The sequence below is a fragment of the Macrotis lagotis genome, chromosome 1 (genome assembly GCF_037893015.1).
Source record: "Macrotis lagotis isolate mMagLag1 chromosome 1, bilby.v1.9.chrom.fasta, whole genome shotgun sequence".
Classification (NCBI taxonomy): Eukaryota; Metazoa; Chordata; class Mammalia; order Peramelemorphia; family Peramelidae; genus Macrotis; species Macrotis lagotis.
The window spans coordinates 125,975,592-126,047,680 of NC_133658.1; the positions used below are offsets into that span (position 1 = coordinate 125,975,592).

At 37.2% G+C, this 72,089-nt stretch overlaps 1 long non-coding RNA gene across 1 annotated transcript; it reads left to right on the top strand.

The window, feature by feature from the left end:
- The first annotated feature begins 19,024 nt into the window (after positions 1-19,024).
- LOC141514153 (uncharacterized) lies at positions 19,025-24,553 on the top strand. The gene is made up of 3 exons (XR_012475960.1): positions 19,025-19,410; positions 19,504-19,525; positions 24,108-24,553. It is a non-coding gene; the product is annotated as an uncharacterized LOC141514153 (long non-coding RNA).
- The last annotated feature ends 47,536 nt before the right edge of the window (positions 24,554-72,089 follow it).

Sequence of the window (72,089 nt, forward strand, 5' to 3'; positions counted from 1 at the left end):
CTGAAGAAATCATGAAAAAGGGTAAAAACATCACTTGTACAAAAATATTCATAGCAGCTCTATTTGTGGTAGCAAAAAAAAATGGAAATTGAGTGAATGTCCATCAATTGGGGAATGGCTGAACAAATTGTGGTATTTGTATATTATGGAACACTATTCTATTAGAAACCAGGAAGGATGGGAATTCAGAGAAGCCTGGAGGGATTTGCATGAACTGATGCTGAAAGAGATGAGCAGAACCAGAAGAACATTGTACACCAAAACAGCAACAGGTTGATGATCAACCTTAATGGACTTGCTCATTTCATAAGTGCAACAATTAGGGACAATTTGGGGGTATCTGTAATGGAGAATACCATCTGTATCCAGAGAAAGAATTGTAGTGTTTGAATAAAGACTAAAGACTATTACCTTTAATTTTAAAAAAAATTATCTTATTATGTAATCTTGCTATCTCTTATATTTAATTTTTTTCTTAAGGATATGATTTATTTCTCAACATTAAATTTAGATCAATGTATAACATGGAAACAATGTAAAGACTAACAGACTGCCTTCTGTAGGGGGTGGGGGGAAGTAAGATTTGGGGAAAAAATTGTAAAATTCAAAAATAAATTAATAAATTTATTTTAAACATTAAAAAGCAATATAAATTGACTATTCCCTAGAGGAATTAGGGGGAGTGAAATAAAGTGTCATCCTCAAGCCAAAGGTTTGGAAGTCAGGGTTAAAAACCAGAAAGTCTATAAAAAAAGGTTTATAATCCTCTCATCCTTGACAATCTGCTATTTATAAAAAAAAAACCTGAAGGCTCAAGTCCATTATTAACTTAGTGAAGCAGTGGGCACTGTCCCTGGGTAGAGCAAGGAATAGGACAGTCTAAATCCTAACTTAATTTGCAATTTTGCTGAAAATTAGCTTTGTAAACTTCTATGAGCACTGTACTACCGTGTTGTGAAGAAAAACTGTACAAGTATCAAAAAAAGTGTAAATTTACCATAAAACCTTTGGCAAGTATAGGATAAGTTTGTGAAATTATTCTAGAAAAGTAAGAAAAAAGAGAAAAGAATTGATGATTCCTTCTGCAATAGACTTTAGGGTAAGATCTCCAAGATGGAAGTAAGAGCAGAGACAGTAAAAAATAATCAATCTACAAATATTTGTCAAGTGTTAGCTCCTGTATGCATAACAAAAATAGCATTGAATAATATTGAAACGACCATTACTCTCAAGGACCTTATATTCTATTAGGGTAACCATATGAATACAAACAGCAAGTACATAAAAAAAGAAATTCAAGGTGATAGGGTGTGAGGAGGGTGTGGAATATTTATAACTACAGAGATGAATAAAGCCCTCCCATAGAAGCTAGTGTTCAAGATGTAATATGAAGGGAAATAGGAATTTCAAGAGGAAGAGATAAAGAGGGGGCTCCTTTCCAGGCAAGAGTCTCAGCTCGGGCAGAGGCATGACAATAAGCTGGAATGTTTTATGTGAAGAACTGCAAGAAGACCAGTTGATCTGAACTGAAGAATGTGTTGGAGAGTCATATGAAAAAGAGGCTATTAATTTAGCTTGGAGCCCATAAGTGGAAGAAAATGAAGTAAAGGGTTTCAAAAAATTTACCATATAGATACAGTTTAGATGGTAAGAACCACATTCTCCCTGATTTAAGAATTGGATGACAGGTAACTAGAACACAAAACTATCCCAACATAATGTCTTTTTCTATTTCATCTTTATGTGGAATGCTAGTTGGTATGCCTCTTTTCTCATGATTGAAAAGGTTCTCAGAAGGAAGGGCAGTATAGCCCGAAGTCTATGCCCTCCTCTCCTCCCCCTTCCAGTAACTTATACCATCAGTATCACATCCGTGTACAAATTGTTCCTTTTGCCATACCACTTTTGCACATATGTTGCCTTTCCCCTACTTCAATCACAAGACTTCAGGTAAATCATAAATATCTCTTCAGGAAAAGGCTCATTCAGTGTGAGTAACTTATGAAGGAAAGATACTGGCACTCCTCATCATAGTCAATTTTTTCTTTTTTCTCTTTCCTTCTTCCCCTTCTAGTCATTTAGATTCTTTTCTGCTTATTGGACTCCTATGCCTCTGCCTTAATCTTGTTAGGAGAGCCAGATTGCCTTCTCTAGGTATAACATATTCTCCTTGCTTGTCTTTAGAATTAAAATGGTTCTGCCCCTTGCTCTTGAAGCAGCCATTATCATCAACGATTATTTCCACAATCACAACTGAAAGTGGTTCCTTAGATTTCCCTGAGACTCTTGGTACATTTCAAAAGTTCAAAAGTAAAATCCCAAGAGATCTGAATCCAAGATATCAAGGAAAGCCCTACAATTCTAATAGCCTATCTAACCTGTCCCTGATCACCTTCCTAGCTATGTATAGAGATGCTAAAAAAGGATGATTTAGGGTAAATGTGCTTTTCATTAAAGAGAACTGTGCTTTTTACTAAAGAGAACTGGTACCTCACAATTTGGAGGATTGTTTTTTCTGTCCACTTTTCCCTCCTCTGATTTAAGTTTACATTTTCATGAAGGAAACCAAGTTATTGGACTTTCCTTTTGCAGAAAATAGAAAAATCATCTGTAACCTCACACTCTATCTCTACCTAGTCTTTTTTGATGAGAAGGGAACAATGGGGGAAGGAAGACTTCATTGAACTTTATGGGAAACATGTCTACAGAAAAATCTAACTAGGGCTGTGACACTCAGCAGAGGAGGAAAATAATTTTCAGGGACCTTGAACTTTGAGTGCCACAAGTTGCTTAAGGATTTTGGGTTTTGTTGATGGGATGAGTGATACAAAAAGCATTCCCTGGTTCCCCCTCAATTCTAATACCCTCTGAAATTACCTCCAAGCTTAATAAATTCCATTTGGCTTGACTTGACTTAATACTCAGAGAAAAGCACAGACTGAGGAGTCAAGAAGCCAGAAGGATAGAAAGAACAGAGTAGCCAAAGTTCAAGCAAAGATCAGAAACTTCAGAGATCTGTTAAAACAGGCAAGAAATAATCTCCTCAAACAGAGACTCAGGCAATGGTAAAAATTTGCAGCTTTCCAGAAAAGGCAAGGTAATGTTTTTGGTTTCTTTGTTGGGGAGGGGGGGGGGGGGGGGAATGTAGGGATGCTAGGAAAGAACATTGAGGAAGCCAGTCATTATTGTGGAAGTAACTTTTATTGTTCTCTGTTCTGGGCCATGGTCCCTCCAGGGGATGAGGAGGCAGGGGAAATAACTTGGAAATACCTAGGTAGAGTTATGAGGAGAAAAATGGTAACATCAAGGTAGGATACAAGCTGCATATCCCACTCCGATCTTTTCATTTTGTTTTTCACCAAGGCAGCATAACTCCAGAACTGGAAAGGAAATCAAAAGCCACTTACTCTATCTGCCTCAGCAATGAGGCCCCTTCTGACATCTTGGCTTAGAGACTTGTGAGCTCAATTTTTGACCACTGATTATGGTTGAAAGGAGAAATCCATGAAAGTGAAAAAGAGATATGTCTTAAAGCCATCCAATTCCAAGGAAATTCAGCAGAAGCATTTTAATAGGCAAAATCAGTCCAACTTCACTATTGGAAAAAAATTTGAGAAGCAGAATTAGAGAATTTTATTCTTCAATAACTCAGTCTTATTAATATCATGTTGCTCACTTCAGGAAATTTACCCAGAAAAGATGAGCTTAAAAGAAAATGAAGATTGTATTCAGAAACAATAAAAGCACTCTAAGTTATGGGGATTCTATCTTCCCTTTGATATATCTATATAACTCCCATTAGTGATTGGGAGCAGTAGGAAGCTGCCAAATAGTGAAATTGGTTTCTAAAAAGTGAAATGTACCATATGTTCCTAGCAAATTCCCCATTATATCCCCACAGTGAGGGTACTTACCTGAAGCTGGCATGAAGGGGCGAGTCCTTGGACATAGCTAGCATATATGATTTGAAAACCTAAAAGCATTATGTAAATTAAGCAATTTTTATTCTTATTAGAAAACCTAACCAGAGCTGAAAGGGACCTTAGAAGCCATCTCATCCAAATTTCTCATTTTACAGATGAGAAAATGGGGTTTTAGTCACATTTTCACAGGTCTAAAGTAAAAGTAAGGATCTGATTTAGGTCCTTTAACATGGAATTTTACATGTTTTATACTATAACATACATTATTATTAATAACTTAGATTCTGGCCTCTATAGCCCTTCCAAATGGATACTCCAGTTGTTTGTAGCAAAAAAAAAAGAAAGAAAAAAGATTCGTGTTCCCTTTGTAGGCAGAGGTTTTTAATCTAGGATCCATGAACTTGCTTTTTTACATTGTATGCCTTTAAAAATATTACTGTGCTCTCTCCTTTGCTCCAGAAAATAAATTTCTTGAAGCAGGAGTTTGTGGTTTTCTTTGTGACGTGTACCTCTTGGCAGGCTGGTGAATCCCATGGACCTATTCTCAGAAAAATGGTTTTGTTATTTTTGACTTTGTGTACTCATTGCCTTCCCCATTGCTTGGCAAATATTTGATACTTGATATATAATTTTTGAATAAATGATAGAACAGTATAGAACGGTTGTCCTTAACATGTCTCATCTTGCAGTCTAGCTAAGAAGATGGCAACAAACACTTTTGATACAATTTGAGGAAAGTGAAGTGAGAATTTTGCATGGTGCTAACTGTAAGTGGGCAAGTATTTCAAAGAAAGTTATATAGTATGATATTATCAGAGAAGCTTTCATTCATGAGGTAGAGAATTCTCCAAGATAAGAAAGGAAAAATGTCGGGGAATGAGAGGCATTCTCTTAAGTAATACTTATGTGACAGCTATAATAATGGTTTCATCACCAGGACTGAACAAACTAAAGATGGTCCACTTTGTTTTAAAACATAAAGCCAAAAATGAATTATTACCTGACCTTCCTTGTGGAGTTTACATTTGATGAGGGGGAAAAAAAATTCAATGAAGACAATAGAAACCCATATAATACAGTATAAAGTACAGTCTGTTGAAAGTAGTAGGTTGTTTGATTGTCTTGTATTATCAATTGTTCCTCTTCGCTTGCTTTTTTCCTACCATTTCTAAGTTTTAGACCTTCCAACGATACCCTGTAAACCCTGTAAACCATAATTATTTCATCCCATCCATGACCCTAAGGGCCAAAGAAGTCACTGTCCCCAGATAGCTCTCACTGGGTAACATATACAATGCAGTTTTCAAACTCAAAGATACAGCTTTCAAATCCATCAAATACCCATATGGAGTATGGCTCTTGAACACATGCCAATTTGCTATTTCATTGTAGCCTGCTAATCTACTCCCAAGCCCCAAGAAATCCTTTTAATTTGTTGCTATTCAGTCTTTATCAATCATATCTCTTTGTAACCCCATTTGAAGTTTTCTTGCCGAGATGACTAGAGAAGTTTGCCAATTCCTTCTCTAACTCATATTGTAGATGAGAAAACTGAGGTAAACAGGATTAAGTGACTTGCCCAATGTCACACAGTTGCTAAGTGTCTAAGGTTGGATTTGAACTGAATAAATTGAGCTTTCCTCACTCTGGACTCAGCACTTAATCATAAATCCCTGCATCAGGGCAACTAGGTGACGCAGTGAATAGAGCACTGGCCCTGGAGTCAGGAGGAACTGGGTTCAAATTTGACCTCAGAGACTTAAGAAAAATTGCCTAGCTGTGTGACCTTGGGCAAGTCACTTAACCCCATTGCCTTAATTTAAAATAAAATTTTTTTAAAATAAATCCCTGCACTATTTAGTTGCTCACTTTTAATTTGATTATATTCTAAAAGTTAAGGAATCACCTAAGTCAAAGGTGTCTTCATTTCCTTGCCATACTCAGATTATCTGATCTTCCATCAAAATGATGGCAAATGATGCTATTTGTATGCAATTATTACTGACCAAACTCACTGACTACAGCACCATGCTGGGATGTGGTAGATAAGGAAAAACAAGAAGAGATTTTGTTATCAGTTCTTCAGTTCCTTTTCCCTACTGCTTGGTATATTCAATGACTCTTATTTCATAAAGGATGCTTGGCACTAACTTTGTTATATATTCTACGAGCAGTGAGGTAGATGGTTTCTTCCCCAACAACCCAGGTGAAAGTGAAAGAAAGTGAACGTGAATCTAATAATCCCAGAAAGTGAAAGACAGAAGAATTAGCAAGATTTTAATGAAGTGCAAAAGTCTCTACACTGTTATTCCTTGCAAATGTTGAATAAGTTTCCCTAATAAAAATGGAAAGACAGATTGTCATAAACTGGAGGAAACCTGACCATGCCTCTGATGGCCTTTCAAAACCTAAGCTTGCTAGCCCGGGGGAAAAGCATCACATTTAAGAAGAATCTTGTGGAGTATGATCCCTGCACCTTCATCAGAGGACAGGGGAGGATTAGTATTTCTCATTTCCCATTAGTATTTCTCTCCATCAACCATGGAATTGGCCAGCACAGCTATTAGGCCTATAGGAGGCATTGTAATCAGCAAGGAGTTGGAGAGAGGGGCAGAGGGGGAGAGAAGGAGGGGAGACAGAAATGGAGATGGGAAGGGGAAGAAGGGGAGGGGGAGAGAAAAGAAAGAGGGGAGAAGGGGTAAAGGGAGGAGGGAGAGAAAGGGAAAAGGAGAGTTAACAAGGGAAGGGGAAGAAAGAGGGGGAGAGGATGGAAGACAGGGAAAGATGGGGAGGAGGGAAGAAAAAGAGAGGGAGGGAGAGGGGGGAGGAAGGTAGATAGACAGATTGATTGATACAAGAAAATTTGAAAGAGTATAGGCTCAGAACAGAGCTAACCATGGAGTCAAAGGAGGACTCCCAAATTAATCCTGGGAAGTTAACAAGAAAGCTGAGGAGAGGGCAGACCCAGGGAAAATAGCTGAGCAACCTACCTAGAAACCAATATACATAAGGATGGAAAAGACATCAGAACCCAGATTTCTCTTGTCCAGATAACCATGTGTTTACCATTTATATGCCTTACTAATCAATACAGTCAAGGTTTGTGCCCAGTCTTGCCACTTACACTACATTTATTTGTGATAATGAGCAAGTGATTTATGGGGGGATGTTGTGTAGGTACTGCCTTTATGAGGTCATCTTAATAAATGCCTTTATATAAATTGCTTGAATTGAATTGATTCAAGGTTTCCCTGGCCTCCTATTCTGCTAATCCCTCCCCCTTTTTTAGTGGTCTTTGTTCTAGAGTTGAGATTTCAGCAGTGTGAGGGATACCCAGGACAAAACCCCATCCGCCAATGCAGACAAGCAACTCATCTATAATTTTTCATTTCAGTTGCTTAAGATACCAACATCAGGATTTGAACCCAAGTCTTCTGAACTCTAAAGCCAGTTTTCTGTTTCCTTTAATGTGTTATCTTTCTCCATATAATGCTTTTTTCAGACAATTCTCTTGCTTGTATTTGCATTCTCAGTGCTAAGCACCTAATAACTGTTAAATAAAATGGTTATGCCTTGCCTTGTTTCAGTTCACTGAATCTACTGGCTGACAATTAATGATAAATGTATTGGTGGGGGCTCATACTGCTTTTTTAAAGAATTCCCTTAGACTCAAGTGTGTGTGTGTGTGTGTGTGTGTGTGTGTGTGTGTGTGTGTGTGTGTGTGCATGTGCTCCTTGAAGCTAACATTGGCTATCTTGGGGTCAGAAAGAGATGAGATTTGAATGTATTCTCACCTATAGGACCTAGAAGAGAATTCTTAGAGTACAAATTCAGGAATCCAGACTTCTAGAGATAAAAGATTAAGTTACTGAGCGATGACAGGCTAGCATTCCCTCTCTAGCCATCCCAAATTTGAAAATCATGGACTTCTAGAAGGAAGAAAGTTCCTGGAGAGTGTCAGTCTCTTGGGAAGAAGAGGATTGATTACATATAGGATCCTCACAATTCAGGGAGGAGGAAAAGATTAAAGCATTTACCTAGAGAAGCAAAATACCTAGATATTTCCTTTGAGAGGTTTTCTCATACAGTTTAGATTTGTCTCTTCATTTCCTTTTGTAAGACACTCCCAAGTCCCCAAAGTTATATGGTATAAGTCTGGCTTCATGCATCCTAGAGAATGAAAAAGGGACTGGAAAGGTGAAGACTATCTAGCGATCCCAATTTTGTTTTCCTTCTGAATAGGTTCAAGCCTTCAGGGTACTATTTTAGTTGGAGATTTGAGTGGGTTTCTGAAGTGAAAGTGAAACAACAGACTGGCAAGGGTTGCCTCTCTAGCAACCCCAAATTTCCCTTCCAAAGGTGGTATGTTAAGACCTGTGAACTATAAAGGTCCAGAGAAAGGTAAAACTCACCAGGAGGGAAAATTGTAGAAGCTGGAAACCCTTTTATCAAACCCTGTGGAAATCTCAACACAAGCTACACAATTATTATTGTAATGACTATTATGGCAAAGTTTTGCATGACTATATACATTTATAACCTATATTAAATTGCTTGCTTTCTCATGGGGGAGGGGTGGGAGAAAGGGAGAGAATTTATGAATGTTAAAAATTGGTTTTACATGTAATAGGGGAAAATAAAATATTAAATAAAAATTAAAATAAATTTTAAAAAACAAACAAAAACAATTTTTATTGTGAGAGTTCTCAAGGACACCTCTAAATGTGAACAAAATGAGTCAAATAAAAGTATTTGTGGGTTAGCACCTGCAATTAAACCTGGTCAAACTAAATCTAAATCTTGAAGTATTGACTCTGAATCCCATACTTATCTAAGTATAAGTTAAATCTCCATGGTAGAATGTAAGTTCCTTGCAGTCAAAAATGATTTAATTTATGTCTTTGTATCCTCAAATTATAGAATAAGAACTTTTGAAATACTTGTTGAAAGAGGAACACCTGATACTTATTCATTTCTTGTTTCCTATGGGAAACACTTTTGCATAGATAATGTCAGCCTGTCACATTAGCATAAGATAAAGAGGAGAGTGTCTTGAAAGAGAGGCTAGGGATTTCAACAGACTTTCATCCAATTTGGCCTGCAGAGTTTTCAAGATAACTCTTGAAACTGGAGTTCCAATGTTTGCCTCATATTTTGTCCAATGGGTGTCAGTGTCTGAAATTCACTGCCTCATATGCTTGCCACAAGATACAAAAATCAATCACAGAATCCCTTCTGTAACATTCTCAACAACTCTTAGTTTGAAAACCTCTAGTTATTGCAAACCTACTACCCCCTGAGGCAACCCATTTCACTTTTTGAATAGCTCTGATTCTTGGGAAATTTCTCCTTACATGAACTCTAAATCTGCCTCTACAATTTTCACCCATTGCTTCTAATTCTGCCCTCTCTAGACAAATAGAACACTTTGAATCTATTTTCCTCATGGCAGAACTTCAAATAAAGGCTTGAAGAGAGTCATCATGTCCTGTCTGAATCTTCTCTTCTCCAAGTTAAACATCCCAGTTTACTGATCTTCCTATGGCATGAACATATCCTTCTAGAATTGAGGATATAACAGTAACCTCACAAATAACTAATCAGTAACCATAAATGTAAAAATCCAGTCAATCAAACAATCTCAGTTTATAGAGCCCCTGATTCAAATAGGTTCTTTGGGGATACAAAAGAAATATAACAACGAAATCCTATGCTCCAAGTAACTCCCAGTCTAGACTGGGAGACAAAACTAGACTCCATGAAACAATTCCTGGGTGGTGCAATTAGAAATATACCAAGAACTAGGGGAGGAGAGGAGATCATCTGAAAGTAGGAGCAGCTATTTGGCCTATGGACCAAACTGGGGTAGGGAGTAGGGACGAGATGTAAGAGCAAAGCTAGGACCTGCTAGGTCCTAAAACTAGGAGTGATAAATCACTCTCCCTATTGCATTCAACCCACCAGACATATTGATCCTGAGCTAATCAAGTAGAAAGACCCATTGGAAAGAAAAATAACAGCTTTTAAATAAAATAAATAAATCCACTTTAAAATATTACCATTCAAAGCCAGTTGAATTGCACACAGCTGCTCCAGGATGAAGGACCTGGACCTCATGAAGGTACCTGGCAAAGTCAGTTTGGGAAGTGTAGGGAAAGGAAGGAAACATAGGCTTATTTGGAGGAAATGCAGAACACACAACTGGGTTGTATTTTGGGTTTTTTCTTTTTAACCTATATTCACTATGCACAGTCTTCTATGCAACATCTGGATGTGGTGCTGCCTTGATTTAATAACATATTGGCAGCCGACGTTTGCTGCATTCCCACAACAGCAGTAAATAGTGGCACAGAAGAAGTATGCCAGACCTAATTTTCCCCTTTTTTCTCCTTGGAAAGGTGCATTAATATTTAATAGAAGAAAAATAATTCATGCAGATTCAAAAGAGAGAACCATGAAAATCAACATTAAAAAACCTAGGGGAAAGCAGGTCTGCTTTCACTAAGGCTCAATTTTCCCCTTAAACATACTAAAATTCATGATTTAGTCTCATGGAAGAAACCAGGCAAATTCCCCTCACCTGCCTCCTCCTACAATAAGGTTGTCTGATATGTCCCATAGCATCCTAACCAGGGCTGGCTTTCCTATTTCTTCAACCTATTTCTTCTTCCATCTCTAGAAGCCCCTGTAATGACAATGGAATTTCATAAACAGAAGGAGTTCCTAGAATTAGCACTCTAGCATGGGAGTTAATCATTTTGATTCCTCCTTCAATGAATCCTTAAAAGGTTCTCACAGCACTCTTGGACTTTAAGCTTCTCATTTCATCACTTGGGGATCACAGGTGTTTTCTCCTACCTCTTACATTGGAAGACCAAAAGGATGAGCTGTTTTATTTTAGGATCCTGAAGAAAGAACTCACTTTTCACCATATCTGGGTCTTTCTTTTCTCCTTCCCAATCTCCAGGTGATCAGTGACCTGAAAAGGACATCTGGTTGTCCAGAAGCCTGCTATGACATCTTCAGAAAGGGTCTAGACCCTTCTAAACTCCTTTCATCAGCTCTTATCTGCTCTGTGCTCCATCAACAGAGAGCTACTCTTTGTCTGAAAAGGTGTGATAGCTAACTCATGTGATAAAGAAACCCACTCTAAGCTTCTCCAAAGCCACTATGGACATATTATTTTTCTCTAAAAATAAACCCTAGAATAATTTCTTCAGGATACTCATAATATAAATCCTACCCCAAAAATAAGCCCCAGTTAAGATTGTCAGTCTAATGGATGCATTTAGTATATTTGTTCCAACATATGACAGACATATTGAATTACAAAAAATAACATTAATATAAATGTATACTATTATTGACATTGAAAAAATGAATAAAAATAGATTATTGTATATGGAAAAAAGATCCCCTGAAAATAAGCCTGAATGCATCTTTTGGAGCAAAAATTAATATAAGATCCAGTCTTATTTTCAGGGAAATATGGTATGCATGATGTTGCCTTTTGGATAACACATGTGCCTTTTACATCCTCCTGCCAGACACTAGTATACTTTCTGATCTCTCTCTCTCTCTCTCTTTCTCTCTCTCCCTCTCTCTCTTCTCTCTCTCTCTCTGGCTAAACCTTCTACTGTACCCAGAGTCCCCTATATTTGACAAATGAATTACCACTTCTTCCTGAGATCTCTTAGCTATACTGTAGGAGGCACTCCTCATCTCCAAAGCCCTCCCTTTTCCAACATCTCTGTGTTCTCTTCTTTCACTAGAATATAAGTTCTATGAGGTCCAAGACTGTCTTGCTTATTTATATCTATCTCATCAATACAGTCCCTAGGACTTTTTGTTGCTGTTCAACCATTTCAGTCATGTGTGATTCTTTGTGACCCCATGTGGGATTTCCTAGAGTGGTTTGCCATTTCCTTCTCTGGCCATTTAACAAATGAGGAAACTGAGGCAAAAGGATGAAATAAGTTGCTCGAGGTCACACAGTAAGTGTCTGAGGCCAGATTTCCTGACTTTAGACCCAGAGCTCTATGTGCCACCTAACTGAATAATAAGTGATTTTTTTTAACTGGAAGAGCTCTTCTAGAGGTAATAATTTAATTTAAAAAAGAAACTCCAGGAGTGATTATTTCAGGCATGTTTACCAAGGTAGGTAACCCTATTCAATCTATGTTCAGGATAGGTTCTACATGTATTAATCAATTCTTATACTCTAAAAGGTCTAACCAAGGGACCTCTCACAATATTTTTGCATGCAGAGTTTATTTCATCAAAATATAGCTCTATAAAAAGCATTAGCAAGACATGATTCTCTAGTCAATTTTAAATATAACCAAAATGTGTACCATTCATATGCATATGCCCAATTCCCTGAACTTCCCCCAACCTCATTTTCCAAGCTAGACAAATGAAGCAGAAGGAGGGTGGTGGCCCCCAAAATTTGCTGTTCCCTTCCTTATGTATATGAACAGGTAGTCTACATACAGTTTAAGGAAGAATGCCTAGAGGATGTGGTAAAGAAGAAAGGACACTGACCCTGGAGTCAAAGGACTGCTTCTGACACCTCAGACTGTTGGATTTTGGACAAATCATTTAACTTTCCAAGGCCATAAAATGGTTTGGACTAAGAGGACCCTTCTATCTCCAAATCTATGATTTCCTCTGAACAAAAAATATCTCCAAAGCTTCCCACCATTTGCTAATTTATTTGCTAACATATTCCTCTAGCAAAATATCAATCTCTTTGATGCATACATTTAATATATATGGGCTGGGGCAGAGAGATGGTGCAGTGGATTCATCCTGAGTTCAAATGTGGCCTTAGACACTTACTAGTTGAGTGACCCTGGGCAAGTCACACAAACCTTTCTACCTCAATTTCCTCATCTATAAAATGAGCTAGAGAAGGAAATGACAAACCACTACAATATGTTTGCCAAGAAGACCCCAAATGGGGTCATAGAGAATCAAACATGACTGTAACAACACAACAATAACAGTAACACTTAGGGGTATTAGATCATTCTGATAGTATGTGACAAGAGAAATTATGCAGGGTACTTGAATACACTGAGTACATGGCAAAGAAAGATAGCAAGTAGAAATTGGATGGGGGAAGGGACTGGAGGGGTGCAATGTATAGTGCATGTGCTAAGCCAATTTACTGTGTCTTATGCTAAATTGTGCAACAGAATCACTAATTAGACATAATTCTCAGTGCTAGCAATCAAACTTTACTAATTAAATGCATGCAAATATTGTTTTATATCCTCTATTAAGTAACCATCAACCTGGTTTCCTAAGACCTTCCAATAATATTTCCCTCTCTGCCCAGTCAGAAGTTATATGTCTCCATTCAAGGTGGTCACCTGGTCTACAAATCTCAGTCATCAATGAACTCAAGTGAACATAATTGATACTTGAGTTTGTTGTGTGGTGGGGAACACAGACTCTGCCTTGTTTTTGACCCAAGGTCTGTGGAGGGATTCCTCTGGTGAATTTCTTATAGTTCTAGCTATAGATGAATATTGGGTCTTATATCCAAATTCTTATTAGAGATCAATGACCTAATTTGTTTACCAATTAATTTGATCAATGCCCGATGACATAAACTAATGATGAGGCTGTTAATTAAATTTACTCATTAGTGGCATATCCTATATGAGGGGCTCAAATATTTACTAATTATTTATGAACATAAGCATGTTGTTCATTAACCTTTACTAAACATATGTGTGTCTTAATATTAAAAGACAAGTTATGAAAAAAACAGCTAGGCAGCTAGGTGGCACAGTGAATAGAGCACCGGCCCTGGAGTCAGGAGTACCTGAGTTCAAATCTGACCTCAGACACTTAATAATTACCTAGCTGTGTGGCCTTGGGCAAGCCACTTAACTCCATTTGCCTTGCAAAAAAAAACAAACATCAAAACACTTAGAGACATATCTCAGAGATATTACAGGTTTGATTTCAGACCACCACAATAAAGGAAATAGCTCATGATTTTTTTTGATATCCCAGTGCAGGTAAAAGTTGTGTTTACCCTATATTATAGACTATTATACAATAGTGTCATGTCTAAAAGAATATACATACATTAACTAAAAAAAATGATTGCTAAGCATCATTGGGGCCTTCAATGAGTTGTAATTTTTTCCTGGTGGTCTGGATGTTGATGGCTACTGACTAATCAGTGCGGTGGTTGTTGAAGGTCAGAGTGGCTATAGCAATTTCTTAAAATAAGACAACAATGAAGTTTGCCATTTGACTGACTCTTCCTTTCACTTGAATACTTAGAAACCATTGTATGGTTAATAACTGATTTGATTTCAATATTGTTGTATTTCAGGGAACAAAGAGGCCAAAAGAAACGGATAAAGACTAGAATAGCTGATGGATGGAGCAATCAAAGCACATATATAGCATTTATCAATTAAGTTCTTCTATCTTGTATAGACTCAGTTCATAGCCCCCCACAAAACAATTACAATAACAACATGTGATCAATTCCAGTAGTAAGTAATATGATCACAGATCAACATAGCAGTTGGTAATAATAATGAAAAAGTTTTAAATATTGAGAGAATTACCAAAATGTCACACAGACAAAATGTGAACATGTGCTATTGGAAAGATGGTACAGATAGACATGCTAGATGCAGGGTTGCCACAGATCTTTAATTTATAAAGAAAGCAGTATATAAGAAACACAGTAAAGTGAAGCACAATGAGGTATGCCTGTGTTTACAAAATGGTAGCCTAATATGAAATGGAATCAATTATGTCAAAGCAACAAATATTTTCCTATCATAAGGGGGAACAAATCTTGCCTGGTTGACCTAGTTGACCTGGTTGATCTTACTCTTCTAGCATCAGTGACAAAAGAGCCTTCTAGTCACATTGGTACCTCTTCTACTTAGATGTACTCAGTATTGATTCTATCTAAAGCATCAAAACATTTTCTAAAATACCCTATGTTTACTAAAGTTTGGCACTTTATTAGCCTCAATATATTTATATATAATCACTGTTTAAAAGTGGATAAGAGCTTCAAAAAGAGATTAATTCAATTCAATTTGTTTTAAAAAAAATGCATGGCTATAAAGCACTGAGTTAGGTTCTAGACATTCAAAAGCAAAAAGCCCTCAAGAAGCTTACAAACATGAGCAACAGACCAAAAAGAAAAAAATTCATTTTTCCCCACCATGTGGGAGTGGGTATGAGAAGTCTTCAATGAGGAAAGTTAGTAAAGACTTTATTTAGGAGTTAGCATTTAAGCTAATTTTCAAAGTGCGCTAGGAATTATTTCAAGAGATGGAGGTGAGAAAGGCTAGCATTTGGGGGATAGAGGACTGCCTGTACAAGAACACAGAAGCGTGAGATGGGATTTCATGAATTAGGATTAGCAAGTAGCAATTCCCCCTGTACAGTGACTAGAGTCAAATTATGAAGGACTTTAAAATGGCAAATAGACACATTCCTATTTTGTTCCAGAAAATAGAGAGACCGAAGGTCTTGAGTATGTCATGACATGGTCAGATCTGCACATTAGGAAAATCACTTTGACAGTGATTTTTAAGATTAGAGTGGAGTGGGGAGACACTGGAAGCAGGGACACCAGTTAGGAAGCAATTGCAAAAGTCCAGCCAAAATTTAATTAGGGACTAAATTGAGGTGGGAGCTAGATGAGTGGAGAGAAGTGTTTGCCTCTATTATGGAATCACTACATGTCAGCAAAGCTTATCCATAGCACTCAGCTTTTCTCCAAGAGGTTAAAATAATTCCCAAGACTCCCTGGCAGCTTTTCATTTTACCCTATTTTAACTAATTTCCTTTCAAATCATTATTGCAATAATTTAATGTGTCAGAGCTGAAAACAACACATCTCCTTCCTCCCCACCCCCAACTCCCAACTTTGGGTTCCCCTCCCATGGGAATGTAACTGAGACTTAAGTGTGGGCCACAGGCATTTAATAAATTTAAAATAACATTCACTTGCAAGGTGAATGTGTGACTTCATTTTTCCATGTAAATAATATAATATTTGTGAGGAAGAGATCTCATAACTTTTTAAAAATGAATAGGCCCATTATATGCTGCACCTGACCTGGAATCATTTTAGGTGGGATTTTTTTTTACTTTCCTGAGATTGCTATTGAGCAAATATTTTATGATGCTAAATCACTAAAAGTTGTATTTTATATCACCTGGCTCAGAACTGGCTCAAAACAAGACCCATCCATTTACTTGGATTCTATTTGGAAATATCCCCCAATGAAGGTTTAACTATTCTAAAAGTCTTTTCAGATCTTGGATATAGAGGAGAATGAGTTGGGAGAAGACTTAAGAAGGAAAAGGAAAAAAAAAATCAGGTTCCTTCAGAGTTTTAGTCACAAAAGTAAAACTTATTTAGAATTTACTTATTTTCTTAAAACCAACAGGAAAGGAAGAATTACATCAACTGTGTAGGCTTTTCTCCAGATAAGGACCCAGTGGAACAATTTGCAGGAAGACTAGGTTAGCTAAGACCTGTCTCTGTCTCCAAGAAAAATACTCAGGAGAAAGCTAAAAGAAAATCTCAAGGGGGCAATATCAGCAGATAGTCATGAATGGAAACTGATTATTAATTATTTCTTCCTGCATTTCATACTTCAGATTTAAGATACATTGGGAAGTCAGTCATTGATAGTAATGACAGGAAATATTCTTATTCAATTAAATCACCACAAAGGCAGACTTAACATCTGCTCCGTGAAACCTTTAGAAATGTATGGCATTAATTTTTAATAAAAAATAGCCATTGTTGGGATTTGGCAGCCTTTTCACATTGTTCTCATAGGACATTCACTTTAGTTCTTATAACTCTATGGATTTTAGATGCCCTTCTCCCCTTCTGAACCTCCATCCTTCATTTCTATATGAAAGAGTTTCTACTTGTATTTTTGCTAAAGCACAAGTATTCCAATCATTATAACTTCCCCAGTAGTATAGAACCCTTTGTGTTCCCTTTCTAAATGAACACAGAGGTCCCTTAAAAATCAAATACTCTAGGTGTGAGAATTCTTCCAACAAAGCTGAGATAATACTAAAAAAGTTAGGGTAGAGAGAAAGGAAAACAAAAAGAAACTATTCCAGTAATGAGGGAAAGGAAATACTATCTAGACACTCCTGCAGACTCAGAACTCACTGACCAATTTAATTTTGTTTTAGAAGACATGTACAAAGGATGAAAGTGTTAGAAGGGATCTCAGGTGATATAGTCCAGCCCCCTGGTTTTACTCATGAGGAAACTAAGTTACAGGGAAGTTAAATGAATTATCCAGCATCAGAAAATAAAGAAAGATTTGAATTCTCATTCTGACTTGAAAATTCATGTTCTCTCCATTGAACCACCATTTATGGTCCACAAAATTAATTTTACAAGCACAGAATGGAAAAGGGGAGACTGGATAATAGTAGTTCAACTCAAAAAGATCTAGGGTTTTAGTGGTCTACAAGCTCAATATTAAAAAATTGTAATGTGGAAGGCAAACCAAAAAGCTAATATAATCTTAGACTGTGTTGAGAGGCATAGTGTCAAGGATTAGGGAGATAATAGCCACACTATACTCTGTTCTAATCAGACTATGTCTGCAGTACTATTTCAAAGAGCAAAATTAGCAACATCTAGAGGAGGGTGACTATTGATAATAAAGGTTCTAGAGAAAAGTACAGGCAATCACCAAGGCTTAAATATACTGGTCACATGGAAGGGAGGTGTTACCTAGAGTATGGCCCTATTGTGGTCTCTCCAGTCCTCTGGGTGGAGAACCAAGAAAAGTAGGGTCACACTGACTGACTGAAAGGACTAGCAAACTGAAGAATACTCTAAGAAAAAGATTTAATGAAGAGCAAAATTGTACCCAAGTGTCCTCCATTCCCAAAGTCAGTTCCCTACTCTCTGTATCACAGTGCCTCTACAATGTGATCTTAACCTCTACAAATAGGAATTTGGTATCCAAAATGAAGTAGGTTGTACTATATATCATGATCCCATGCCCTTTTGGGTTATATCCAGACTACTCTTTTCAGTTCTACTCTCACAGATTAGAAAGTACACTGGCAGCTGGAGGACATATAGAGGAAGGATATCAGGATTTCAAGCAGACTTGAAATAATGGTGCATGAGAACTGGTTGAAAGAACTGAAGCTAGGGGCAGCTAGGTGGTGTAGTGGATAAAGCACCGGCCCCTGGAGTCAGGAGTACCTGGGTTCAAATCTGGTCTCAGATACTTAATAATTACCTATCTGTGTGGCCTTGGGCAAGCCACTTAACCCCATTTGCCTTGCAAAAACCTAAAAAAAAAAAAAAAGAACTGAAGCTGTTTACAAGAGATTTAGCTTTCTTGACTTTCAAGAGGACAGACATATTAGAACCAAGATAGGAGTTGCAAAAAAGTAGATTTTAACTTGTTATGAGGAAAATTTTCCTAAAAAAAATTTATTTAATCATTTCTCAGTTGTTTCTCCAATTCATTTTGCAGATGAAATTCGTGACATACAGGGGTAATGACTTGCCCAGGGTCACACAGCTGGTAATGTCTTATGCCAAATTTGAACTCAGATTTCTGACTCTAAGCCTAGCACACTATCCACCACTCATTAGAGCTATCCAAAAGTAGAAGGCTTTCTCAAAAGAGACGGAGTTCCCTATCTCTAGAGTTCTTAAAAGGCAGTTAGATGACCAACTGTCTGGAGTATTATAGAAATTTCTGCTTCATATAATGAGGAATCCCCCCCCAATTCTGAGAGACTATGTTTTCATGAAACATTTATCCTCTCATATTTTGACTTTGTACTGAAATATTTCCATCACTAAACTAAAAGTCTAGGCCTCTGAAAGAATCCATGAATGCTTTAAAAAATTGATCTAATGTCAGAAATGAGAGGAAATACTGTTTATTTTCTGCCTGCCAAAAAGAAAAAAGAGAAGAACCTAGGAGACCGAACATTATCCCAAGTAGCAGATCTGTAGCGGAAAATGCAAGAAATGTTTATTTCATTTCCAGAAACATTTAGTCCTTGAAATGCTTAAACCTATCTACATATGTTTTTATAGAACTATCTATTTTAAATGCAATGTATAATATTATACATGGATATAGTAGCATATGATTTTCTTTCCAAATTCAACTGATGGGATATAAAGAAGGATGCTAAACAAGTATTTTAAAACAGGACTCTCTATATATGAAAAACCATTCCTTATTCCAAGTTATACCCACCACATTCCTGTATACAAGGTCTGTTATTCAATCCTCCACATATTTTGAGGGCCAAGCTTTCTTTACATTGAGTTTTCTGTAGAATTCCCCACCCCATCAACATTGCAATTATCAAAAACCTCCACATTTTGAGGACCAAATCTGAGGTCTCTCTAGTCTACTACTTTTAATGATGCTTTTCCAAGTGAATCAGGTGTCTTGAAAGGGAGCACTAGGTGAAAACAGATTCTTCTCAACTTTTCTCCTATTTGTTAATTTTATAAATTTATGTCAGTATCTAATCTTTCTATGTCTCTTCTTCTTTACAGGAAAAATGACTTGAATTCAATGGTAAGAATGGCCTTTATCAATTATGAGAGATGTGTTAGGAAGGGAGGCATATAATAATATTTTGTGAAAGTTTATTTTTAATTTTTTAAAAATATCTATAGTATTTACCATAGGGTGAGAATCCCAAAAAGGCCTGGAGACTTTAAACTTGAAATAGGTAAATAATTGGCTCCTTAACTAAGTACAACAGAACGACAGCCAATGATTGGCCCTCAGGTGCATCTGTCAGCTTATGTTGGCCAACAGTTGTGCACTAGAAGGACCAATCCAACTCTTCCCCAACAAAAATGTAGGAATAGAGCTCATTAATCTTGAATACTCAGTCATGAAATGAGGAGATCAGAATGTAGCCCATACAGAACAAAGGAAAGAGACAATTTCCTTAGCTGAAGAATGGAATAGTTTGACTAGCTTAGTTCAAAGGTCTCTTTCAGTTCATAAAAAGTTAAAATGGCCAAAAAGATCTAGCTTGTATCACCTGCTTCAGTAGGCCAACAAGAATGGAGATGCTGGACAAATGAAGAGTAAGTATCTTATTGCAATACAACATATGGACCTTTGAAATAACACCAGGGGGAACAATAACCAATTTCTTGCATTCAGTAGTAAAGGCCAAGTACTATTAGTCAAATAATGATCATCCTTACATACTACTCCCTCCCTACCTCCCACCCTCAAATGATATACACTATGAATAATTTCCAAGTTCTCTCTGACTCCCAAAGCTGGCTTCCTCATTGCTTTGAGGTCTGCCCCTTTGTGGGCAGTAATACTTGTCTTATTGGTTTTAGGGTTTGGTGTGTATTTACCAAACCACATTCTTGGCTCAACCCCCATCCCACTGGGAAAATTTCTTAAAGGGGTGACTATCTATCTCCTCTTAGTTCCACCCTCTTGTGAGCTGTTACACCTGTCTCTTTAGTCAAGAGTTTGGTGTGGATTTGCCCAATCAGATTCTTGACCCAGTTCCCAAAACCCTTAGGAAAAATTTCTTACTCCCTCTGTATTTTAAAGTTATTCATCTACTCTTTGGGGTTGGAATAAATGTTTAATCAAAATAATAAAAATGAACAAAATAAGAGACCTAATAAATGATAGAATTTTAACCTACCAACCCCAGGTCATGGAAGTCTCTACCTCAACCCCCAAGAATGGGTTGGAGTCAAGAGTAAACATAACCAGGACTTGGGAAAAACCAATTGCTTCATCACCAGAGGATACTTACTTCGTCTTGAACAGTTCATTATACCCATTATTTGATCTCCACTCTGGTTACTGTTTCTACTTAATGCTGTAGTTCCTGTTTCTGATACAAAGCCTTGCTCAGGTTTTCTCTGTCCATACAATGCTTCAGGTTGTAACAACATGGCAGCCATAAGTCTATCATACATAACAACAGCAGAAACTGGTGTGGGTCAGTTGTTTCTATTTCTAAACTTTTCACCACCACTCCTCCTTCTCTTTGTCTCATCCCCCATAGAAAAACATGTATGAACTTTATTACCAATATCTATCAATCTTTTTTAAATGTACTTCCACAACTATTGGTTTCCTCCATTAATCTATCCTCTCAAGTGGGTCTGTGTTGGTCTACACTATACTTTCTAAAACTTAAAGTCATGTAGAAATAGTTGGAATGGGGGCCTACATAATGGGCTAGGGCTATCACCTCTAGATCTTTTACTATTCCTTGGGAATCAGCAGATGACACAGGTTATGTATCAATTAAATTTCATTCTGTCTACCTGACTTATCCACTTTCCTTTTCCAGTCATACATCTCTCTGATGACAAGCTATCCACCACTTCTCTTGAGCAATTTCTTGTTAGTAACATGTATCCTACTTACAACCACCATGCACAACCTCTCTACTGCTCCTTGGAGCACACTTTAATTCTTCAGTGTCTGTAGTATTCTGTGACTTACAGCCCTGTGTCATCATGAGAAGAATATTGGTGTCATTCATGTGGACCTTTGTTAAGAACTTCAAGATGGCAGCATAGGTCCATCAAGTCTAGGACTTTCTCATGTGGAAAAAAAATTGAAGTCACAAGGAAGGGATAACTCATTTTCTTCTAAAGCTCCATGAACATCAAGAGCTAAAAAACAGATATTGTTGAAGGGAACCGAATACATTAGCAAAGTCCCTTTTCATAGATAATTAACCTTCTTAAATGGAAAGTTGATTTTTGTTGACTTGGAGAAGGAAGGATGGATTTACTAAGCACCTATTATGTGCCAGAAACTGCTATTTTAGAATTATCTTATTTAATCCTCATAACAACCCTGGAAAGTAGGAACTCTTCTAAGCCCCTTTTAGAGTTAAGGAAACTGAGGCAGACAAAGATTAGATGACTTGTCCACAGTCACATAGCCAGTATCTGAGTCATGACTGGAATGCAGGTCTTACATTTCCCAGGCCCAACATTCTACCTACTACAAGTAGAATTCATTCACTAACCCATTGTTTTAAATTATTATATTTTGAGCAGGGGCAACTAAATAGAACTAATTTGGAGTTAGGAAGGCTTCAGCTCAAACCCAACCTAGGCACTTACTAGCTCTGTGGCCCTAGGCAAGTCATTTAATACTGTTTGTCTCAGTTTTCTCATCTATAAGAGGAAGTGGAGAAGGAAATGGCAAACCACTTCAATATCTTTACCAAAAAAATCCCAAAAGATAACAAAGAGTCAGACACAAATGAAAAATAATTAAACAACTAATGGTTTTTAAGGGTAGAATAGTTCCTATTGAGGAAAATATTTGTTTAGAATGGTCATATTTGCTTTCTGTGCAATCAAATTCTAGTCTTAGAGTTCTTCTTGTGTTAGGTACTGAGAGGTTAACCAAATTGCCCAGGGTCATGCATATGCACAGAACATGCATATATGTGTGCATATAAATATATATATTTATATGTTCACATGCATGTGTATCAATGTAAGTATATCATCTATAAGTATTTCAGTACATAGATTACAACTCATTTCATCTTTACAACAATACTGAACATACATATATAGTTATATACATACATATTAGATGAAACCAATTTATTCTTAGGATTTTTCTTCTCTTTTAAAAAGACTTCTTCCATAAACCTTTTACTGTTTCACTGGAGAGGAGAAAGATGTCAAGGGGAAGGGTATGACCAGAAGTCCTTTGACATCATGAATACCCATCTTTCACTGAGCAGAAAAACTGGCAGGAGACAAATGTGAATTCTCTCACACTCACCTCACTAAATATTGACTTCAAAGCTTTCTTGATACCCGTACAGGCTAATGCCATGTGGGCCAGAAGGGAGGAACTAGAAAAGAAAGACTGACTTTAAGGGGTCTGCTACAAATTCAAAGGGGCCTTGAACTTCCACAGGGAAAAAAATATCCTTTCTTATCTTGGAACTGATCCCATATGTATTTTCTGTACTCAAGACGATACAGAAATCTAGGGAGGTTTGGATTCTTCCCCTCAAAAACATGACTTGGTACTGAGAAGTTACTAATTTATCTGGTATGAATTAATGATAGCTCCTACCACAAGCAAGAGACAAATGATCTCAAAGTTTCTTCCAGTCTTGCAAGTCTTTGCTTCAACAAAGTCTTGGGTTGTTTCTCAGATCCTTAATACCACAATGGAATATCAACAGTCAATTAAGATAGGCACAAATTTTGGGTGGCATGAGATCCAATGAAGAGTCTTTACCCAGGTAACATCAGGAGAAATACAGAGCATACTTTATGGTAATCTCACCACCAATCAAAATGCAATTACTGAGATCCAGAGAGGTCAAATGTATTGTTGCTCAAGATATGGCTTGATTTTATTCATAACATTCCTAATAGCTTATGTTCAAATCAATACTACAATGTATTATTTTTAACAGTATGATATCATGGTCATCTTTCAATAATCAAAAATATGTATATGAAATCAACAATCATAATCTTGCCTAATGATTCACATTTAAGATGCTAGCATACTGTGGTGGAAAGAGCCCTCAGCAGGTATTCCATTTACTAGTTAGGTGATAATGGAAAAATTACATCACCTTTCTCAGTATCACTTTCCTTACCTCTAAAATGAGAGGGTTAAAATAGTTCCTTTCTAAGAACCCTTCCAATTCTAATATATGATGATCTATTTTAGATATACAGCTTAACTTCCAAAAAGAAAAAGTAAAAAAAACAAAAGCCATGAGTTAAGGAGTTATTTGTCAGATGATGGCCAGAATCAGTCAATCAACTAGTGTTAATTAAATGTTTATTATAAGGCAGACACTTTGCTAAGTACTGAGGATACAAAGAAAGGCAAAAAGCAGTCATTGTTCGCAAGGAGTTCACATTATAATAGAGGAATAGTTGCTGAATTTTAGACAGGATAGGGCAGAGAATCAATTTTTCTAGGTAATGTGTAGTAAGGAATAATTATTTCTGGGAAACAGAGACCTGTATAGACATAGTGGAAAAATCAAAGCAACAATAAAAAAAGTCAAATACTGATTTCCCTTGTGAATCAGACTATCAGTGGTGTAAAGAAACTTCAGTATTCAATATTTAATCAAATCTCTTCATTTTTACAGATGAAGTAAAGGAAAGCCAAAGGTCACACTGCTAAGCAGAAGATCTGATTGTTGAACCCAATTTCCAGATGCCAGGAAAGTGCTCTTTCCATGAAATAACACTGCCTTTCCAGGCTTAGAAAATCTGCATTGATCATTCAGCTATCTTCCTGCCAGCATACTGACCACATTTGGATCCAAGCACATCTGTAAATCTAATGACAGGTTAATTCGCTATTGGCAGAAATGTGAGAGTTTTGAGAAGAATAAATATTCTCACAGAATACAACTGCCAGATCTATAGCACGTTGTTGAAACTGGAAAACACCTCTTATATTATGAAGAGTCATCATTGAAAGAGGGAATCAAAAGTCCCACTTCACATTCAGTTCCTTCTGAGGCTGAATAGATTCCCCAGAATCAACATCTTCCAAATGCACATCTGCTTTCATGATGGAAAAATAAAAACCTGGTCTCTACGGGTCTTATAGTAAACTCATTTTTTCAAAGAAAAGATTTAAAAGCTTAACAGATAAAATACAAAAATCAAGTGAGTGTCACATAAGTTATTCCTTTCATCTCTCCAATGCAGACAAGGCCATATTCCTTAAAATCTCATGAGAAGTGTTTTGAGAACTTTCTCAGCCATACAGGTTATAGCTGTGGCTTAGTTCTTGACTCCTTATTTTGCAATGGAAGAGAGAAAGCAATATTCAAAAATAAAAAGAAGAAGCAAGTTCATATTGCAGCAAATTCTACTATTATGGGTGAGGTCTTAGGTAATTCGTAAGATTTTTCAGTTTTCAGTCATGTAGAGAAGGAATCTAGCATAATTAAAAAAGCAGCCAATGAGGAATTGGAAGATCTGGGTTCAAATGTTGATTATTTCTTCTAAGTTAACTTGGGAAGTTAAAGTCTCTGGGCCTTGTTTTCCTCATCTATAAAATGATGGGATTGAATTACATGGCTACTAAGATCCTTTCTAGCTCTCTAGTCCAACCAAGCATATGATGGAGCCAGTTTGCAGTTGTTGCAAATCAATCATTTAATTTAATTTTTAATATGCCTGAGAAATTGCCTGTGGAATTTGTTATTTTTTTATTGTTTATAGATAAGTGATGGAGAAAATGTTAATGCAGATTAAATTCTAAAATGTGCCATACATACTTTTCCCCCAGAGGACTGGCTGTTAAATAACCAATGGAAAAACTAAGCATCTCAGATAAGTGCAGCTTCCTTTATCAACATTGTCCCGGGGCTGCTAGGTGGCACAGTGCATAGAGTACCGGCCCTGGAGTCAGGAGTACCTGAGTTCAAATCTGGCCTCAGACACTTAATAATTATCTAGCTGTGTGGCCTTGGGCAAGCCACTTAACCCATTGCCTTGCAAAAACTAAAAAAAAAATTAAAATTAAAATTAAAAAAAACCATTGTCCCATGTCTAACCACATCATTAAAAAAAAAAAAAGATCCAAAGAGGGTCATCTCAGGATCCACTCTATCTTGACTTATGATATCCAGAAATCCTAACATTCCTCTGAAACATCATGAGGGACCTGTGAAGAGATAAAAGGTGAATTTATATACACAAAGAGCTTTTTATACTCTGGGTATTATGGTAATGGACAATCACTTAATCTCTTTAAATTTCACTTTCCTTATCTGTAAAATGGAGATATTTAAACCTGCAGTTTTTGTCTCACAGGGTGTTGGGAGAATCAAATGATATAATATAACAAAATACTTTGTAAAACTTAAATCAAAATAGAATGTGAACTGTTACTGTTATTATTATCATCCTGAAATCTCTATCATTTTGATTCATTACTTTGCCCCTGTATGAATTTATATGGGTTTCCCTCAAAATATAGTAAGCTTATTGTTTCCCAGCTCAGAAGCAACCTGGAGTCCAATTCCAATGGGACCCCGATTTCCAGCAAAGATGTACAATCAAAAATGTATAAAAGCTTCTGGGTCACCCAGATAGTTAATCACAGAGCTGGGCCTGAGACTAGAACCCCTCCATCAAATATAAGAGACACCATAGAATCCCAAATATCCACATGACCCCATCCAAATGAGGGTTCAATATTATCACCTAACCAGTAAATGGAATACCTTCTGAGGGCTCTTTCCACCCCACTATACTAGCATCTTAAATGTGAATCATTAGGCAAGATTCTGTTGTGAAGAAAACATAGCCCTCTTTCTCTACTCCATTAGATTCCACTGCTGTTGCTATGCTCATGAATAGTGCTACAACCACAATAATGCTACCCAAACTCATATGGTTACTGGTTACTTATATTGTGATTCACCTGTGATCAAATCAACCATAAGCAAGTGGCAGTAGCTGTATATTCAAGACCACCTAGGAGCAAGGGTAAGAAATGGGAATAGTTGCAAGAGGGGAAGAAGGAAGAAGGGGGAGAAGGAAGGGGGAGAGAACATATTGGAGACCACAAGGCTGGTAAACAATAAAAATTTATGGAAACCCACTACTAACAGCAATGTTTATAAATATTGCCCCATAGCTAATGCCTATTTTCCAAAGTGCTCTCTTTCTTGAGCTACTGTTCTGGGTCCTCAATCTTGCTTTGTTTCTTTTGTTTGACTCCCCTGGCTAAGAGTCCATCAACCACTCATATAAATACAGGCTCTCCACATCAACTCAGGATTGAATCTTTGTAACCAGATTCAATCCCTTTCTCTAGATCACCTAGATATAATTCTTTCTTTTTTTCTGAGTTCTGAGTCAATAAAGTACAAATCTCCCCAGGCTTATTTCTGGACCAACCATATTAAAGAATGATGGAAAGAATTGGATAAAGCCCATTGTAACAAACTACTATTTGGAAAGACTTGACTACCTATAAGAGGTAAAGCAGTCTGAAAGAGTCACTCTCAGCCAGGTTCCCCTAATACTTGGCTAGCAGATGCAAAGCAACAAAAGTCCTTATTAGAATAACACCTGTACATTCCTAGAGTTGCTTAGGATGCAGATGTCATCCCTTCCTCCAAGTCAACTGAATCCCATAATAAATAACCCTTTCTTCACCCATCCTGCCTTACTATCCTGGATAATGTTGAAATGGAGTCCTTGTATATTCTTAGCACTCAAGTGCTTCAAGGGAACTGAATCTTCAAGTCAAGTTCCCTGGTAAATTTTACTGATTGCCATTTTAGAATCTATCAATTTAATCCACCAGATTTTAGGGCAGGGGTCCTCATACAAGAGAGAAAACCAATGGAGAAACAAAGGATCTCAGATGAGTGCAGCTCCTTGAGTAGAGCAGAGAGAGCAATGCTCCCTCCTGCCTACCTCCCTAACTTCAAGAGCTCAATATTCCTCTACCTCCCACTATGCAGCTGGAAGAGGGAATACATCATAAATATTAGATAATCTTAGATCCCCAGGGATAGTCTTTTGTTGAAATTGTTATTTTAAATTTTATTGATCCCTTGTTTTTACATCACAGATCTAAGAACTTCTAAGAACTCTCCCTTCTTAAAAAGAAAAATATCTAAGGAAAACAATCCCCAAGTTTGAAAGATATGCAATATTTATCAATCCACAGATTTCCCCACCAACTTGTTTTACTGAGAGATGAGTTTCATCTCTCTTTTGGAAGCGATATTTTTTGTCATTGCCATTAATCTCAATTCATCTCCCTTTTGTGTATTATTTTCATTTACATTGCATTGAGGTCATTGTGTAGTGATCCTTCCCCAATCTGTATCAATTCATACAAATTTTTCTATGATTTTCTCATATTCATATGAATTCCTCATATTCATCATTTCATCACATTCACTTATTACTATTTGTTCAGTTAAGTGATATGCATTTTTTGCTGCTACAAAGTGTTGGTGTTAGTTTTTTAATATAGCAAGTTCCCTTCTCCTTGGAGCAAGTTTTATTGCCATTCTTGGAGACCACATTTTTGAGTGTGCCCATTTCAGATCATGCTTGACTTCAGGGTCTAAAGTGAGGAATAGTCTCCCTAATTAGCCTCAGAGTCAAAAAAAGGTGATGATCACCCAAGGGTTTGAAATGGAATGTCAATAAAGCATTCCCTAACAGACAATAGAGTACCCATAGATGTTTAAAAGGGACAGTCTCACACACACACACACACACACACACAAACACAGACAAAATCTTTCTGCATGAGGACTGTTGTGAAGAAAACATAGCCCTCTTTCTCTACTCCATAGATGCCACTGCTATTGGTATGTTCATGAATATTGCTACAACCACAATAATGCTACCTAAATTCATATGGTTACCTCGTTACTTATATTGTGATTTACCTGTGATCAAATCAACCATAAACAAGTGGAAGTAGCTGTATATTCAAGACCACCTAGAAGCAAGGGGAAGAAATGGGAATAGTTGCAAGAGGGGAAGAAGGAAGAAGGAAAAGAAGGAAGAGGGAGAAGGAAGAGGGGAGAAGGGAGAAGGGAAGAAAGAAAAATGAGAAAGGGGGAGAAGAAGAAAAGGAAAAGGGGAAAGAGAAAGAGAAAGAAGTAGGTTATCCTTTTTGTAGATAACATTAAGTTATAGCTCAATAGTCAATTAGAGAATTCCTCCCTCATTGCAAACCCCTGAGTTTTGCCAGCTTTGCCAGCTCAGCAATCAGGGTTGTAAGCCTATAAGTCACCCTTAACTGAAAGTAGCTCCTCCAGGTTTCCACATGGCCCCAAGAAATTCTACACTTCAAGGAGGAAATATACCCTCTCACTGGTATATACAAAACCTTCTTTTCCTTGATGTCCTAGAGGGTAAATTTAGGGTTTTCTGGGAGCAATCTTATACTGACTGGCAAGAATTATTTTTAGATTTTTGAGATTTGTTTACACTACAAATCAAGGCTTGGTTAATTGTTTTGTTGATTGTCAAGTTTTAAGAAACTGATGGAAATATTAATAATGTAGATTAGAGTTAAAAGCATCCAGGGTATACATCTCCTTCATCTCCCCCAGAAAGTCAGTTGCTAAATATTTACCACTATGCCCCTAGGTATACACCCAATCTAGTAGTGGAATAATTGAGTCAAAGGGCATGAAGTCACTTTTCTCATATAAATCCAAACTGTTTTCCAGAAGCGTTGGGATAATTTATAGGTTCTAACAACAGTATATTGGTGTGTTTGTCTTCCCACAGACTTAACACTTATTTCAATTTTAATCATCTTTATTAATTTAATGATGGTGATGAAACTTGAGTTATTTTCATTTGCATTCCCCTTATTGATGATGAGGACTTTTTTTTTCCATAAGACCTACACATGGTCTTAAAGAGTGTCTGCTTAGTTGTAAATGTCCAACCAATTAGCAGAGAATGAGAGTAACTAGCAACTGAAGGGTGAGGAAATATTATTTGAGCTACCATGACTGAACCTAGTGAATACGTTTCAGATATAAACTCAAATTTGGTTCAGAAGTCATTACAATGTCTGAAAAAAATGTTCCTTGCTCAAAGTATCAGGGTTACTTCAGCAATATTTTTGCAGCATGAATAACTTTCTGGAATTGTTTAATTACTTAATGAGGTTGGAGAACAGTTCTCCTTAGGGATCATTAGTTAAGACTTTAAAACATGACACTGCAGTAAATTCTCATTTGCAACAGTCAGCAGTTTCTCCCTCCATTAGATGACCAAGAATGGGCCATTACATTGTACTGATGACATGGCACCACCAGTCTGGAAAATGTTAGTTCCCAATTCTCAAACCCACCAGGCTGTGTGATTGCTAAACAGGACACAGGTTCATCTACCTTCCTTTGGTCAGTCTCAGCTCCCGTGACATCTTGGGCTCTATCACAACAAGGCTACCCCAAGGAGAGTATATAGAAAGCAGAAGAACCAGGAGATCTAAGATGCCAAGAATATGTGTCTGGAGAGACACAAAGGTATATGGTAACTGTATCCCCTGTGACCCAGTTTTAAGTTCAAGGAACTAGAATTTAGAAGTCAGAAGATTAAAGAGGTAGAAGGCAGACTCAACCCACCCCTTCATGGAGGTGGGAGGTCCACAGGTGTTTTACATTGCTCACAAATTCAGACTTCTAAAACTAGGTCAATATGCAGCCACAGGGGTCCTTATGTGTTATGTTAGAGGCCCCCAATTCTATTTGACACTATTAAGGTAAATAGTAAGTATTTAATAAATACTTTATGGCTGGGTGATTCGGGAAATCCAACATGAATTTCATGACCACCACAGTAATTTTCTCCCTTAAGTACTTTTATAATCTCGCAAAGTAAATCTCGCAAGTAAAATTGTGTCCCTCAGAGCATATCCAGGAGACACACAAAGGCATATGGTGCCTACATTCTTGTGATTCAATTTTAAGTTCAAAGGACTAGAATTTAAAGACAGAGACAGCCCACACATCCATGGAGGTGAGAAGGGCTTGGATGATACACATCACACATGTGTCCAGACTTTTTCACCGGGTGACCCAGTAGATAAGAGTACTGAGATTGGAAACAGGAAGATTCATCTTTCTGAGTTCAAATCTAGCCTCAGTGTGATCCTGGACAAGCAACTTCACCCCGTTTGCTCAGTTTCCTCCTCTGTAAAATGGACTGGAGAAGGTCATGGCAAATGACAAACCACTCTAGGACTAAACTAGTAGTGATAAGAGAAAGTTGAAAAGAATCAGCTCCCCAGAAAAAGAAAAAACAAAACAAAACTTCCTGACAATTTGAGCTTTACAAGATTGGAAAGGGTTTCCATGGGAAATGGAATTTCCTTCATTGGGAATCTTCTGACAAAGACTGGATGACCATTTATTGTGTTATGTAGCAAAGGGAATTCTTTTCAGGTATGGGTTGTACTTGGCAGCTATTGAACTCCTTTCCCCATGTTGAAATTGTGTGATTCTTTGTAATTTTGTGAGTTTGGGTCTCAATGTTCCCTCATTGGTCAAATAAAGGATTTGAACCAGATGAATTATAGGGACCCTTCCAGTTCCAACTCTCATGACATCTCCTAGCAAAGCCATAGAGGAAATGGAAAGGAAAGCTAAGTTTTTAAATAATAGCAATAGGAAAAAAAAAACATGTCCTTGTTTTTCCATTAGTAACTTTCCGCTTGCCCCCCTCCCCCAGCCCAGTCTTTCCACTGAGCCTGATTCACATCCTTAGTAACTCTCTGGGACTGACAGAGGAAGTGAATTGACCCCAGACGGCTCCTAATAGTTCCCTAATCCCCAATGCTCATGTTTAGCCCAAAGTGTGTCATTTCTTATTCCTGGGTTTATCTTCAAGTCTCTGAGAATGGCCTCAACCCTTTTCTCCAATCCTCAAACTGCCTTTTTCACTCATGATGTCATTCCCTCAAGCTCCAGGTTGTTCTCATCTCACAAAATGCCTCTTTAACAGAGTAGCTCGACTGCTCCAAAGTAGTAGCATATCAATAAAACACAGTAGTTCTGTTTTTCAGGTTTCATTAAGCTTTTAGAGAGCTCTTGCCACAGACAGTTAGTAAAGGAAACAGAGAAAAGAAATGATATACTAGCTCATTAGGTTTGAAGCAGTGCGTGGAGCTAAATCTTACTTATTTAGAAAGGTTTGGTTAGTAGTCTTATGAAATCAGGGAGTTCACAAATATAGAATGTTTTTCTTCAAATGTTTCATAGGAAAGTTTGCCAGTGCATGTAAAGAAGGTGCACATGGTTCAATGCTAGTATTAAGATAATTTAGGAATAATCAGACGTACTAAAAGTATAAGCCTGTTGGCTTGACAGGCCGCAATCACAGTGAGGATTTTCTAGGCCTAGGAGGATCTCCTTAGTAGCTCAGCATTGATATAAATTCACTCTGCCCACCTGGTATTACTACAAACCTCTTTCTCTTTTTTCCTTCTCTGAGAAAGATCTCCAATACTTCGGGCAGAGAGGAAACATATTTTCTGGAAAATAGCAGTTATTGTAACAGAGATTGCTCTGAGCAAAGGAGAAGACCTGCTGAGGAGCCCCTTGGCTCCAAGACAGAAGGTAAGGGCTTGTGTAAAGTCAAAACCCCTTGCTGCCTAGAAGAGAGAACACCAAATAACCCCATACTTCAGAATCAACTGGTTGATCTGAGAAGAGGGAGGTCCATTGACCCAGGGGGTCATGAAGCATTAGTGTTTCCCTGGGAGTAAAGGTGCAAAAACCAGTCAAAATATCAGAGGAGAAACAGGGCAAGACCGGGGGCCTCCAGATCAAAGCAGCCCACCTCTCCCTTCATCTTTTTGAAACAATCCCCTAAAGAGATTAAAAAAAAACAGTTAACAACCAGCTTGTTAGTTAAAGGCCTGAGGGACTCAGAGGGAGGCTCATGCTCTAATACTCTATTCATTAACTGTAGTAACAACCAATTTCAAGGTGATTATTGCTATTATAAGCTACAACCAATTTTTTAAACATGTTTCCAGGTTGTTGTTGTTGTTGTTTTTTAATAACCTAAAACTGGAAGCTTTGAGCAAGGGGAGCAGCTGGGGTGAGAATTAGCCTTTTTCCCAGATTAATATCTGATCCTTCCATCAAAGAGAATACAGGACACATTCTGTTAGGTTTCTAATTGTAGCTACCATAAACCTCCACTGCAGTGAAATCTGAGCACTAATAATTTTTAGTTTGAACTTCCTATACATAATCCATCTGAGTAGATGGTCTTGAGCAAAAGCAGTTAAAGCAATTTGTTTCACTTACGTAGATGAATAAATCAGCGCTTAATTATCTGGGTTTTATTATTAACAGCACTGGCAATCTGACCATATGCCATGACTTCATCTTTTTGCAAAGGAGGAAAATATGAGAACATGCTGATTGTTTTTATTATTCCTTTAAACCCTCCATGGTGGTGGCTAAGGAGGAAAAGGGTATTCCTTAATGACCAAAAACAAGAACCTGAGCATTTGGGGTAATGGGTTGGAGCATGCTTTAGGTACCTTGGTAATCAAGTCCTCATTAGCTTTTGTGGACTAGATCCCCAGGCCACAACTATTCTTCATCCAATTGTAACAGTGAACTGCCCTCCTTCTCCATGAACTAGGAAGAAACAAAGTCAATAATAAATGTTTTGGGGGGGCAGGGGGGACTGGCCAATGAGTCCATTCCTTACAAACATGTGCAGTCTTCAGATGATATCATATCCCTATGGACTCTGGAGCATGAGTGGAGATTCTATAAATGGTTCCTGTCCACTAATTACACAGTGGATGGAAGCCTCTTTTATTGACTGGATAACTGAACAATGGATATAGGAGGGAAGTATTCAAAGGGTCAGGGCCAGTTATTCTTTATTCAATAGTCCTTTTGTCTTCTTGCCTTTTGGTGTTGTAGTGATAAAAAGAAAGAACAAACACTGGGGCTCATATTCACGGGTTGTACATTGACCTCTGAAAGGGAGTATCTGACTCTTTTCCCCTTTAAAATGTTGTTTCTCTTATTATGGCTCAATGGGAGAGGGAGCCAGAAGCCAACCCCCCTCTCACACTGACATTGTGACAAGGGTCAAAGATTTTTATGTTACAAGTTCTCCAAATACTGTAAAGATTAGCATAGTAATAACAAATCCTTCCATTTTCTCAGCACCTTAATGTTTGCAATGTGTTTTCCTTCCTATATTCCCCCAGAACAGTTAGACCAAAAATTGTTACCCCATTTTTCATATTATGAAACCAAGGCTTGGATATTAAATGACAGTTACAAAGCAAGTAATGAGTGTGGAGGCCAGGACTCAAACTCAGGTCTTCTCAGTCTAACACTGCTTCTTTTCATGGTATCCCACACTGCCTCTCAAAGTCATTCTATTCTACAGGTGTTGAGTGAAGGTGGATTAAAATATAAAGAGACAGTTCAGATCTGAACATGCAATTTACCCTTCCTCCTCCCCAACTCAATAAACTCCAGTGGTTTCCTATTGCCTTCAGGATAAAAGATAAGCTTTTTGACTTTTAAAATTCTTCACAACCTGGCATGACACCATCCCCAATCTTGAAACCTTTCCACTGGCTATAACACACTCTCTTCACCTCTGCTTCCTAGAATCCTCTGTTTCCTTCACAACCCTGCTATAGTGCCCCCTTCTAAACATTATTTTTGCAGATGATCCCCAACTTCTAGTGCCCTCCCTAGCCTTCCTTCCCCAAAGTGATTCAATGCTAGCATTAGGATAATTTTAGGAATAATCAAACTTTGTCCCTCTCCAAACAATACACATAGTAGGTACTTAATAAAACCTGGTTGATTGAATAATTCATATTTTCTTGTCCCTAATAAAACTTCTTAGCTGGAATGTCTGTCCTTCATGTCATTAGCACAAAGAGCTAATTTGGGAGGCAAGAAACCTAGAACTAATTCCCAAATTTTTCTTAACCCTAATGTTCCCTGACGCAAGTCATTTAATCCCTCTGGGACTCAATTTCAGCTCTGATTCTGTTTTTATACACAGAATATACCCATAACTTGTCAACATCACACACGATGCTACAAGGGTGTTGTGACATTGAAACCTATTTATAAGAATGTAGGTGACTATCATATTAGAAAGGTGACAGGCACCACACAAAAGGATACAATGCACAATTCCCAGGGGAGTCTTCAAGAACCTAATTTTATAATCTACAAAGAACCCATGTAAAACTTTGCTCTAGATCCATGTGAAAAACATAGGGAAAGTGGGGAAGAGGTAGAGTAAGACTTTTCCAGAGGGGGAAAAACTCTATAAATGAACCAGTATGTTTCTCATAGGAACTTCAAAATACAGTATGTCTCTTCCAAAGAGTAGGGTTGATTTAATTCCATAACTCCAGTCTTTCCACTAAATAACCAAGTCACCTTGAAAGGCACACCTTACTTGAGGTTCCTGGCTTAATTGAGTCCATGTTACAAAAGCTTATGAAGTCACAAGCTCCAAATAGAACTGGTTTTCATCCAATGCCAGAGCAACCTTAAACTCTTTACTCAATACTATAGAAAATAAAACTTTCTTGAAAACATTAAAGGTTGATGAACTGGTTTGGACTCTCTCCAATCCTCCAGCTTCTCCTGCCTTCCAACAGATCTGAAGTGAGCCAAGGCTCTTTGAAATGAAGGCAATAGATTTAGGGTTGCAAAACTCTGATTTATCTAGGAGTAGATGCTGAGATTTTTTAAAACCAGGGTAAAGGGTTTTATGTAGGTATTCTGGGCACTGTCTTCAGAACTGTCAAGACTCAACATATTCAAGGAAGTGGAGATGACTGAATTCCAAAAAATGATTGAATATTGGACCTCAGCAGACCAATGACCCAAGAATATTACTCCCTGACTAGTTAAATTGGGGGGGGGGGGCAAATGAGATAAAGAGGGAAACCACATCTGTAATCTCTGTGGACTTTGACAAGGGATTTGATTTTATTCTATGACATTTTCGGCAGACTCTGCCATAGTCATATTCTCAGCTAGATGACTCTGGCTAGGAGTGATATTCAGTAGATTGTTATCAATTACAATATATGTGGGTAGATTTGATTCTATAGGTTGTTCCTGAGACTAGTATTATATAATATATAGTTCAATAAATCTGTGATCTCATTGATGTAGGTATTCTTTCTGTTGATGATAATCTCCTGAAATATCTTTATCAAATGAAGTAGTAGTAGTAGTAGTAGTAGTAGTAGTAGTAGTAGTAGTAGTAGTAGTAGTAAGAGAACTGAACTTGGAATGAGGAAGACCAATCTCACCTTAGCTGTGCTATGTGAACCAAGTCATTTAACTTCTAGATGTCTCAGTTTCCTCATCTTCAAATGAAAATGTTGGAGGTCACTTAAGTGACATTAAGAGGTCATTTAATGACCTCTAAGATTGCTGGCTATAAATCTGTAATTCTACATATATTTACTTAAATCTTGAAGCTTACACACAGTTTGATGATAATGTTGATACTTGAGGAAAAAAACTAGGATTAAATTCAAGTAGTTTTCAACAAACTGGAAAAAAATGCCATCAAAACAGAGGATCAACAAAAAGAGCTACAGGCTAGTAAGGCATAAAATTCAGCCCAAAGGTCACTACCTTTAGCAAGCTTTCCCTGATATTCCCAAACAATGGCAATCTTTCCTACAAAACTTTCTGTTTTAAAATTATGTGTTTTTAAAATCTCTTTCATGCACTTATGTTATTCTATTGCATATATTTCTGTATATAATATCACTTGCTAGATTGTAAATTCCAATAAGACATGGTCACTGGTTAACTCATCTATTAGCAGTTAACAATTGGCCTTGTCAATAGAGGGTGTTCTAAAAAGCTGCATAAGTGTGAATTCAAAGAGTGTTTCTTTAAGTAAGAAGACCTAAATCCACCATAGTTATTAAAAAAGCAAGTATTTAACATTTCTTAATCTTAACTTCCTCATATTTTAAATTAAGATAATTATATTTGCCTTAGATTATTCACAGAGTTCTTAGAAGAAAAGTGTTTTGCAAAACTTGAATTGCTATAAAAATGTGGCATTTTTATTGTTATTCTTGAAATAATACAGAATGGAGACTTCTGATGAACACAGGAAAGAAGAGATCTGATAAGTATTTGAAGTCAAACTGATTTGAAGTCCCTAGAGAGGATACAAAAATTCCTTAATGGGAGCATGAGTTGTAAGTATTAGGCAAAAATCTCTCCCTTATGTTTCTTCATCTAAAAAATTTTGTTGAGGTCTGAAGTTCTCCCTGAGAAATCAGAGCTTTCTTCCCTAACCACACTAAATTTTTGATCTCCAAAATTAGGGTAGGGAACAAATTAATCTGTTCTGTTTACTTCTGCTCTTTTTCTTAATTCATACCATCATCATCTTCATGAAATAGCTCAATGAGTGGCTACAGGATACAGAGACACATTAGACAGATCTCCTGTTTTTTCTATCACTTGAGGTGCAAAATTCTTGACTTTACTTCCTGGACCATGTCCTAATGATTATTATGCTGTGCTAGAATATTTAATAATGTGTGCTTGGGGTGGTCAAAAAATATCAGAATTCTTTTCTATTTCACCCTAAATAATACCTTATGTCCATTATAGTAAATATTTCTTCATACAAAAGTACTTTTTCCTATTCATTTTCAGGACTAAATTACTCCATTTCAAAGAGCAGTACTCTAAAGAGAGAATACCTTACCAATAGATAGACATGATTTATTGGGTTATGTTGAGTTGTTGGGTCTACACTAAATGGCCCCAGATTGCACTACCTTTGTAGTTCCTCTGTTTGCTTTTTATATTTTTTCTGTCATTTTTGTCATAGTCAAGCTGTCAGCTGTCCCTCCTTGATCCTATCAGTATTCTTGCTCTTAGTACCTCTCTCCTCCCCCACCTGCCCTTAGATACTTGAGTTGGAAATCATGGGAAACAACAAGGCAGAGAAAAGAGGATAGCAGGCTAAGAAATTGGGTTATCTTCCCTGGAAACTCTATGTAACTTTGAGCAAGTTGTTTAATTTTTCTAATCTTTTGTGGCTTTGCTTCCTCATCTGTAGAATAAATTCAGGGGTTGGATTAAATAATCACTTATAGTCCCTTAGAATTTTAAATTTCTATGTTTACAATCTAAATAGCCTTAGCATCTTGTTAATTTGGTTAGCAGAATGGGGTGTCACAAACAAAAACTGTGCCCAAGACAAATTCATTTGAGTAAATTGGAGGTACAAGTTCATGGACTCAGAACACTGCTCCAGCATGGTCCAGCCTATCCCTGTTCAGTCATATAGGAGCAGTTGCCATCCACAACTCTAGAAACCCTTGAGGCAGATGTAGCAGAAAGGAAGTTCTTATCCTTTTTCTCCTATGTTGTGAATTTGGGCAGAGACCCAATCTCTAGAGTTGGTTATAGCTATATTGGCTAAGTCTCAACCTTAACATGCTTAGCAAATGGAAATCACAAAAAAAAGAACTTCATTTACATTCATTCATATACTCCCTGGAAAATTCCAAAAATCCAAAAGGATTATTAACAGTATTTTAGATACCATGACAACTCTTTAAGGCAATATAACCTCTGACACCTACTTCCTAATATCCTATGACGTGTTTAAACAGATGACTAGCTTCACTCTCAACATCAGACAGAGAATCAGTACTTGGAGTAGATGGTTTGTTGAATTTGGATCTATGTCCAAATCCTAGTTATTAGAACAAGTCACTTAATCTCTCTCAGCTTCAGATTCTCCAAACATAAGAAAAAAAAGATGGTAAATCAAATAGTCTCTATTGTCCTGTTGGATCTAAATCTATAATCCAAGGATGATCAATTGGGTCCCAAAGTCCATCACTTGCATCTGGCTTAGTGTCTTCACAATTCAATTGCTCACGTATACTTCCAGGACCATTTTTAAATATGGAAGGCACTTTGGCTATCGTCTACTCCAAGACATCCATTTTTTATCATCAGCTTGGTCTAGAACACAGCAATTCTGGAATGATCTGATTTTATTATAAGAGAGCTTTCTTCCCTAACTTTGATCTCCAAAATTAGGGTAGGGAGTAAATTAATCTGTTCATTAACTTCTGCTCTTTTTCTTAATTCATACCATCATCATCTTCATGAAATAGCTAAACGGGTGGCTACAGGATACAATAATAGCTCTATAAATACAGAGACACATTAGACAATCAACAATTCAATCTAATGAATAGTTAATGATGTACCTGATATTTATAAGGCTTGATACTAGCCCTTGGAAATGCAAAAAAAAAAAAAAAAAGCATCACCAGCAACATTCTACCAAAACAGCCCCTGTCCTTAAGGATCTAGGAGGATATTACATGTAGTCAAAGAAAATGCAAAGAAATATAACAAAATACAAAGAGATTTCAACAGGAGGAAAACAAAAATAGCTGGGAGAAGGAAGCAGGAAAGGAAACAAGTGGTATCAAGCTGGTAGGGAGATAAGACATTTGTATTGAAAGAAAATTAGAAATAAGTAACCGTTTTTGAGGGGAAAGGGAGTGCAGAAGGTCTCAGGGAGTAAGTAGATTCAAGTAAGCTGGCCTTGTTAAGAGAGGTTAGGACTCTATTAATCTGAGATGGGGAAGAGAATTGAGAAGGAGGATATTAGTTATAATGTAACAGGATTGCACACAGATAAGTATTTTATAAATAATATATTGTGCTATCAATGACCATATGAGAAAATGCTCCTAAACACGAATAATTAGAGAAATGCAAATTGCAACAACCCTCTGAGGTTCTACTTCTCACCTATTGGATTATCAGAATGATCAAAAAAAGAAAATGACAATTGCTGGAAATGGTGTAGGAAAACAGGTTTATTACAATTCCCTGTCAGTGGAATTATTGGTCTAGGCATTCTGGAAAGCAATTTAGAACTATGTCCAAAGAATCACTAAATTATATGAATCCTCTGATCAGTGATATCATTTCTAGACCCTTACCCCAGAGAGATCAAAGGAAGAGAAAAGGGGCCCCATGTGTACAATAATATTTCCAGTAGCTCTTTTGGGGAAGCAAAGAACTGGATTCTAAGGAAGGGGGTACTCATCAATTGGAAATTTGATGAACAATTTATAATATCTGAACTCAGACATAAGTCTGAGAAACCTGGGAAGGCTTGTATGAACTGATGCAGAGGGAAGAGAGTAAAATTAGGATAACAATATATATAACAACATTGCAAAGACAAATAATTTTGAAAAACTTAAGGATTCTTATCAGTGCAAAAACCTAGATTCAAGAGGACTAATGAAACACGCTGCCCACCTCTTGATGGATTTGTTACAGAGAATATGACATTCATTTTTGGACATTGTCAATGTGGGGATTTATTTTCCCTGACTACATATCTTTGTTACAAGGATCTTCTTTTTTCTTTTTCAAAATGGGAAGGGAGTGGAAGGGGAGAAAATAAATGCTTGATAACTGGAAAAAAATCAATAATGCATGATATTGAGAATGTCGGTGGTAATGCTGGAATTAGCATAATTAATTGAAATAAATAAGATGGTTCCCTAGATTAGACTGAACGTTTTCAAAGGATACTCAATTGTGTCAAAAAGATTCCTCTAGAATGGAACAGTGTTCTCACTTTGGTCAATCTCCAAAAGGGGCTTTCTTATTTCCAGTGTAATGATTCCTATTTCCCCATCCTTAACCCTTCTCACCAGTCATATAGCAAGATATAAGCCATAAACAGCTTATGAACTTCATCAGTCACCAGCCCAATAACAAGAGGTGTATATAGGAAAGCTCCCAGCATATTGGATGGATTCCTATGGAGGATTTATGGGAGGACTTGGACATGAGCTGCTCAAGATAGCCAGGGATAGATGATTCTGATTCACCTCATTAAAGAGAGTATAGCTACATGTTTGGATCAGAATATCAAAGTAGACTTTCTGACCTGCCCAACCCTCATCTCATGTCATGATCTAGAGGTCCATAGGGAAGAGACAATCTCTCCAGGTGCCCCCCCCCCCCCCCGTGGGAAATCCTTCCACCAGGACTTAGCCAGGGAAAGACCCATGGCCTAGAGCCCTGTGCTAATTGCCTGGGAAGCCAGAGATTCAACACAGGCTCTCCAAGTTCCAGGCCTCCCCCTTTCCTCTGGCTCCTCATTACAAACAAAAGGCCAGCAAAGGAGAGTTAGCATCCATATGCATTTTGCCTTCATTGCTTTCTTCCATCTGCAAAATCTTGGCTCAGTCTCTACTTTCCTCTCTTGGCTCAGAGGGTCCTGAGTTTGGAGAGAACTACTTCACTTTATGGTTCAACGTGTTTTGTTTCTCCTTGAGGGAGAAGGAATGTTGCTATACTTGGAGACCAAGTCAGAGCTTTTGGGTCAGAGGTAGGGAAAGTGGGGGAGGGAAGATAAAGTGTGAGATGCTCTAGCATGTTAAGCAACAGTTTTGCTCTTAAATCTGATCATCCCAGGCTCTTTTTAAACATTAAACTTCAACCGGGGTAGGGGGAAAAAAAGACCATTGGATTTGTCAAAGGGAGCCTTCAGAGCAAATTCTTGCTAGAAATTAAGTACCCCCACAAGCACTGAATTAACCCAATATCTATCCCTTTGGTACTAAAATTCAGAATCCTTCCTACTCATATCATCAGATTTTGGCTTACAAATTTTTCTTGTTTTATAATCCTCCAGTTTAATAATAATAATAGTAATAATAATAATAATGATGATGATGATAACTAAAACTGGTATAGGACTTGAAGATTTACAAAGCACCTCATATATTATCTCATTTGATCTTCACAACCACCATGTGGTATAGGTGGTATTATTGTCCCCATATCAGAGTTAAGAAAAACTGGAGCTGAAAAAGAGTAAGTGAATTACCAGTATTTGAGGCAGGATTTGAACTCATTTTCCTGATTCCAAGTACAACACTCTACACCACCTAGCTGACTTAAATTTATATCTTGCTGTTCCTGACTCCATTCATCTTCTTGATTTCAGGAATACCCTTCACTACACCTCCTTGACTTTACTTCCTGAACCATGTTTAAAGATGATCATGCTGCATTAGAATATGTAATAATTGGGGCAGCTAGGTGGCACAGTAGATAGAGTACTGGTCCTGGAGTTAGGAGGATCTAAGTTCAAATTTGGGCAAGTCACTTAACCCCATTGCCTTAAATAATTTTTTTTAATATGTAATAAAGAGTGCCCGGGCTAGCCAAAAAAACAGAATTCTTTCCTTCTTCCTTTCAGATATCAAACTGTTCATCTTGTAAATGCCTTACATCTTTTGCCATTTGATTAAGGAACATTTTTTCTACAAAAGTACTGTGGGATAGTTTGGTGGCACAGTGGATAGAATGCCAGCACTGGAGTCAGGAAGATCTGACTTCAAATCCAACCTCAATCACTTATAAGAGGTGTGATCTTGGGCAAGCCACTTAACCCTGTTGGTCTCATTTTCCTCATTTGTATAAAAAACTGGAGAAGGAAAAGGCAAATCACTCCAGGATCTTTGCCAAGAAAACCCTAAAATGGGGTCAAGGAAAGTTGAATGTGACTGTAACAATGGATCAACAACTGTTTCTGCCTATATTCAGCATTGAATTACTCCATCTCAAACGGCAGTCTTCTTCCATGAGATATATTTGAGATGATAAAAGAGATAGGTTTCCCAGCTTCTGAAAAAAAGGTCTACCTTTACACTTACACATAATTAGATACCGCTTCCTGGAATACATATACAGGGTTACTGAACCTTTCATTTATTATAGGGCTAAGTGAGTAGGGAGGAAAACTGAATTAAATCCCAAATCTTCTTTATTTATGCTCCAAATGATTTGGGAGTTGGGGGGGGGGGTTGAGGAAGGAGAAGGAGACCCATAAGGTTGAATACCAACATTCCCCAGTGATAAATTAAGGCTATGTCACTATAGCCTGGATCACTACCAGGCCCCTCTACTTTCCACTAATCTCTTCCTCTCTTATTTCCTAATTGTAGTCTTACCAATGAGGATGGGCTCTTTTTCACAGTACAGTAAGCCTTGCTAAAAGCCTCTCCATTCACAGGCTCCCACTAAAATATGTCTTTGCTTCCAAGGGTAATGAACTCTTTTATAATAAACGCCTCGCTCTAATGTGAGCACTCCTTTGCTTCCAGGAACTGCCTTATAATTACACGGCTCACTATTGCATGTCAGAGGTTTGCTTCATCTTTAATATTTTATGAAGAAACTCAGATTTTGACAGTAAAAATATTTAACCCAGAGGACCTGAAACCCAGACTATTATTTTGTAAAGTAGCCATCTAGCTGCGCATTTATACACCACCAGCATCCCTGGTGCATACTCACACTCTTTGATACTCTCTAAGTAGACACAACCACATGCTGTCCAGATGGAAACCTGGCTGCATCATTACATTATATTGAAATAACCCAATACCACCTGTTTCTGCTGGGGCTCCTGCCAACATTTCCCCATAAAACATTTATTTTGCTAATATTTTAGTTGGTCACCACAGAAGGACACTTGAAGTTAAAGATTTACCATGTGTTGCAGCCATGTAGATCAGAACAAGGCAAAAAAAACCTTTGAAACCAGGCAACAGAACTCAAGAGGAGCAAATGTCTATTGTTTTCAAAGGTGGATGTTTCACCTGCCATGATGTCATCATAGGCAATAGTGAGCTTTGAAAACAAAGCACAGCATATTCTTGGCAATCTTTGGGAGTGAATTAGTCTAATTGGTCTAGTCTTCCTTTTGGGATCATTAAAAAAAGTAAAACACTTTACATTTGTGAGCCTGCTGTGCCTTCTCATTAGCCATATTATCTTTTTCTCTATCAAATCAAAGGTGAATTATTTTCTTGCACATTGTCCCCTAATTTCACCATGCCCTCTCCCACCTTTGTGATTTTTTACAGACTGTCTCTCCTTGTCCCACCCCTATACATTTCTTACTCTCCCTTGCTTCTTAGAATCCCAAAGTTCCACCTCAGCTCCCCAAGAAGAGGAAACCCTTTATAGTGTTCTCTCCTTCTCCCCTAAATTATTGTATGTTCATATGTTATATTTCCCATGAGAATGTAGCTCATTAAAGACTAGGATTTTACTTTTGTTTTGTCTTTTCATTCCCAATTTCTAACATAGTACTTTGCATATAATAGGCATATAATAAATGTTTGTTGGATTGCATTGAACTAATTTATAGAAACAGATGATTTGGTGTCAGTAAAGGAGAATGGAGGTAGCATATCAAGTGCTGACCTTGGACATGATGTTTGAAGTAATTAGACCTCCATTAGAAGCAAGAACAATATTTTTGTGACCCAAGTAACACATTCAACCAGAATCATTTGGTCAAGAAGCATATGGTAATTTTATCAACATTTTCAATAATTTGTTTTTTTTCTTTCCCTAAACCATCCCATGAGTCCATGTCAAAGGACATAGAGCAAAATCTAAACCCAACCCAGAAACCAGAGGACACAGCTGCCATTTATTAGAGAACAATTTGGAACTGACTGACTTGGGGAGGGAAGAACTGAACTATTACTAGATATAACTTCAGGAAAAAGACAATGCATAGCTTTCTTTGCTGCCTGCTGCTAGAAGGAGTTATGGCTGCTAGTGGGTTTTCCATCTATTTTTAGTTTGTCCCAATGGTGCATTTTTAACCTTTTCTGTACAGTGAATCCCACTCTTAAAGGCACCCAAGAGGACTGGAGAGGGCATACAGGCACACAGAGAATTAATGGGGTTTGGCCACATGTACTTGAGTTCTACAAACAATCTGACAGGACCCAGAATCCTTCTGGGATTATCCTCTTTTCTGTAGAGCTTCAGGATAAAGAGGACTCCTTAAAGAAAGAAAGAAAGAAACCTATTATTCGACTTTGAATTGTCACATTCACTAAGGTAAACTATCTGCCCTTTCCCCTCCCGGTTAATTGGGAAACAGGATTTTTTTTCCTTTAATCTGACTGATGACTAAAAATTAGAGGAAGAAAAAAGAAATGGTGTTAGCCTGAGGTCCCACTCATGTAATCACAGTCCATTTGTCAGCTTAAGGAGAACCTTTACTATCCAAATGCCTGCTTTGCATTGTAAAGGTAATTTATATTTTAGATATTTATTTTAAAAGTCAACTTGTAACCTGTAATAGCCATAGACATCGATTAAGGCTCACAAGAAAGCAATGTACCTATCTTGACGGCTTCTATTCATGTTCAGATATCCTCCCTGAAGACAGATAATTATATAATTAAGCGATCCATTTCTCTGCATATATGCACCATACAAAAGAAACTGACACAATGAATCCCACTAAGCTTTGGTTCCAAGTATGAAATACTGAATAATCACCTTTTTTATGAAAGCACTTGACCTTTAAATTGATATTTTTTCCCCAACAGATTACGATCACTGCTCAAAAAGTTATTGAATGTAGCTCTGCTAATCCAAAGGTGCACTGTCCATTACTCACTATTACAGACACTAGCCAACAGAGAATAGTAGGAAACTTCAACAGGAAGAAAATAGAAATGTTCTGCTTTCACATGAACACCTGCCCTTCTCCCTTGATTTTTTTTCCTGTCTTTTAAAGATTGCTGAACCAAAGTTCTAGAACCAACATAAATATCACTGATGAAACGTAGTCCTTACTGGTGAAAGGGTCTGAGTGGCACAAAGAAAGATTGTGGGTGACATCTCTCCTATGCTCACTAAGCCTATGACTTCAATCAAAAATCCTTCTTGTTAGCAGGCAGGGGACATTCTCTACTTCAGAATGCATCAGAATTATCTTTTTCCCTTTCCTAAGAAGGAAAATATAAAATATGGATAGCTACAACAAATGAAACACACAGAGCTCTGACAGATGAAAATGAGAGGGTATTAAAAAGTCCATATTACTTGTCTTTTCTGTTGTTTCTTTTTATTACTTACATATTGAAGTGTTTCCTTTTTTATGATTAAATGGCCATTCTAATCACATTCTCTATTCCCAGAATCCTTTATCAAGAATAAGGACAACCCTAGCCAATATGAATGAGGAAAAATGTGAAACATATGCTAATTCTTAAAAGCTTATTGTTTACCCTGCCAACATCTATCATGTCTTATATATCATATGTATTTATCATCAGGAATGTTCAAGGATCTGCTGTGGGTTTTGACACATCCAATTCAGCATTCCATTTTGGAGCTGAGGGATATCATCCAGTCTTCGACTAGATGCTATACATCTATTTCCCCATAGTATTTGCCTCCAAGTCTAGGACTATACTTCAAACTATGAGGAGGACTGTTGGGGGTAAGGAAAATTTTGTATAAGTCATACAGGGTAGAATGTTCTAAAAGTGAAATGCTACAGAAGGATGAATGGTTCTGCAGAGAAAACATGCCTAGAATAATTATAGCCATATCCTCTATCACGTTCATGTCCCATTTTGCCAAGTGGAGGGAATATTTATAAAAGTTGCTAATACTACCCATAAGCACTGCTGAATTTTTTTATTCTGCCCTTTCAAAAACAGTCTGGTTCTCTCTATCAGTTCTGGGGTTGGGACATGACTCCTAAGGAACAAAGTCTTGGGAGCAGTGATCAAAGAGAGACTTCCACATCCTGATTCTTAAAAATGACTAGAATTCCATTCCTAGGAGAAAAACTGGACCTATTCTAGGCAAGGGCAATGGCATTCACAAATCTACACAGCCTATCATAGGTCCATGCTATTTTGGAATCTCTAGGTTCAAGACATTTAATGATTGATAGCATGTAATCTCCTTGAGGGCCAGAATTAGGTTTGGGGAGATATTTTAAAATTGTCTTTGTATTTTGGAGACCTATTTCAATGCCTTACACATAGCAAAATTTTAACAAATGTTCATGGGACAACATGATTAATGTTTTAAAGGAAAAAAATGCTTGGATGGCATTGGATGGCACCATCAGTAACAAAAGGTTACCCTGACCACTCTTTTTACTTCATTCTTGTCAGACAAGAGAATCAACTTGGTAGTCAAGTACTGGTGCCCAAAAGGAAAAAGACAAAATCACTGGACTTCATGGAAAAGATAGGTCATAAACCAGCTCATAAAGTAGAATGGGAACATTTAAAAGATAATCATTTAGATTAGAAATGAAAAAGACCTTATAGCTCACCTAGACCAATCCCTTTGTTTTACATATAAGGAAATTTGAAGCCCAAAAAGATTAAATGATTTGTCTAGAGACAATCAGATAATAAATAGAAAAGTCAAATTTGAACCCAGGTCCTCTGAGTCTAGAATTATTTTTACTGTATGAAATTGCCTTCCCAATGATCTATACTAGCCCATGGTAATAAGGGGAAAAAAACAGTTTAAATGAGGAAGTAAATAAGGATTGGCTTCTTTCCTCCAGTTGTGATGGTTCAGAGGCTGTACCCTAAACCTGGGGAGAGAAAAAGAAAAATATCCTTTGTTAAATCATACAAATACTAGAGAAATGATCAAAAAAGTCTAATCAGAAATGTTCATATCTTGGGCAGGGCAGAGTGAGTTGACCAATCTGGCAAAAGTAAAGGGTTAATAGAGGAAGCTTACAGGATGACTCAAGGAAGGCAAGTTACAGTAAGAAAGTGGAGGGCCTTGAATAACAAGCTAATGACTAGGCTTTATCTAACAGACAATGGAAAACTACTGAAGGCTTTTGAACAAGACAAAGTCATAGAGCCAAAGATGTCAAAGCCAGTAAAGATCTGCTTTAACTAATCTAATCTTTTCCAGGGTTACACAGTGAATTTAAATAGTGTAGATTCCATTATTAAATCCATATCCTAGAACAATGTACCTTGCATTGTTCAATTGACAATATCATGGCTAGTTCTTTCTGAAGTATGTATCAATCTTTGATGACTTTAACAATTGTAGACCAAATATACTGGCTATGTACCTAAGATCTCCTGAAAAAATAAGCATGAATTTCCCAATAAGCATGTAGTTTCCAATGAGAACTCTGCTACATTCCCTAAGTTTGCAAAGAAATTCCAATATTGTCATAAATTTGCAATTACTTCACTATCAGTATTTTCTCCAAGGATATAGCTTAAAATTTATCCACACCTGTGACTTCCCATAAGTTCATCCAGCATTCTAGGGAAAGAAAAGTCCTTGCATTTTCTGACAATACAAAGACACCAATGGAACATAAGGGCTGTTCCATTACTCTAGCACATGACCAGTCCATTTCCTTTGTTGATCATACATTCTTTATTATCATTTTGTCTCCCCTTGCACAATGAGCCTTTTTGTGATGTTTGTTGGAGCCTTTTTTTAATCCATGGTGTGCTTTTCCATCGCCCTTTGAGAAATCTTCAACCTCAAATATCCAATATTACCAGAATAGAATTGTCAAAAAAAAAAAAACATGGTAGCCAGAAAAGAAAAAAAATCTTGAAAAGAGTTTATTTTCTGAGATACTACAAGGAAATAATATAACAGTCTCTATGCTGACTAGAGAAAAGTAGGTGACCTGGATCAGGGTACAAGAGAAAAGGATGAAAAGCAAGGAGGTAAGGTAGCAATATGTATATTCCTTTACAGAATAAGCAACATATGGGCTGCAAATGCATCCCTTCCTTCAAAGAGGACTGCCCTATCAATCCTAAAATAAAAGGTAAGATCTTCTACTTCCCCTTTCTAATGGCATGTTTCCTGTTTAGTAAGCCTGCCTCTATAAACTATCTCACCCAGAGCCTGACTTAGTACAGAATCTGAATTCCCTCTGGTCAGATCTTTTTCCAACCAGATCCACAATCCTTAATTGAATTATGCAGGCTGGAATCTGAGAAAGGAGAAAGTGCAAATGGTCAAAATAATGAGTACTCATTAAACTCCTCTGAGAGAATAAGGGCAGGCTTTCAAAGTGGTACTTACAAGTAGAGTTTTGTTTGAAGTAAAAAGATCTCTGGGATAGTCAGAATCTAAGGGATGCTCCCCATCAGACTGCAGATCTTGGTCCATCTTTCTCTTTTGCTTTCCAAAGGAAAATACCCGAATGCTCATTAAAAAAAAAAAAGAGGTAGCCCATTCTACCCCAGCACGAAACTGAATACCTATTATCTGGATTAATATGAAAATGAAGTCACTTCCATAAAATTCCCAGTGAACTCTTTTCTATTAGAAACAATGAAATCATTTTATGTTAGTATTTTATAATTTCCATTTACTGATAATTCAAATATTTGTCAATTGTTTTTATTAAAATAAGGTTTTGTTTTTCTTGTTAGTTTATTCAAGTCCTGACATTGTCACAAACCACCAACATTACTAAGCTTTGGAAGAAAAGACTACAATTACTTTATCCCCCCCTTAGGAATGTATAATGAAAAAGAAATTAAAAGAAAGAGTCCTCTAAATCTCATGTCCATGTACTAGTTTACACCAGTCTCTCAGATACCTAATTTAACCTGAGGAGCTGAGGAGGGTTGTTTCATCACAAACAATAGTTATTTGGTCCTTTCCCTATAACTTCCATTTCCACTTACAGTACCCCATCACTGACAATTCAGTACTCAATTCTAATTCTCACTCACTCATAATTATTCTATGTCACAAATAACAAAGATATAAACTTTTGTTAAGCATTTTGATGGGGGGGGTGGAGCAGAGAGGAAAGATAAAGGAGATAAATTGTCTAGTTTATATCTCAATAGTCATCAACATATTTACTCAGATTTTTAGTAGCTAAATGAAAGAGGGAGTTATGGAAAGGATATTGATGATAAAATTTTCCTTTTTGTGCCCCTAGGCAGAGTTAGCCAGAGATATCATCACATCAACTATGAGCATAGTTTTATCTCCATGGAGCTTCTGAAAGCTAATGGGTCTAAACATAAGTCTAACTATGTTTAGTTAATTAAACTCTCTTCCTTCTACTTGGAGCAAACAGTCTCATCTGTGCCTTTTTAGCTCATCTGACCACTAGGCCACCACCAGTCATCCTGGTGCTACTGGACTCTGATGATTCTGGAGGAGAGAGTGGAGTTGATAAATTTGCACAGCTCTGTCTCACTTAAATCCAGTTTGCATGCAAGTGAAGATATCACCTTCCAAACATCATTAGTTCTCTTCAGGTATGAAGGATGAACAACAAGCTGATCTGACCAAGTGTTTCCTACAACTGCTAGCTGTATATGTAAAAAAGAACCCCATTTTCTTCTCCAGAACTGGGGAAATGAATCAGAATGATGAAAAAACATGCTAGTGAGTAAAATGTGTATGACAATTTATTCCTTCAAACTTTAAGCTTCTGAAACTTTCCCTTGCTTATCAACATCATACAAAGACTTACATCTATGTGGTTACTAACTCAACCTTTTTTATTGTTATTAATGGAATAACTTTCAAAATAATAGCTGATATTTTCTATTTGTGGTGGCAAAGAATTGGGAATCGAGGGAATGTCCATCAATTGGGGAATGGCTTAATAAACTGTGGTATATGTATGTGATGGAACACTATTGTTCTATTAGAAACCAGGAGGGATGGGAATTCAGGGAAGCCTGGAAGGATTTGCATGAACTGATGCTGAGCAAGATGAGCAGGACCAGAAGAACATTGCACACCCTAATCGCAACATGGGATTGATGATCAAACTTAATGAACTTGCTCATTCCATCAGTGCAACAATCAGGCACAATTTTGGGGTATATGCAATGGAGAATACTATCTGTATCCAGACAAAGAATTGTGGAGTTTGAACAAAGACCAAAGACTATTACCTTTAATTTAAAAAAAAACATTATCTTATTATATAATTTTGCTATCTCTTATACTTTATTTTTCTTCCTTGAGGATATGATTTCTTTCTTATCACATTCAACTTAGATCAATGTGTACCATGGGAACAATGTAAAGACTAACAGACTGCCTTCTGTGGGGGGGGGGTGGGGGGGGAGGGAAGCAAGATTAGGGGAAAAATTGTAAAATTCAAAATAAATAACTTTTTAAAAATAATAGCTGATATCTATGTAACACTTTTCAAAGTATGTCAGGTTACATGACTTTCTCAACAACCCTATAAATCGGACAGGACAAGTTCTATTATTCCAGTCTTAATAGATAATGTGACTGAAGTAGATAAATCACTTGCCAAAAGTTGTATTGCTAATAAGAGGCATCCCTTAAATTGGAACCCAGGTCTTCTGACTTCAATTCCATTGCTCTCAAAACTTACCAAAGCTACACTAATTTTTTTTTGCCTGCTTTATGTTCAAATCAGTGTAGCTGACTTATACACTACTAAAGGTCAGGGACCAAGTCTGCCAAAATCACTCTATTCTGTATGGGAACTAATGGAGATGGATACTTAATTCTTTTTGATGATTATGATGATTCATCTGTGTTAACTGGGGCAGAAATGTGGCTTGGTCAGCAAGTTATGTTGAACTGATTCTTTAACCATAAAAAATAAAATTTGGCACAGTCTTTTCATTTGACCTTTTTTTCTTTAAGGAAATCTACAGTATTTTCTATTCAACCCAAAAGTATGATAGCAGGAATATCACTCCCCATCAATTCCAGTCTCTTTAACAAGCATCCTCAAGCAACTACTCTGCTCTAAGCAGAGGGATACAAGTAAAATGTAGCATAAGAAAGATTAATGCAAATTCAGTCTAGAATAATGATTGGAGCCAGGTTATGAAAGGTTTTAATAGAGCCCCCCAAAAAGGAGTGAATATTCTATCTTAAAAGCAAAGAAAGTCACTGAAGCTTCTAGGGATGAGACCTAATCATCAGACCTGTGCTTTGGGAATATGACTTCGGCAGCTGTATGGAGGCTATATTGGAGAAGGGAGAAAAGGGGAGATCAATTAAGAATATGGCTAAGTCCCCATTGATACAAATGATGAATTCCCTGAAGTGATCACATTATTTAAAATTGTACTATATATTTCCATTGGGCTGTAACCAATGACCATATTTTATGTAATTATAACTTCAAATAGTATGAATTTTAATCCTTGCAACTACTTTAGGGGATTCATCATGTGATGTAGTAGTCCAGCTCAGCATTGATGGAGACCTTAACAAAAGTTATTGTGGAAAGAATGGGATGAATAAAAGGCATAAAAATCAACAAGGCTTGACAACTGATTCAATATGATATTCTGAAGTTGTAAACATGGGTGAGTAGGAAAGGCAGGGGAGATACAGTAGAATCTTCAACAGGACTAGAGAAGTTAGAACAGGAAAAGAAAGAATTAGTTTTGTATATATTGGTTTAAAATGCCTATAGAATATAAAGGTGGAAATTTCTAGCAGGCAGTTTGGTAGTATGGAATTTCTTAAGCATAAGCAACTCTGCCCACATTTATACTCTGCCATATGATGTTGGGAAACTGCCCTATAGTCATGTAGGAGACAACACCCATAATTTTTAAGCAAATTAACATTTATTTGAGAATCCTGGTAGAAGGCAGCATATGACAAATCTGTTAGATCTATAAAAGTCTTCTCCAGTTAAGATGAATTAAGTGGAGAGACAATTAACAACTGACTGAGAGTTAAGTATAAAAGAAGCAGGGCAAATAATTCTGAAATGGGACTTGCATGGTCCCCCTCTGAGGGGGACTACAAATGGTTAGATTCATACTTATCTTGAATGACCTTGAAAATGATCTTAAGACCATCCAAATTTTATGCCTACTCCAGGTAAAAATAAGGATATACATGCTGTTTGTCAGATGTTGGAGAAGAGATGTGTCAAGACAGGACAACTTGTTATGATTTCTGCCACTGAAGCATGAATATATTCATTTAAACAAGTTTCTTCTAACCACATTGTGTCTGGGAACATCTCAACCATAAAAAGGGAACAGTACGTCAGAAAATTCTTTTAAAGTTTGTGAAAAATAATAAGTTTGGGCTTTCTTTAAGAATAAGTTTGGGGGAGCCAAGATGGCAATGGGAGAAGAGCCTCTCTTAGGTGCTCTCTCCATAATATTTCAAAAACCACAAAATTATGACTCTGACTAAATTTTCAAGAGATAGAACCCAGAGAGGGATCCAGTGAGGCAATTCTCCAGAACAAGGTAACCTGGAAAATAATGGAAAGGCTCTGCTCCAGGGGGTTAGAGGGGCACCCATCAGAGTGAAGGAACTTCAGCCTCCCAGAGGCAGCCCTAGGGTGCCTGGGAGAGGCTCATGGCAGCAGGAACATTTTCCTGATCTACACCCTGGGGAGCACTGGGCACAACTTCAAAGATCAGTGGGGGGACCTCTGCCAGAGCAAGTATGTGAAGCCCAGCCCTCAGGGCACTTAGCAAGCAGCTTGCCCACTACAGCCTGGATCCAGGAAATGAAGCAGGAGCCCCCAGGCAACTGAGCCTGGAGTGCTCGGCCTACCAAATGTAGGGGAGTGGAGAGACTTCCGAGATCTGTCCTCTGTACCTGGAACAGAACTCTGGGGCTCTGACCACATTCAGATCTTGATCACAGTCTAGAGAAGAGCAGGGGCCCCCCACCTCAGCAACGTGGCAGAGGGGTGCACTTGTGGTCATTCACAGACCAGGAGGGAAGACAGAGTTTCACACACTGAGATCCTTGTGGGGAGGGGGGTTGTCCCAATAATACTCAAATGCTCAGGAGGCACCCCAAAACCAGGCACAGGCTGAGGAAATGAGTAAACAGAGGGAAAAAAGAGGAACACCATTGAAAAATACATTGTCTATGATCCCAGAAAGGATCAAAATACTCAATCTGAAGATGAGGAAGTGCAAGGTTCTGCATCTAAAGGCTCCAAGAAAAACAAAAATGGGCTCAGGCTATGCTAGAGCTCAAAAAAGATTTTGAAAATCAAGTAAGGGAGATAGAAGAAAAATTGGGAAAAGAAATGAGAGAGATGCAAGAAAAACATGAAAAAGAAGTCAGGAGCTTAGTCAAGGAGATCCAAAAAAATGTTGAAGAAAATAATATGCTAAAAACCAGCATAAGTCAAATGGATAAAACAGTTCAAAAAGTTATTGAGGGGGCAGCTAGGTGGTGCAGTGAATAGAGCACCAGCCCTTGAGTCAGGAGTTCCTGAGTTCAAATGCAGCCTCAGACACTTAATAATTACCTAGCTGTGTGGCCTTGGGCAAGCCACTTAACCCATTGCCTTGCAAAAAAATAAAAATAAAATAAAATAAAATAAAAAATAAAAGTAAAAGTTATTGAGAAGAATGTTTTAAAAAGTAGAATTGGCCAAATGCAAAAAGAGATAAGAAAGCTCTCTGAGGAAAAACAGATCTTTCAGATGTAGAATGGAGGTAAAGGAAGCTGTTGACTTTATGAGAAGTAAAGACATAATACTTCAACACCAAAAGAATAAAAAAATTAGAAGAAAATGTGAAACATCTCATTGAAAAAACAACTGATCTGGAAAAAAGATTCAGGAAAGATAATTTAAAAATTATTGGGATACCTGAAAATCATGATCAGGAAAAGAGCCTTGACCTCATTTTTAAGGAATTCCTACAGGAAAAGTGTCCAGATATCCTAGAAGCAGAGGGCAAAATAGAAATTGAGAGAATCCACTGAATTCCCCTCCCCAGAAAGAGATCCAAAAAAACAACCCCAAGAAATATTATAGCCAAGTTCCAGAACTCCCAAGTCAAAGAGAAAATACTACAAGAAGCCAGAAGGACACAATTCAAATATCATGAGCTGCAGTTAGGATCACACAGGACTTAACAGTAGCTACATTAAGGGCTCATAGGGCTTGGAATATAATATTCCAGAAGGCAAAAGAGCTTGGAATGCAACTGAGAATCAACTACCCAGCAAAACTGAACATCCTCGTCCAGGGGAAAAGATTGACTTTCAATGAACCAGAATTTCAATTGTTCCTGTTGAAACAACCAAAGCTGAACAGAAAGTTTGACCTTCAAATACAGAACTCAGGTGAAGCATAGAAAGTGGAGGAGAAGGGTAAAATATAAGAGACTTAATGATGATGAACTGCATGTATTCCTGCATAGAAAAAGATACTGATAATACTCATATGAAACTTCTTGTTTAATAGAGAAGGTAGAAGGAGCTTTTATAGATGAAGCACAGGAGAGAGCTGAATTTGAAGATAAAATATATTGTAAAAATGGAGTCAATGACTAAAAGGGAAATGTAATGGGAGTAAAAGAAAGGAGAGGTAGAATAGGCTAAGATATTTCATATAATAAGATTTTTATTATATTATTTTATTATTATTTATTATTATTATTATGAGCTATTGCAATGATATGGAAGGGGGAAAGGCGAGAGGGAATAAGGGAACCTTTGCTCTCATCAGAGGTGGCTCGAAGAGGAAACAGCATATATTCTCAATGTGGTATAGACATCTAGAGTAAAAAGGAGAGGGGAGGACGGGAAGGGGGGATGTGAGTGATGGAGGAGAGGGTAGATTGAGGGAGAAAGTGGTCAGATATAACATTTTCTTTTTTACTTCTTGCAAGGGGCTGGGATTGGATGGCCTGTCTAGGATCACAGGGCCAGGTGGTTGCTGGGCCTTAGATGTGGTATGTGGGCTCAGGACCTATTGGCTTCAGGGCCAGTGATCAGTCTGCCGCTCCACTCAGCTACCCTACAACACATTTAGGAAGAGGGACAGAATGAAAGGAGAGAGAAATATAGTATATGGTAGTGGGGAGGTACAAATGGAGGCAGTTGAGATCAGCAATGGCAATGGTGGAAAAATATGGAAGTAGCTTTTGTGATGGACTTATCATAAAGAATGTGATCCACCTGCGACAGAGCTGGTGGTGTTGGAACCCAGACTGAAGCACATTTTTTTAATTTTAATTTTTTTCTCTTTACTTTATTGCTCATGAGAGTTTTATTTGGGGGGAGGGGTAATTATGCTTACTCTTAAGCAAGAATATTTTCGTAATGTTTAAAAAACATCATTTGTACAAAAAATAAAAAATAAATATACAAAAATTTTTTTTTAAAAAAAGAATAAGTTTGGACTTGACTTCTGGCCAAGATGACTGAGAGAAATCAGACTGTTTCAAACTCTCCTGGATTTCCATCAGAACCAAGATGAATCAAGCCTCTTAACAGAATTTGGAGCAACAGAACCCACAAAAGAACAGTGGAACATCTTCCAACAAGGTCTGGGGGCAGGGGGGGGTTAGAGGGGAGTAACAGGGGATCTTCAGTGGTGGGAACCTTTGTGTTGTATGTTGTCACAGGACTAAGAAAGCTCCAGTGTGGTTGCCCAGAACACCCATTTGACCAGTGTAGTTGGTCTGGACCTGAACTGTGAGCCCCAGTTTTTCCCAGGGTAACTCCCAGCATTTCTGGTACAAGCACAGAAACAGCCCCAGTTGTTCACACTTTTCCCAAAGACCTGGGTGTAGGAGGTGGACTTCCTTAGTACTGACCATCCAGAGAAAACCAATGTTTCCAGCCCTGACATCCTAGCCCAGATTCAGCCCCAGGCATAGGGAGGGGAAAACTGACATCCCCAAAACAGAAAATCCAGAGAAATCTTCTGATGTTCCTTACTGGTTGGTACACTGAGTAACCCCCTGGAGTTCCAAACTCCAGTAAGCAAGGTCTCCAAGGTTCTCAAAACTGAAGTTCTGTAAACAAGGCCCTCCTCTAACACAAGACCCTAGGGAAAGCTAACAAATCCCAAAATGAAGAAAGGCCAGGGAAAATCATGGTTTTTTGAATGCTACCTTAGAGATAAGGATACTAGCTCAGAAAAGGAGGACAGAAGGAATGCTATATTTGAAGCTTCTGGACTCCAGTCCAGAAAGACTTCTGAGAAGAGATCAGAAAGGGGTTTAAAAATCAAAAGGAAAAGTTTTGAAAAGAAATGCAAGAGAAAATTAATACCATACAAGAGAAAATTAGCATCTTAACAACAAAAAAATGACAGAAGAAAACAAATCCTTTAAAAATACAAGTGGACAAATGCAAAAAGAAAATAATACACTCAAAAACACAACTGGGCAAATGGAAAAAGATATTAATTCCTTTAAAAATAGAATTGACCAAATGGAAAAGGAGATGCAAAAGTTAAATGGAAAAAATACCTCTCTGAAAAATAGATTGGCTTAAAATAGAAGTTAATGACTTGATAAGACACCAAGAATCTGTTAAACAAAAGTTTTCTTAAAAATGAAAAAATAGAAGAAAATATGAAATACCTCATTGGTAAAACAATTGACCTAGAAAATAGATCCAGGGGCGGAGCCAATATGGGGACAAGAAGGGATGAGTCTTAGGCGCTCTCTGATAAAACTTGAAACTAAGGACTCTAACTAAACTTTCGAGAGACAGAACCCACAAAGGGACCCAGTGAGGCAGTTCTCCTACTCAAGGTAACCTGGAAAAGAGCAGAAAGGCTCTGCGTCCTGGGGTCGGAGGGGCAGCTCACCAGAGCAAAAAAACTTCAGCCTCCCAGAGGTAGCCCCAGGGCACTGGGAGCCCCAGCTCACAGCAGCAGGGGAGTCTCTTGAGCTGCACCCCGGGGAGCATCGAGCACAAAGGGGGGGAACAGTGGGGGACCTCTGCCAGAGGGAGCATGGAAGCCCAGCCCCCAGGGCACACAGCAAGCAGTGTGGTCTTTCCCCAGCCCAGATCCAGGAACAGAAGCAGGCAGCGCCGGTAAGCAGGAGCCTCCAGGGCATGAGCCCATTGAGCTGAGGGAGGGGAATGAAGAGAGACTGCAGAGCTCTGTCCTCAGCCTCTGGAACAGGACTCTGGGGCTCTGACCACATTAAGATCCTGATAGCAGTCTAGGCTCCCCCAAAGAACAGCAGGGCCCCCCCCACCTCAGCCCTGTGGCAGAGGGGCGTGCTTATGGTCATTCACAGACCAAGAGGGAGGACAGAGGCTCACACACTGAGACCCTTGTGGGAGTGTCCCAAAAGCTCAGGAAGCACCCCAAAACCAGGCCCAGGCTGGGAAAATGAGCAAGCAGAGAAACAAGAGGAAGACCACTAAGAAATATTTTGCATTTGAGCCCAAGAAGGATCAAAATAGTCTGAAGATGAGGAAGCACAAGCTCCTGCATCGAAAGACTCCAAGAAAAACAGAAATTGGGTTCAGGCTATGACAGAGCTCAAAAAAGACTGAAAATCAAATGAGGGAGTTGGAAGAAAAACTGGGAAAAGAATGGAGAGAGATGCAGGAAAAACATGAAAATGAAGTCAGCAGCTTAGTCAAGGAAATCCAAAAAAATGCTGAAGAAAATAGCATGCTTAAAACCAGCTTAGGTCAAATGGATAAAACAGTTCAAAAAGTTATTGAGAAGAAGAATGCCTTAAAAAGCAAAATTAGCCAGATGGAAAAAGAGATAAGAAAACTCTCTGAGAAAAACAAATCCTTCAGACAAAGAATAGAATTCAGGGAGATTGATGAATTTACCAGAAATCAGGACTCAATACTTCAAAACCAAAAAATGAAAAATTAGAAGAAAATGTGAAATATCTCATTGAAAAAACAACTGATATGGAAAACAGACTAGGAAAGATAATTTAAAAATTATTGGAATACCTGAAAGTCGTGATCAGGAAAAGAGCCTTGACATCATTTTCAAAGAATTACTACAGGAAAATTGCCCTGATATTCTAGAAGCAGAGGGCAAAATAGAAATGGAGAGAATCCACCGATCCCCCCCAAGAAAGAGAACCCAAAAAACCAACCCCTAGGAATATTATAGCCAAGTTCTAGAACTCCCAAGTCAAAGAGAAAATATTACAAGCAGCCAGAAGGACACAGTTCAAATATCGTGGAGCTGCAGTCAGGATCACACAGGACTTAGAAGCAACTACATTGGAAGCTTGTAGGGCTTGGAATATAATATACCGGAAGGCAAAAGAGCTTAGAATGCAGCCAAGAATGAACTACCCAGTAAGGTTGAATGTCCTCTTCCAGGGAAAAAGGTGGACTTTCAATGAACCAGGGGAATTTCAAATGTTCCTTTTGGAATGGCCAGAGCTGAACAGAAGATTTGATCTTCAGATACAGGACTCAAGTGAAGCATGGAGATTAGAGGAGAGGGGGAAAATATGAGGGACTTAATGATGATAAACAGCATGTATTCCTGCATAGAAAAATGACACTGATAATACTCATATGAACCTTCTCAGTTAATAGAGCAGGTAGAGGGAGCTTTTACAGTTGAAGCACAGGAGAAAGTTGAATTCGAAGATAAAATATGGTATAAAAATGGAGTCAATAGAAAAAAAGGGAAATGTAATGGGAGAAAGAAAAAGGAGAGGGAGAATAGGCCAAGATATTTCATATAATAAGATTTTTTTATTACAATGAGCTATTGCAATGATATGGGAGGGGGGAGGCAAGAGGGAATGAGGGAACCTTTGCTCTCATCAGAGGTGGCTAGGAGAGGAAACAGCATATATACTCAATGGGGTATAGGCATCTGGAGTAAGAAGGAGGGGGGAGCAGGGGGAAGGGGGTGGGGATGTGAATAAAGGAGGAGAGGATGGACCATGGAGGGAGAGTGGTCAGATATAACACATTTTCTTTTTTACTTCTTGCAAGGGGCTGGGATTGGAAGGCCTGTCCAGGACCATAGGGCCAGGTGGATTCTGGGCCTAAGGGGTGGTATGGGGTCTCAGGGCTTCTTGGCCCCAGGACCAGGGATCTGTCTGCTGCACCACTCAGTGACCCTACAGCAGAGTCAGAGTGAAAGGAGAGAGAAAATATAGTACATGGTAATGGAGAAATAAGAAAGGAGGGAGTTGTGATCAGCAATGGCAACGTTGGAAAAATATGGAAGTAACTTTTGTGATGGACTTAACCATAAAGAATGCAATCCACCCATGACAGAGTTGCTGGTGTTGGAACAAAGACTGAAGCACATTTTTATTATTATTATTATTATTATTTGGGGGAGGGTGAAGGGCAAATAGGGCTGGGTGGCCTGCCTGGGGCCACATAGCAGGGTGATCTTTGTGTGTCTGAGGCTGGATTTGGACCTGGGTGCTCCTGGCTCAAGGGCCACTGCTCTGTCTGCCACCCAGCCACCCCTACTATTATTACTATTTTATTTTATTTTATTTTGGGTCCTTTTTTTTCTTTTCTTCTTTTTGGTTTTTGCAGGGCAGTGGGGATCAGCTGGCTTGCATGTCACATGGCTGGGTGATTATTGGGTCTACGGGGCTGGATGTGGGCTTGGGTGCTTGTGGCTTCAGGGCTGGTGCTTCGTCCATTGCGCCACCTGGCCATACCTACAATTATTACTATTATTTTTTTAATTTTAATTTTTTTCCTCTCCCCTTTATCACCCAAGCAAGTCTATATTCATGGGGGGAAGGGGTATTTTGTTTACTCTTAAACAAGAATATTTTATTATGTAAAAAAAAAAACATTTGTACAAAATGAGAATTAAAAAAAGAAAAGAAAAGAAAAAAGAAAAAAAAAGAAAAAAGAAAATAGATCCAAAAGAGACAATTTAAGAATCATAGGACGAGGGCAATTAAGTGGTGCAGTGGATAGAGTACCAGGCCTGGAGTCAGGAGAACTTGAGTTCAAATCCAGCCTCAGACATGTAATAATTACTTAGCTTTGTTACTTTGGGCAAGTCATTGCTTTGCCAAAAAAAGAATAAAGAATCATGGGACTACTTCAAAATCTTGATCAAAAAAAGAGCCTGGTTCCGTTCTTCAGGATACAGTTAAGGAGAATTGCCCTGATATCTTGGAATTAGAGGACAAAAACAGTCATTGAAAGAATCCATCAGTCACCTCCTGAAAATACCAAGGAACATGGTAGTCAAACTCCAGAATTATCAGATCAAGGAGAAAATCCTGCAAGTGCTCAGAAAGAAGCAATTCAAAGACCAAGGAGTCACAATCAGGATTATACATTATCTGGTTGCATCAACATTAAAGGATTAAAGAGTATGGAATATGATATTCCAGAGAGGAAGAGAACTTGGATTACAACTAAGAATCAAGAAGAGGTGCAAAGGACCTATTGCAATAGAGGGAAAGAAAGGAGGAGGTGTGAACTGCCTAAATCTTACTCTCAACAGATTTGGCTCAAAGAAGGATTAACATGCCCACTCAGTTGAGTTTAGAAATTTATTTGACCTTTCAAGTATTAGAAAGGGAATGTGGAGGGGGGGGAGAGAAAGAGGGACTGATAGAAGGGAGGGAAGGAAGAAAGGGAAATGGGAAAGAAAAGGGAAGATGGTGGACAAAAGGGGGGAATTCATTGAAGGAGGCAGTATCCAAAAGCAAAACACTGGGGAAGGTGAAAAGGGGGGGGGGGGGATACAAATGGAGGGAAGATAGCATGGAGGGTAATAAAGGGTTAGAAATTATAACTGTGAATGTGACTGGGATGAACTCTCCCATAAAATGGAAGTAGAGAGCAGAGTAGATTAAAAACCAAAATCCTACAAATTTTACGTAAGAGAAACACATTTGAAACAGAGAGACACACACAGAATAAGGCTAAAAGACTGGAGCAGAATATATTATGTTTCATCCAAAGTGAAAAAAGCAAAAGTAGCAATCCTTATCTCACTCATAGCAATTGCAAAAAATAGATCTTATTAAAAGGGATGGGGAAGGAAACTACATCCTCCTAGAAGCTACCATAGACAATGAAGTAATTTCAATACTAAACATATATACACCAAGTGGTATAGCTTTCAGATTCTTAGGGGAGAAGTTAAATGAGTTACAGGAAGACATAGACAGTAAAGTTTTATTGGTGAGGAACCTCAACTTCTCTCTCTTAGAATTAGATAAATCTAACCATAAAATAAAGAAGGAAGTTAAGGAGGTAAATAGAATGTTAGAAAACTTAGAGAAAATTGAATGTGGATAGAAAGGAATATGCCTTTTTTTCTGTGGTACATTACACCTACACAAAAATTTACCATAAATTAAGGCATTAAAACCTCATAATTAAATGCAGAAAGACAGAAATATTTTCAGATCATGATGAAATAAAAATTATGTGTAATAAAGGGTCATGGAGGGATAGACCTCGAACTATTTGGAAGCTAAATAACCTAATTTTAAAGAACAAGTGGAGCAAAGGCAATTTACAGATGAGGAGATCAAAGCAATCCATAGCCATATGAAAAAAATGCTCTAAATCATTAATTATTAGAGAAATGCAAATTAAAGCTTTGCTGAGGTACCACCTCACACCTCTCAGATTGGCCAGTATGACCAGGAAGGATAATGATCATTGTTGGAAGGGATGTGGGAAATCTGGGACACTATTACACTGTTGGTGGAGCTGTGAACTCATCCAACCCTTCTGGAGAGCTATTTGGAACTATGCCCAAAGGGCAACAAAAATGTGCATACCCTTTGATCCAGCAATACCACTACTGGGTCTATACCCTGAAGAGATGAGGAAAAAGAGTAAAAACATTACTTGTACAAAAATATTTATAGCAGCCCTGTTTGTGGTGGCAAAGAATTGGAAATCCAGTAAATGTCCTTCAATTGGGGAATGGTTTAGCAAACTGTGGTATATGTATGTCATGGAACACTATTGTTCTATTAGAAACCAGGAGGGAGGGGATTTCAGGGAAACCTGGAGGGATTTGCATGAACTGATGATGGTGAGTGAGATGAGCAGAACCAGAAAAACACTGTACACCCTAACAGCAACATGGGAGTGATGTTCAACCTTGAAGGACTTGATCATTCCATCAGCGCAACAATTGGGAACAATTTTTGGCTGTCTGCAAAGGAGAGTACCATCTGTATCCAGATAAGGAGCTGTGGAGTTTGAACGAAGTACAAGGACTATTCCCCTTAATTCAGAAAAAAAAACCCAGATGTCTTATTGTTTGATCTGGTTACCTCTGAGAATTCTGTTCTCTTTAAGGATATGATTTCTCTCTCATCACACCCAATTTGGATCAAGGTACAACATGGAAACAAAGTAAAGACCAATGGAGTGCTATCTGTGGGGTGGGGGTGGGGGGAGGGAAGCAAGATTGGGGGAAAATTGTAAAACTCAAATAATATCTTTAATAAAAATAAAAAAAGAACAAGTGGATCAAACAACAAATCATAGAAAGAATTAATAATTTCATCCAAGGTAATGAAAATAATGAAATAATATATCAAAACATGAGTACAGTCAAAGCAGTTATTGGGGAAAATATTAAATCTCTAAATGTTTACCTGAATAAAATTGAGAAAGATGAGATCAATGAACTAAGAATGCAACTAAAAAAGTTAAAGAAGAAATTAAAAATTTCCAATTAAATACTAAATCAGAAATTCTGAAAATTAGAGATGAAATTAATAAAATCAAGAGCAAGAGTTGGTTTTATGAAAAAAACAATAAAATAGATAAATCTTTGGATAACTTGATTTAAAAAAAGAAGAAAATCAAATTACCAGTATCAAAAAAAGAAAAAGGTGAATTCACCACCAATGAGGAGGAAATTAAGGTAATAATTCAGAATCATTTTGCTCAATTGTATGCCAATAATTTTGACAATCTCGGTGAAATGGATGAATTTTATACAAAAGTATAAACTACCCAGGCTAAAAGAAGAGGAAATTAAATACTTAAATAACCTCATATCAGAAAAAGAAATTAAACAAGCCTATCAATGAACTATCTAAGAAAAAATCTCCAGGACCAGATGGATTCACAAGTGGTTTCTGTCAAACATTCAAGGAACAATTATTTCCAATTCTAATTTTTTTGAAAAAAATAGGTGAAGTTCTGCTAAATTCCTTCTATGATACCAATATGGTGCTAATGCCTAAACCAGGAAAAGTCAAAACAAAGAAAAAACTTAAAGACCAATTTCCCTAATGAATATGGATGCAAAAATTTTAAATAAAATATTATCCAAGTGATTTCAGCAAATTATTATTAGGATAATATACATTGATCAATTAGGATTTATACCAGGAATCAATATTAGAATAAATATCAGCATAAATTGACCATATCATTATTAACCTAAAGGAAATTGTATGATCATCTCAATAGAAGCTGAAAAAGTTTTTGTTTTCTTTAAATTTTACAATTCCCCCCAATATCACTTCCCTCCTCCCACCCACCCCCCACAGAAGGCAGCAGTCTTTATATTGTTTCCATGTTGTACATTGATCAAAATTGAATGTGTTGAGAGAGAAATCATATACTTAAGGAAAAAATAAAATATAAGAGATAGCAAAGAGATACTTTTTTTAAAAAAAATAAAGGTAATAGTCAGTGGTCTTTGTTTAAACTACACAATTCTTTCTTCGGATACAGATGGTATTCTCCATCACAGATACCCTAAAATTGTCCCTGATTGTTACCCTGATGAAATGAGCAAGTCCATTAAGATTGATCATCAACCCCATGTTGCTGTTAGAATGTTCAATATTCTTCTGGTTCTGAAAAAGTTTTTGACAAAATATAGCACCCAATCCTATTAAAAATACTAGTGAGAATAGGAATAAATAGAATGTTCCTTAAAAATGATAAGTAGTATCCATCTAAAACCATCAACAAGTATATATGTAATGGGGATAACTTAGAAGCCTTCTCTGTAAGATCAGGGATGAAACAAGGATACCTATCATCACAACTATTACTCCATATTGTATTAGAAATGTTAACCTTAGCAATAAGAGAAGAAAAAGAAATTGAAGGAATTACAATTAGAATGAAGAAACAAAACTATCACTCTTTGCAGCTGACATGTTGACCTAGAGAATCCTAGAAAAATCATCTTGGGGCGGCTAGGTGGCGTAGTGGATAAAGCACCGGCCTTGGAGTCAGGAGTACCTGGGTTCAAATCCGGTCTCAGACACTTAATAATTGCCTAGCTGTGTGGCCTTGGGCAAGCCACTTAACCCCATTTGCCTTGCAAAAATCTAAAAAAAACATCATCTAAAAAGCTACTGTAAATAACAATGTTAGCAAAGTCACAGGATATAAAACAAACACACATAAATTCCCACCATTCATATATATATATATATATATGTATATATATATATATATATATGTACATATATATATAGTATGTATTACTAATAAGATACATCAGCTAGAGATAGGAAGAAAAAAATCCCATTTAATATAATTGCAGATAACATAAAATACTTGGAAGTCTACCTGCCAAGGCAGGCTCAGAAACTATATGAAAACAACTATAAAACACTTTTTATGCAAATAAAATCAGATCTAAATAACTGGGCAAATGTCAATTGCTCCTGGGTAGGCCAAGTTGATAATAATAAAAATGACAAGTCTAACTAAATTAAATTACTTATTCAGTACCATACCAATCAAACTTCCAAAAAATTACTTTATTGAGCTAGAAAAACTAGTAACTAAATTCATATGGAGGAACAAAAGGTCAAGAATATCAAGGGAATTAATGATAAAAAAAAATGTAAAGGAAGGAGGCCTAACCATACCAGACCTAAAATTATATTATAAAGCATTAGTCATAAAAACTATTTGGTACTTGCTAAGAAATAAAATGATGAATCAGTGGAATAGATTAGGTGCAAAAGAGATAGTATTAAATGACTATAGTAATCTACTATTTGATAAACACAAAGTCTGAAATAAAAATTGATGCTCTGATTAAAAAAAATTCTGGGAAAACTGGAAGATAGAATGACAAAAATTAGGTATGGACCAATAACTCACACTCTATGTCAAGATAAAGTCGAAATGGGTCCAGGATTTAGACAAAAAAAATGGTAACGTTATAAGCCAATTAGAACAAGGGATAGTTTACTTGTCAGATCTATGAAAAGAGGAGCAGTTTGTGACCAAATAAGAGATAGAGATTATTAAAAAATAAAACTGGATAATTCTGATTACATTAAATTAAAAAGGTTTTGCACAAATAAAACCACTGCAACCAAGATTAAAAAGGATGTAGCAAACTGGGAAATCATTTTTACAACTAGAGTTTCCGACAAAGGATTCATTTGTAAATTATATAGAGAACTGAGTCAGATTTATTTAAAAAAAAAGTTATTCCCCAATTGATAAAGATCAAAGGATATGAAAAGGCAATTCCAAGATGAAGAAATCAAAACTATCTATAGTCATATGAAAAATTGCTCTAAATTATTATTGATTAGAGAAAAACAAATTAAAATATCTCACACATATCAGATTCACCAATATGACTTGAAAGGAAAATGATCAGTATTGGAGGAGATGTGGGAAAACTGGGACACTCATGCATTATTGGAGGAGTTGTGAACTGATTCTGTCTTTCTGAAGAGCAATTTGGAATTATACTCAAAGGGCAACAAATCTGTGTATACCCTTTGATTCAACAATACCACTATTGGGTCTATATCCTAAAGAGATGATGATAAAGGGTAAAAATATCATTTGTACAAAAATATTCCATGGCTACTCTTGCACAGAGGAAAAGAATTGGAAATTGTGGGGATGTCCATCAATTGGAGAATGGCTGAAAATTGTGGCATACATATGTGATGGAATACTATTGTACTGTGAAAAATAAATAAGGGATGAAATTTCAGAAAAGCCTGGAAAGACTTGCATAAATTGATGTGGAGTGAAGTGAGCAGAAGCAGAAGAACATTATGCTGTTAGCATTAGATAATGATCAATTATGATGAACTTGTTCATTTCAGCAATATAATATCAAAGATTATTTTAAAAGGCATATTATGGAAAATATCCATATACAGAGAAGTAACTGTGGAGTTTAAATGAAGATTAAAGTTTATTATCTTCGTTTTTTAAAGTTGTTTTAGGTATTATGTATTTTTTCTCTAATATTTTCTTTCTTCCACTTGGATTTGATTCTTTTTGTACAACGCGACTACTATGGACCAATTGTTTAGCATAGTTATAAATGTAGAACCTATATCAGATTGCTTTCTGTTAGGGGGTGGGGGAAAAGGAAGAGAGAGAGGAAAATGTAAAACTCAAAACCTTGAAAAAGTGATTGGTAAAAACTACCACGGCATGTAATTGGAAAAACAAAATATTAATTAATTAAATATTTTTAAAAAGAATAATTTTGAAAATAGAGTAAATCTGAATGACTTCCTCAAATTATGGTTGTCTGCATTTTGAAGAATAAATCAATAAATGAAAAAGCATTTATGAAGCACTAATATAATAATATAAATAGTGATATATAAAATATAAAAATGAAAACAGTTTCTGCCCTCAAGAGGTTTACATTCAAACAGAGAAAACAACTTATATTGGAATGGCAGCTAGAGAAAAGAATTCTGGTTTGGAAAGTCAATTAGATAGAGATGGGGGCAAAGGCAAGCTAATAAATGTTTGACAACTACATGAGGAGGAATAAATTACACACACACACACACACACACACACACACACACATATATATATATATGGCATACTTTTAAGCTTAATTTGTGCTATTACCATTTTTCCCATTATTTTCTAAAGTCTAGACAAATAAGTTCTGATTTATAGCATCTGCCAATTTCTGAGGTAATAAATACACAGTCTGAAAATTTAACAGTCAACTCCCCTGAGCCAAAACAAGTTGGTTGAGTGGAGGAAGAGGGGGAGGTGGTCAGGCAGAAATAAGAAGACAGTTGAAAAGGTAACCTAAGAGTAAAATAAAGTATAGCTGAAGCTATATATATAATAATAATAATATATATATATATATCCTAGTAGGCTACATGAGGTGATACTAAAGGGAGAAAAAGAAGGAAAAAATATCATCAAGGCTTGATCTGTAGGAAAACATTTTCAAGGTTTGCCTCAAAATACACACTATAGAATACCCTTTTCTAGATTGCATATGTTTACTTTTCTCCAAGACAAGTAGACCCCAAAAGACTTGAAACTCATTGTTTAGGGCAAATGTTCATAATCAAGAGGCTTGTTTTTAAAATACTTTGAAAACTGAATTTCAATATAATTTATTTCCTTTGTAATCTAATGTATTTTATGTTATACATTTAAACATTATTCTTAGGAGTTCATAAGCTGTCCCAGAGATGTGTACCACAAAAGGTACAAAAGATGATAGAAAACCAGTAGAGTTTCTGATCTTTCTGCTCTTGAATCTAGGCAGTAATAGGGAAATTTTCACTTAAGCACAACAATCAACACTTTCTGGTTGATGGGTATATTCAGAGGCAGAAATATTCATGACTTGCTCTTCTGGTTGACTTCTCTTCCCTGTTCCTAAGCTATAATCAAATAGAAGATCCTGGGCAGAGTTAAGGACTAAAAAGATCAGGAAACTAGAGTTTCTTTTCTTACTTAAATGCCTGAAATATCAAAACACAAGACTTCCCAAATGTTTTCACAGCTCATCCTATCTTTACCCCATGATTAAGACAGCACTGAAAAATAATCACAGAAATCAGGGACTCCATGAAACACTGAAAAATCCTAGGGAGAACAAATTTAGAACTAAGAGCACTTAAATTAGAATGCCAATGGAAAATTGATGCTATTGCAGTTCTCATTAATGATCATCCAGGGATAAGTTTGGGCAAGGTCAAGTTTTACAAGGATGTTTCTCCCAACTTTAATAACAAATTAATTAACTTCAGGTTCTAGAAAGGAATACCATTCAAATGCTTTATTTACTATGTCCCTGCACCAAGAATTGGACACAAATGAAACAACTCTTCACAAAGTTTTTCAAATGACAATGAGTCATTTGAAGAAGACAATATAGCAGACAAAAAAAAAGCAACAAATACGTCAACCATCTTGATCCATTTGACCTTAACAACTCAGTGCAGCCCACCAGGTAAGGTTAGTTGGTTCTTGAATTGTTTCCTCAAGAACATTTTACATAGTCTTCCTGATAGCAATAAGTCACATTTTCTAATTCTGAGTGAATTGATTAAAAAGAAGAGAAAAGAATCAATTCAGATGAAATAACATTGATGACCCTTTGTAAGTCTCCAATTCCAAAGAGAAAGAGGAATGATCTGAAAAATCACTTGACAAATTCCTATTTTTGAAATGAGTATTTCAGTCTGATTCCTACAGGCACATAAAAGATAAGGAGAATGATAACTACTGCCAGTCTTACTGGAAACTATCCATCTTATTAGAACCTAGAAGAAACAGAGTGTCTTCTATTTGATTACAGCTTAGGGAGAGGAAGAGATGTCAACCAGAAGAGGAATCATGAAAATTCCTGTCTCTGAATGCACCCATCAACCAAAAAGGACTGAGTGTTGTGCTTTAATGAAATTTTCCCCATTACTGTCTAGATTCAAGGGCAGAGAGATCAGAAAGTCAACTAATATTCTATCATCTTTTGTATTGTTGGGCACTATCATGAAATCTAATTCAGAATCAGCAAGAATGAAAAATGAATACTTGAAGAAGTAATTAGCACGTATTGTGGCTAGTTCCTGTCAAGGTATACCAATCTGCATAAGTAAACCTACAAATTTGTCTTCTTTTTCTTAAATGACTGTTGGTGAAATGGTATTAGAGGAGGTAAGAGATAGAAAACATTTAAATTACCTAATCATTTAGTTCAAGATGGTTGACTCAGCAATTTGTCATTTTGCAGACTTTTTTTTGTCTGCTATACTGTCTTCTTCAGGAAATTATGTCTGAACAAATGACTCATTTGCTGTCCCTTTTGATATCATATATTAGTCATCAAAATGGTTGGCAGTCTTTCTATTACTTGCTAGGAAACTATTATTCATAGTCATGCATGCCATATGTCCAAAAGTTATCCTACGCCCTAGGCCCACAACCAACACTTTCCCAAACAAACTATAGAAAACTCAGAAAATGTCTAATTCAGATAAAGTGTATGAGAAAACTCTAATTAACAGTCTCACATAACTTCTCTCACTATACTGATGTTATTAGGGAGAGAAGGAGGTGGGACTTGAGACAAGGTTATCACCTAACTCCCCTGATCAATCTTCCATGATTCAGAGCTCAGTGTACAGTTGAAGCTTGCCAACTCCATATTTGCCCTTGCACACATAAGGCAGTCAAAGGACTCAGATGTACACACTTGTTCCCTCTCTCCCATACATACTCACTCAATATTCTCACCTTAAACTCACTTTTTACTTATGCTTTCCAAAATCGCTCATAGGCTTTCAGAATAAAAAAAAAAAGAACACTTCCACTCCATTCTTGTCTTCTTTCTTTTTTCATTCTTTACTTCCTTGCTTGCTCTCTGAGTTAATCTTTCCTTACTCTATGATCAACATGATCTTGAGATAATTTCTTGATGCTTTCAAGTAGCCCCCCCACAGCTTCTAGAACATAGTTATTTCTCCTTTCCCTAATAGTTCCATGACATCCTCTATATATGACAGTGGTATGCTGCTGTTGGTTGGAGTCAAGGTTGGAAAGTATATTGAAATATACTATCTTCTATGCCAGATACTAAGACTTGTGAGTAAGACTATATACCTAATTTGACTAGAATTCAAACTACCTTGTAGCAACTCAGTTTTGTTGGAAGATGTTGGAAGAAGGGCAAAGGACTGAGGGAGTGAAACAATGAAGGAGGAAGTACTCCAGTCTCTTCTAGACCAAAGTTTTTATTCATTTGAGGCATAACACTGTATCATGATTGAATTGTAACTATTGTAAAGGATATATCTCCTCTGTGTTCTACTAGCCCAGTCAACAAAATGTCTATGTCTGGGCCCTGTAAATGTCAGTATTCTCCACTCAGACTCTTTATTCTGTTTGCTTCAAGAGATAAGAAAAATGTTTTCCTTTCTCCATAAAAATGTCCAGGTATTAGACGATTGACATAAACCCTTTAGTATTCTCCAAAGTAACTATTCTATTTCAGATATGCTTGGGTTCCATAATGAAGACTATATGAATTCTTTAGAAGCACAATTATGCTATTTGACTGTAAAAACATCCATTCTTATTTTCTAAAAAGTATGTTAGTTATTAAGTTATTCACCAGGGGCAAGTGTGCATTTAATTGCTGCAAAATAGTAGAAAAGGCTTTGATTTGTGGAATGAGAAGATATATATGTGATCATTAGCAGCCAGAGGTGTAGTCAGTTCCTGATTCTGTTCAATAACAAAAAATGATATCTGCCTATCTAAAATTAATCAATTGCTCCCTCCCACATATCAGTGAGTGTTTTGGAGTAACTGCCACCTTCCTGGACCTCATACAATTGGCCTCCTCTTTCCCCCCAAGCTTTACCACTTTCAGATTACTATCCTTTTGCCTATTAGCCTAGGAAGTTTAATGTTTATCCAATAAGATCATGACTCAGCCCCCATCCTACTCTAAGAAAACTCTTCTGTCCTGTCTCTGTTGGATTTCATTTTAGGTCATTTGCAAAAACATCATTGTATACAGCTTCTTAATCATCATATTAGAAGGGAACAGAAAACAAAGACTTCAGTATACCTGTCAAAGGAATCTCTTCTCATCCCACATAATTCTTCTCCAACCAACTCAACCCCCTTTCACCAAGCATACCAAAACCCAGTTCAGTGTCACCTTCCTGCTGTTCACATGAAGAAACTAAGAAGGAATTCATTGTAGGATTTTCTCCAGTCTCAACAGCTCTTATAGAGAGACAACATTCTGTCCATGGAAATAACTTGAGAACACTGACAGTCTTTCTTGTTTGAGATGGGATACGACTGGGCTCTGCCAACAGACTTGTATTTGACATTTCTCTTTATGTTTTCTTCTACTATTAGAATATAAGTCTAGTGAAGGCAGGGACTTATATTTTTTGCTTGTATTCATTTTCCCTACATTTAACATAATGTCTGGATTGCAATAACGAATAAATGTTCATTGAGTAGCTGACAACATAGATGCCCCTTTCACATCAGTAAATGTGAGGGGAAGGAATTACTTCCAAACCATGTTATCTCCCTTCATATCATGACCCCCTCTTCATTTCAACAAGAAAATTGGACTCTGGGGCGGCTAGGTGGCACAATGGATAGAGCACTGGGCCTGGAGTCAGGAGTACATGAGTTCAAATCCAGCCTCAGACACTTAATAATTACCTAGCTGTATGGCCTTGGGCAAGTCACTTAACCCCATTGCCTTGCAAAAACTTAAAAACTTAGAACTTCTCTGAGATTTGATAGATCAGCTTGGGCCACATCTTGATGGTTTCCAGTCCTCCACAGCATTCATCAGACATCTCCAGTTGTGCCATCTCCACATTGGACATCTTTCTGAATTGTTGAAATCTCTTGCTGATTTCTAGGCCTTGGTGTATGGAAATGAATGTTTCTGTGTGTGTGTGTGTGTGTGTGTGTGTGTGCATACACATATATGTATGTAGGTTTATATCTATATGTGGGGTGGCTAGGTGGCATAGTGGATAAAGCACTGGCCTTGGAGTCAGGAGTACCTGGGTTCAAATCTAGTCTCAGACACTTAATAATTACCTAGCTGCGTGGCCTTGGGCAAGCCACTTAACCCATTTGCCTTGCAAAAAAAACCCTAAAAATACCTATATCTATATGTGTATAGATATATATGCATACAAATATTTATATTACATATAGAACTAGATTTCCCTTCCCATCACTATGTGTGTGTATCTACCATGCTTT